This window comes from Lathyrus oleraceus, chromosome 5 (genome assembly GCF_024323335.1).
Source record: "Lathyrus oleraceus cultivar Zhongwan6 chromosome 5, CAAS_Psat_ZW6_1.0, whole genome shotgun sequence".
Lineage (NCBI taxonomy): Eukaryota > Viridiplantae > Streptophyta > Magnoliopsida > Fabales > Fabaceae > Lathyrus > Lathyrus oleraceus.
Genome location: NC_066583.1, coordinates 350,224,309 through 350,296,397, shown reverse-complemented (window position 1 = coordinate 350,296,397; position 72,089 = coordinate 350,224,309).

The following is a 72,089-nucleotide window of genomic DNA, read 5'->3' as shown; positions in this document are numbered from 1 at the left end:
CTGAACCACAGGGAAGTGCAGGGGAAAAGACAAGAGGGGTCAATCTAGGAACAAACTAGAGAGACACAATGAAACAAGACTCAACCCAATGAGGATATAACTCAGGGAATTAATTCCATCCCAATACATATTTTGGGAGGAAACTAAAATAATAATCATCCACGAGGACATAACTCAGTGGGGAATATGGAAGAAAGGATAGACGCTTTCTGCCTATGGGGTTGACTCTATGTGGAGAGATCAAACACAAACATCTGCTTGGGGAAATATGTATCACCAAATAGCAGGAGATAACAAACAAAGATATATTGCAAAGAATGCAATATGAATATCTGAATGTTATAAATTATGCATGTATATGTGTGGTTTATGTATGATGAATGCTGACAAACAGACATATCTAACACAAACAGGTCCAAGAGTCAATGGACAAACATCCGGTACTACTTCTCAAAAGAGAAAGCCAGGCCCACAGGAGAAATACAATCTGGTGGGGGCAACAAATACCAGGAAACATCGATCTCTGCAGGAGATAAAGGCCAATGTTGAGGATCAAACAGAGCCACTGCCAGGAACAAAGACTACTGCTAGAGGAACAAGTAGGATCACAACCACCAAAGTTGGGGATCTTTCGACAGTATACAGAGACATGGATAAGATCAGTCAGAGAAGAAATCTACTGGGGATCTTATCAGGGGGTGATGTGGAATTCTGTGGGGAACAACCACTAAACAGAAGCACATCAAAACAACATTCACTTCTAACCACGAAAGGAAAATCTCTGTTGTGGGGAAGGAGAACCAGTCACTCCGTTGGGGAAGAAAACAACGCATCCTCCTCAGAAACTCCAACGCCCAAACTAAAATCAGGTAAAGCCTTAGCTGGGGAAGCTAGTCCAAGATAAGATCCACTGTAGAAGTAACTCTATTGGGGAAGAGCCAAGGAAAGGCAAGGAACTCTGCGGGGAATAACTATCGAACAAAAGTTCTAATAACCACATTTCCTCATACTGCTGGAGAAACAATCTCTGCTGAGGAGAAGGTAAACACTGCTCCGTCGGGGATAGAAAATAAACATTTTCATCACCCACTCTGCTAGGAGAAATATCCAAGAAGGAGGAAGCAACAATAATCAGGCTCCGATCAGGCAACTCCACTAGGGAAACAATTGCTGATGACTGAACTAGGAATAACCTGTAAGCGATCAGCTGGAAATAACCTGCTGGTGACCAAACTGGGGAAGTTTAAGATGAACAACCCTGCTGAGGATGAACAGGAGGCAAACCTGTTGGAGATTAATGTAGGCGAATCCACAGGGGATAAGCTACAAACCAATTTATTGGAAAAGTTTCACCTATGCCGGGGTTTCCTGCTCACTCTGCGGAAGATTTCCAATGAGGGAATACCAACTTCCTCAAAAGATAGCATGCCAATTTATCAATCTATAAGGGATTTTAGGTCAATCCACATAAGGGATGACAACCATATAATTGATAACACAGATGCTAGATCCAGCCTCACTGGGGAGCTAGAAGATTAGGACAAAACTCCAGACTCTCTGGGGAAATCTGGGTGGTGTATCACTTTCTTTGTGCTCACTGATGAGTCAACCTGAAAGATGATGAAGAGGATAACAGATTGCTAGGAATATGAACAACTATCTTACCCTTTTGGAGATCATACTATCCTTGGGAGAGCACTGAAGATGTCCCAATTATCCTTTTCAGTCTTTGTGAATGTTCACGTTATTTAAAAATAGTTTATAAAAACTTTATTTGTTTAAAACAATGATATTTATCAATTAAAACATGCAAACATTTGTTAAACAGAAACAAATAAGAGTGCAAAGAATTGGATAAAGGCTCAAATTTATTTGATGGAATGATAGTCTGCAAATGGCAAGACTCTATGGATCTTTACAAATTTGAAATTGCTGATATATATTGGAAAAGGGCTTCAGTTGACGATGACTGGGCGAGAATCTTTGACAGATGACAGTTGTAGAACAAAGTCTTGTCAGGATGCAGTTACTTGCCAAATCCCTAATTTTTGCCTAGAATGCCCCAAGGTGGGGTACTCAATCTAGCGGATATATATATATATATATATATATATATATATATATATATATATATATATATATATATATATATATATATATTCATTTTTTTATGTCTCTAACTTTTGCCTGGGCCGTCCTTTCGGGTTTTCAACTTAGCGAGCTATTATGTTTTTATTTTAGCGAAGTATTTCTTGACTACATCTGAATTCACAGGATGAGTGAAATCCTCCCCATCCATAGTTGTAAGTATCAAAGCACCCCCTGAAAAGGCTCTCTTAACAACATATGAACCTTCGTATTTGGAGTCCACTTGCCCCTGTAATCGGGCGCGAAAGACAAGACTTTCTTGAGCACGAGGTCACTTTCTCGGAACACGCGAGGCTTGACCTTGTTATCAAAGGATTTCTTCATCCTTTGCTGATATAACTGACCATGGCACATGGCAGTCAATCTCTTCTTTTCAATTAAGTTCAACTGGTCATAACGACTCTGAACCCACTCAGCCTCAGTCAACATGGCTTCCATCAAGACTCTCATTGATGGGATCTCAACCTCCACGGGGAGCACAACCTCCATGCCATATACAAGGGAGAAAAGGGTTGCCCCTGTTGAAGTGTGGACAGATGTACGATAACCATGCAAAGCAAATGGCAGCATCTCATGCCAATATTTGTACGTAACAACCATCTTTTGGATAATCTTCTTGATATTCTTGTTAGCAGCTTCAACAACCCCATTCATCTTGGGTCTGTAGGGAGAAGAATTATGATGTGCAATCTTGAACTCCCTACACATCTCTTTGATCATCTTGTTGTTCAAGTTAGATCCATTATCAATAATGATCTTGTCTAGCACATCATAACGGCATATAAGTTGAATTTTGATAAACTTCACAACCACCTTCCTGGTCACGTTCGCATACGATGCCGCTTCAACCCATTTGGTGAAGTAATCAATTGCTACGAGAATAAACCTGTGGCATTTCTGTATAAATCAATTGCTATGAATCTTATCCGTATAAATCTGACACTTGTGGCATTTCTTCACATATTTGCAGCAGTCAGATTCCATTATCAACCAATAGTAACCTACTCTCAACATCTTCTTTGCCATGGCATGTCCATTGGAATGAGTACCAAATGAACCCTCATGGACTTCAGTCATTAACAGGTCTGCTTCGTGTCTATCCACGCATCTGAGCAGAACCATGTCAAAATTCCTCTTATAAAACACATCGCCTTTGAGGCGGGTAAATCTCCTCAAAGTCTTCTTATCTTTAACAGATGCCCCAGGCGGGTAAATCTGACTTTGGAGAAAACATTTGATATCATAATACCATGTCTTATCCTCTTTCACTTCTTCTACTGCAAATACATGAGTTGGTATATCCAAGCGCATCATAGTAATATTGGGGACTTCATTCCAATATTTCACCACAATCATCGAAGCAAGTGTAGCAAGAGCATCTGCCATCCGATTCTCATCTCGAGGAATATGATGGAAGTCAACTTCAGTAAAGAAAGTTGAAATCCTCCTCGCATAATCTCTGTATGGGATGAGGCGAGGCTGATTCATCTCTGATTCACCCTTAATCTGATTAACAACAAGGGCCGAATCACCATAAACATCAAGATGCTTGATCCTAAGATCAATACACTCTTCTAATCCCATAATATAGGCCTCATACTCTGCCATATTATTCATGCATTTGAAAGTTAGCCTTGTTGTAAAAGGAAAATGTGTGCCCTGAGGAGTAATAATCACTTCCCCAATACCATTTCCATATTGATTTACAGCGCCATATAACATCATGCTCCATCGGGAACCAGGCTCTCGCCCTTCATCGAGTGTAGGCTCATCGCAATCTTTCATTTTCAAATGCAGAATCTCCTCATCCGGGAAGTCATACTGAACAGACTGAGAATCCTCAATTGGTTGATGTGCCAAGTGGTCAGCCAAGATACTACCTTTAATAGCTTTCTAAGCTCGATACTCGATATCATACTCAGACAACAACATCTGCTAAAGGGAAATCCTCCCAGTTAAAGCATGCTTTTCAAAGATATACTTGATTGGATCCATTTTGGATATCAACCAAGTCGTATGATTTAACATATACTGGCGTAAACGCTTAGCAGCCCAAGCCAAAGCACAATATGTCTTCTCAAAGTATTGAGTATCGAGACTCACAATCAGTGAACTTCTTACTCAGATAGTAGATGGCATATTCTTTCTTCCCTGATTCATCTTGCTGACCTAGGACACAACCCATAGAGTCTTCAAGAACAGTCAAATACACAATCAAGGGTCTCCCTTCCACAGGAGGAGCCAGAATTGGCAGCTCGGACAAATACTCTTTGATACTGTCAAAGGCCTTCTGGTAATCCTCGGTCCAATCATGACGCCGATCTTTCCAGAAGAGCTTGAATATTGGCGCACATGTGGCAGTCATGTGGGAGATAAATCTTGAAATATAATTCAAGCGGCCAAGAAAACCTCGGACTTGCTTCTCAGTTTTGGGTGCAGGCATCTCTTGTATTGCTTTGACCTTGGCAGGATCAACTTCAATACCTCTTTCACTAACAATAAAGCCCAATAACTTGCCGGAACGGGCTCCAAATGTACACTTGTTCAGATTCAGGCAGAGTTTGTACTTCCTCAAACGCTGAAAAAGCTTCAATAAGTGCTCTTCATTTTCTACTTCCGTTCTCGACTTCGCAATCATATCGTCAACATATACCTCGATCTCCTTGTGCATCATATCATGAAACAAGGTGGTCATAGCTCGTTGATACGTGGCTCCGGCATTCTTTAAACCGAAGGGCATCACTCGATAACAGAATGTTCCCCAAGGTGTGATGAATGTTGTCTTCTCCATATCCTCGGGTGCCATCTTGATCTGATTATATCCGGAAAATATATTCATAAATGAGAAGACATTGAATTTAGATGTATTATCTACCAACATATCAATGTGTGCTAGAGGGAAATCATCTTTCGGACTAGCCTTATTCAAGTCTCTATAGTCCACACACATCCGGACTTTTCCGTCTTTCTTAGGCACGGGCACAATATTGGCCACCCATTGAGGATATGTAAAAGTCACCAGAAAACCTGCATCAATTTGCTTCTGAGCCTCCTCTTTGATCTTCACTGCCCTATCAGGATGAGTTCTTCTGAGCTTCTGCTTCACAGGCACGCACTCAGGCTTTAAAGGTAGAAAATGTTGCACAATATCTATATCCAGACTAGGCATGTCTTCATATGACCAGGCAAAGACATCAACATATTCTCGTAGCAATTCAATCAACCCCTTCTTAACAGATTCCTCAAGGAGTGCCCCAATCTTCACTTCTCGCACACAATCTTCAGACCCTAAGTTGTCTGTTTCCAGATTCTCAAGATGCGGCTGAATGATCTTCTCTTCATGCTCAAGTAGACGGGTAATCTCGTCAGGAATCTCTTCAACATCATCTTCTTCCGCCTCAAATACTAGGAATTCGAAATTGGGAGATGATGTTGGATCATTATGTTCAATGGGTTTGATTAACCTGCATAATGATTTTGGATATGAAAAGCTTTAGAATTCAAACAAGGCAAATCATTATGCAGATGAAAAGATTGATTTTATTCTTTTTTAAGGTTTTATGTGATCACCAATTTCATGCAAAAAGCAAAAAGGGAAAATAATTGGAAAAACAAACATTTAGCATTGAATTATTGAATGAAAATATCATTGTATTTATGCACCAATAATGTCATCACTCCTCCTTTTGGCATGGGAGGAGGGTTTTTAAATACGATGAACATTACTTCGACTTATGGATAACTGTTGGAACATCCACAGTGACCCAATTATTGCAGATTCCCCTAGGGATGACGAAGTTGCCAGAATCCTCTTCGTCCTCTTCCAGAATGGCAACAGCTTCTTCATCTTGATTGGTGTGGATGAACCCTCCTCTCTTGAACAGCCCTTGCATGTTGAAAACCCCAGAAGAAAAACCTATGCCAGCCCGAGACTTATTGTCTTCTAGCTCAATCATTTTTCCTAAACCAGCAGTTGCCCCACACTCAATGGCCAACTTTGCATCTTTATAGGAAGCAAATGAAGGAGTTCTCTTCTCAATAGGCTCAGCAATAGACAAAGCTTAGAAAGGAGTTCCAACTTGATCCTCAGCATCTATGTATGAGAAAGAAGACAAGTGGCTAACCAGGAGAGCCTTTTCTCCCCCTACCACCACCAGCTTCTTATTCTTCACAAATTTCAGTTTCTGGTGTAGGCTGGATGTCACGGCGCCCGCCTCGTGAGTCCATGGTCTGCCTAAGAGACAACTATACAATGGGTGAATATCCATAACCTGGAAGGTAATCTGGAAATCACTTGGTCTGATATTGATTGGGAGATCAACTTCCCCAATCACAGTTTTGCGAGACCCATCGAAAGCCTTCACAACAATTCCACTCTGCCTCATGGGAGGCCCTTGATATTGTAGTTTTGAAAGAGTGGTGTTTGGCAATACGTTCAATGATGACCCAGTGTCCACCAGCACATTGGACATGGCGGCGTCTTTGCAACCCATAGAAATATGTAAAGCCAAGTTGTGGTCTCTTCCCTCCTCGGGGAGATCAGAGTCACAGAAATTCAAGTCTTTACAAGCAGTAATGTTTGCAACAATGCTATCAAATTGTTCTATTGTGACATCATGATCTACATATGCCACATCCAAAACTTTCTGCAGAGCCTCTCGGTGTGGTTCTGAATTCAACAGCAAGGATAACACAAATGTCTTGGATGGCGTTTGTAGAAGCTGATCTACAACATTGTACTCGCTTTTCTTGATGAGTCTCAGCATCTCATCACAGTCTTCTTTCACATTGCCTCTTGGGCCAACAGAAGTAGGAGTTATCAATGTAGAGGAGGGCTTAACAACAGGTGCCAGATTCGGAGTGCTCACAGCATTCCCAATCGGGCGTTCAACAAAATCAACACTAGCCTGGGGCTTGGGAGGTGCTGAAAACACACGACACGCTGCGGGTCAAACCACTAACATCCGCGATGTTAACAACAGACGAGGACGGCAAGGATATATCTTTCCCACTTTCTACAGCAACAGCGTTGTAGCGATAGGGAATTACTTTTTCGGAAGAGTATGGTACAGGACCGGCAGCCTTAATGATCAGTGCATGAGACGCCTTTTGCTTGCTACCATCATACTTGATGATAACAGGCTCAGGGATCCGAAACACCAGGGAAATCACATTGACCTCAGGCTTATCTTCGTCAACATTTCTATTTTGAAGGATCTCAATGACTCCTTCATCCAGCATTTCTTGAACATCCTTGCGCACCTGGCGACAACCTCTTTGATTGACAGAACAGACTCAGCATCCATCGTGGTCATGCTCGTAATGACTATACTCTCATAGAAAACTATGCATCTCGACCAGCGATTGTCGAATATGACTGACATACTTGACTTTGTATTTGCCAGGGCAGCCCTGGACCATGTTGACAGATTTCCCATGCTCGGGCAATGGGTTCTTCTTCACATTAGGACCTACGTCCTCGAAACACAGAATGCCACACCTCACAAGGTCTTGAACCTTGGTCTTCAAAGGGTAACAATTCTCCACGTCGTGGCCGGGAGCACCAGAATGGTAAACACAGTGTAACTCGGGCTAATACCACCACTGGGGGTTAACAGGTATAGCCGGTGGGTCTCTCGGAGTAATCAACTTCCTCTCTATCAAAGAGGGATATAAGTCTGCATACGTCATCAGAATAGGATCAAAGGTGACCCTTTTCCTCTCGTAACTCGTGCTGGTTTGATTACTATTTCGAGGCTGGTAGGCCTGCTGCTGCGGTCGGTGTTGCTGAGGTTGATATTGTGGATGTGGTTGCTGATTGTTGTTATGTTGCCGATACTTTGATTATCTCTGAAGACAGATGCTATGTGAGCCACCTGGTGCTGGTTACCAGCGGGACGCACGATCTTCCTCCTCACAGAGGGTCTTCTTGGTTCCACATGGGAGGTCACAACATATGCCTGTCCATCTTTCTTCTTTACAAACGCCCCATAACATTTGGCAGAAGAGCCTTCTTCTCTGGTTATACGTCCTTCTCTAACCCCTTCTTCTAGACGCATCCCCATATTCACCATCTCGGTGAAGTCAGAAGGAGCGCTAGCAATCATCCGCTCATATTAAAAAGAACTCAAGGTCTTCAAAAAGATCTTGGTCATCTCTTTCTCTTCTAGCGGAGGCACGACCTGTGCTGCTAACTCCCGCCACATCTAGGCGTACACTTTGAATGTTTCCTTGTCCTTCTGGGACATGGCCATCAATTGATCCCTATCGGGAGCCATATCCATATTGTACTTGTACTGCTTGACGAAGGCCTCGCCAAGATCGTTGAAAGATCGGATGTTCGCACTGTCTAAACCCATATACCAACACAGAGCGGCACCGGACAGATTGTCCTAAAAGTAGTGGATGAGCAACTGATCATTGTCGGTCTGAGTTGACATTTTCCTGGCATACATGACCAGGTGACTGAGAGGACAAGTATTTCCCTTGTATTTTTCAAAGTCAGGGACCTTGAATTTCACCGGGATCTTCACATTAGGGACCAAGCAAAGTTCGGCAGCAGACTTGCCGAAAAGATCCTTCCCTCAGAGAGTTTTTAATTCCTTATGAAGCTCAAGAAATTGATCATTCATAGCGTCCATCTTCTCATAGACATCTGGGCCTTCAGATGGCTCAGAATGATAGATGGTGTCGTCTACTCTGGGCATAGTATGCACGACAGGAGGAGGAACAGTAAGGACCGGGCTAGATGCCGGCATAGAAGCAAAGGTGGGAGCTGGCTGCAGGCACAATCGAGGAGACAATCTCAGAGATGACTGTCCTCTGGGGAGGAGTTGAAGGCATCGGAGAAGACTGGCTCTAGGCAGCCAAGAATGATTCCATCAAGGCATTTAATCTGGCCACTTCCTCTTTCAGCTCGCGGTTCTCTTGTTCCAGATGATCCATCAGTCTTGAAATGTTGGCTCTAGTGTAGTACCGATGAGTCAACTTATCTTCAAAATAAATGAAGAACACAGAGTTAGCCCACAGGACAGGAAGCCGGGAACAAAACCTGCTTATGCACATGATGCATGTAATGCTCGTGCATATGATTTGTTTTTTATTTCAAAGGAACTCTAGGGTTCTATTTGCAATTTTTTTTTGGAAATATTAAACATTTATCACATATGGAAATATCTCATCAGATAATATCGGGGAAAAGAAGTACAGCATTGTCAATCATATACAAGAGAAAAGGAAAATAATCATCCTATGGATCCCTAGAAACAATCATCTAATGCTCTGGACACAAGAAGATAGGATGCACGAAGCCTCTTCACCTCCCTCTCGTAGGCTGCCTCCATATCCGCTTTTTCCTTGGCAAGTTGATCATACTTCCTCTTCCAAAACTTGGAAGATTGAGGAAGTAGAGAAGTCCATGCATCATTAGGATCATCAATAACTTGATGCTCGAGGAACTCAATCAAAGAATCCTTCTCCTTGATCTCCTGAAGCAACTCTTCCCTTTCACGGATCCAGGCACGTGATCGGTCTTCGTCTCTCAACTACTCTACTCCTTGGTTAGGGAGGTTTAAAGGTCCAACCATAACCAAAGGTGTAGGTCTTGGATACTCGTAAGGCATGAGATACTCAGACGCTCGCTTCCTAACCCAAGCAGTGTAAGGCTCCATAGCAACACAATCCTTAGGACCCAACTCCTTCCTTCCTTTCCTATGAATCTTGCGCCAAGTGCGGACCATTCTACCTTTCAAGAGGTACATTGGAGAATTCACCACAAGAGTCGATAATCTGCACACCATCATACACACGGTTGTACCAAGAGATCTCATCATTAGTGAGAGACATAAGTCTCGTGGACCACCGTAGACATCCCTTGTTCTCCTTGAAGGCGACCGTCTGTGGTAAGTGAGAAATAAACCACTTGTAAAACTGAGGCAAACAACATACAATGGCACCACCACCCTTTGCATTCCTCATATGCAAAGAGAAATAAGTATCACCCAACATAGTTGGAACGGGATTAAGAGTAGAGAAAATCCTAATAGCATTCACATCCACAAACTTGTCGATGTTGGGGAACAATACCAATCCATAAATGAGAAGTACAAATATGGCTTCAAAGGCATCCTCACTCATGGCCTTCCTATACATAATAGCTTGAGAAATGAGGAACTCAGAAGGGAGACCTTGAATTCCACCTTTGGTAGTCATATGAGCACCAACCAGAGATTCATCTATGTGCAACATGTTAGCTATCTCTTGAGAAGTAGGAATAATCTCTAAGCCACTGAACGACAACTGGTCTAGAATAGGTATACTCACAATATAGGCATACTCCTCAAGGGTAGGTAAAAGCTGGAAATCCGGAAACGTGAAGCAACGGTACAAGGGATCATAAAATTGCACCAATACACTCATCAATCCTTCATCCACCTGAGTAGTCAGAAGAGGAAGAAGCTTCCCAAAACAAGCCTTGAAACCCAAAGGATCTAATACATAGGATGTCAGATTCCTTAACTCTTTCAAATGTGGTTGTCTGAAGTTGTACTTCTTTGTATTCCTTCTTTGTCTTTCCATGTCTGAAAATTTTGCAAATAAACCCCTTAAGTTCCTTGAAAATTTTCTTATTATTTTGATGATATGGATGCAAATGGGTGCATGAATGCATGAATGCAACAATCACACTCAAGGATCAAGCAAAGCACACCAAACAAAGGTCATGGGATGGATCATATCATCCTTAATATCAATCATCCATTTTGGTAGATTATGGTTTACACCTTATCAACACCCAAGTTCCATTGATATTAAGGATACATGAACGTATCAACCATGAATCAAAGGTTTGTTGCAAGTCACGAGCATGGAGTCTCAGTTAAGAACCACCCAAAGGGAATGTACTAGGGTTTAAACCTGCCAAACATGTTCTACAAGAGGTTCCCATAGTCATCATCCCATCTTTCGTATATTATTGGATAAACGACTACTCGTATTCCAAAAATATTCTCAAGAGAGACTCTTATGAGTGTAGTATCGCGTAACAATCGTATCAAATCTAAGGTCCTTGGCTTCTAAGGTCTATATTGGAAAGAGTAATGTCTAACCACAACTTACTTGTGTGACATTATTGATCCCAACATGACCTCCACCAAGTGAATGGACTTGCAAGTCAACTTGCTAAGGAATAACTCCACACAAGTCAACAAGACTACGCCATTCTCCTATCCTAAGTGCACTCGAGTTCGGGTATAGAACTCATCTCACAAAGATGACCAAGCATACAAGGAATTAATATCAAGCAAATCAATCATTACATAAAATACAGTAATCCCAAATTGCACAAAAATATGTCACAAACAATACAATACAACAAGCATGAAAAGTTGGTAAAACCCACTGGGCAAATCTTCCCCAGCAGAGTCGCCACTTTTCTGTAGCGGGGTATTCGTTGCCATTAGAGATATTGACTAAATCCAAGGTAAGTCATACAAGTCGAGTCGCCACTGCACTTCTATTTATCCAAAGGAATGGTTAGAAAGCGAACAAAAACCTAATAGTCTTAACAAAAACTAGTAAAAGAAACAGAGATCTGGGTAAAGGGGGTTGGTTATGCAATGGGAAAGTGTTAGGCACCCAAAACATCCTAGGTACTCCTAGGGAGCCCTTTTCATACTTGTTATAAAGTTGTTGTTTTTTGTGAAAATTTGTTTGTGCAAACATGATTGAAGAGATGAGAGGAGAATATACAAGTTTATTTACATTTTGTGTTTGGATGGATAAACCCATTGCCTACGTACCATCTTATAAAAAGATTAGGATCAAAACCTCATAGTTCGGGGTAAAAATCTCAAAAATGAGTTGGTGAATTGATTAGTCCAAAAGCCTTAAGGTCTTTTGTTATCCAAGGGAGAAAAATCAACCTAAAACCATAAATCCACCATGTGAGGATAACTTCAACATGCTAGTGAGGGGTTAACCCTATAATAAGCATGGAAGACTCATTGTCCATCACTAAGGATATAGGTGAGGATTACATCTACCTCAAGGATAACTCAAACCTAATAGCTAAAGGTTATGAAAAGTTTTGATTTAAGAAAGTGGCCATTGGAACCACAAAAAGCAATTTGAATGGGTTATATTTATTAATTAGAAGTATATACAAACATGGTCAAAGTTGTCTTAAAAATTCAATTCAAGATAAGTTTATGAAAAGAAAGTTTGAAAATCAAAAGCATAAGGCTTAGGTTTCTAATAGTTGAAAACAATGGTTAAACGTTTGCACTAAAAGTTTTGGCTTGGGTTAGAGTGGAGAGAAGAAGAAGAAGGGCTAAGTCCTAAGCAAAAAAAAAAAGGTGAGGGATAAAGAAATAAAACCACAATGGAGTTCCTCTCTTGAGATCATATTGATGATCCAAGTAGCTCCCATCCTTTGGAATAAGCAATCACAAAGCATAAGCAATCAAACAAGTCTCTTAAGAGATCCTCAATGTATCTTGTATCTTTCACTTTGGATGAATATGGCAATGGTCCTCCAATTAAGCTCAAGTAGAATTCCCTAGCACAAAAGCACACACATCAAAAGTTCCATGAAGTAAAACAAGAATGGACAAGAGTGAGTTTAGAGATTTGGTCCTTCTAATCCATCTTCATCATTAAGGTCCAATTACTCCAATTTTTCATAAGGAAAGTCCTAGAATGTAAGTCCAATTCTCCATCCTTTTGCATAGGGAAAGTCCTAGAAACTAAGTCCATTTCTTTGCATTTGGTCCACAACAATCAAAACAAAACACAAGCATAATAATATATACACAATTATGTGCTCAAGTGAGCAAAAGGCAAATGGCATTAACATAAACATGTGCTCAAGGGAGCAAAGATAAAAGCAAATGGATAATATGTGCAAGAATAGTAAATTGCATAAAAGTAAAGAGCAAAAAGTAAATGTTAATTGTCAATAGTTAGTGTTAGTAGTTAGTGTTCCATAAGACAAATTTAGCGCTATGTTAAGCAATCGTAATTGGACTTATGTAGAAGTTACAACTATCTGAGGCCGGTCAATAATAATGTAGGCAACAACACAAGTTAGAAGTCTTGATTAGTGAACCAAGTTCCAACAACTTGCCATGCCAAAAGAAAAAGAGAATTGATCTTGTATTGGTTTAAGCCTTTTGCATGATTTAGAAAACAACCTATCCTTAATGCAAAGCCATTCACTTGATCTATTGATCAAGATGATTTAGATTTGAATCAAGGAAGATTAAGTCTCCCTGATCAATGCTAACTTATCAACCTTCAACTCATTGATCAAGAAGAAAGAAGAAGAAGAAGAAGGAGATGAATAAGAGAAAGGGAAATGGCAAAATTAAAGTGCATTAAATGAAATAACATGTACCAATCCACATATGTTGACCAATGGCATGGAAAGTCAAAGTCAAACAATCAAAAACAGAAGTGAGATGAAGATTGGAAGTCAAGAAATGAACAAAATATTTTTGGCATTTTTTTAATATTTAAAATAAACTTGAATTAAAAATAATGGAAAGGTCAAACTTCAAAATCACCTCAAATCAACCTTGAAAGGTCCAAGTAATTTATCCCAAGTTCAACAAGGTCAAACAAAGTTTGACAAAAAATTTCAGCATTTTTAAAAGTCAGAAACTATTTTTAATCAATTAAAAATGAATAAAAATAACCTAATTGAACTAAAATCTCAAATAAATCTCAAATCAATTTAAAAATTGATGAGAATATTTTTCATAGATCCATCATCATTCAAATAGGTTAGGAAAATATTTTTGTATTTTTTGAATATCAAAAACTATTTAAAATGAATTAAAATTAACCAGATATCAAATGATGAAATAAAAAAATATTAAAATCAGAAATAGAAACTAGAATTTATTTGGAGACTAATGCAATTGGTCCCATAATTTTTGGATTAAAAATGAAAGAGATATGATTTTTTGAAATAAATAGAATTAAAGAAAATAAAATCAGAAAATAGAAAATGCAAAAAAACAAGGAGCATTAGATATGAGCTCATTAATTGAGCTGGCAGATCACACACTCCAGAGATGCGCTCCCACCATACGCCTTGGTCAACTGCACCACACGCAGCATTAAAACAAGTCATAAGAAACAATGGCCAGTATTAGATCTGGAAATACAATCACACGGTCCATATTTGATTTGGAGTTGGGACGGCCACCGGAGCCACCGTCTTCTTCGGTGAGCTTGGATTTTCCGGCCAAAATTGCTGAGATCCAAACCTTAATGAAAATGCACGATCTATACATCTTTGGAAAGCTGGGATGATGTACATCATCCCTGTACCATCCATTTTCACTCTAGATTTCCATGGTGTGAGAAATCAGAGATTGAAAAATCTGGTGTTCATCATGAACTCAATGGATTTCAAAAATTGAATGCATAATCATGATGCCTCTATTGAGAGGACTTCAGCCAACACAAGATCTAAGCAAATAGGTCAATGGATGATGAGATTCGAATGAAATACCAGTTGAAGAGTAAGCTTGAATTCTGGTAACTTGAGCTTAATTCCTTGCTTGCTTTACCAAAGCAGAAGATCAGTGAGATGAATGATGAAGGTTTAGAAGCTCTAGATCTAAGAATTCAACCAGATGAAGTTGAATTTTGGATCTAAAATATTTGAAGAAAAATGGAAATTGCTTCTTTGATGAGGTGGGGGAATCACTTCAGCAGGGTTTCAGACGCCTTTAGGTTGATTTTGAATGAAGCTGAACCCTTCTATTTATAGCAAAACAAACTGCAAGCAAGGTGAATTCTCATGTGCATGGAATTTGGATCCTTCATGCATTGGCATGTACAAGCGTGTGCAAAGCCCAAAAGCTGATGCAAATGCATGCTGAACACAAACCAAGTTGAATTGGACGTGTAGTTTGAATGGCAATTGCTTGTGTATCAAGATTTCATGTGCATTCCATAATTATGCCTAAATGTTCAACTCTTCGAAAATACCAATTTCCAAATCCAAATATGATCATGTGAGTAATGGTTGGAAAGGTCTTGATGTAAGGAACAATTGTTATGTTGGGAAAAAATCCATTTGGAATGTGGAAATTTATGAAATTTGAGTTTAAAGTGTGATGTGCAAAACATGTCAAGGCAAAGTTTCCAAATTTGGCCAATGTTCAAGCCCTTCTGTTTTGATGATGCAAGCCCCAAATGAAAAAACCTCCAACATCAAAGTTATAGATATTTTCATGAAAATCAAAATGGACCTAATTTTGCATCATTTGGATTTTTTATGAAAGCGTTATGGGCACTTGAAGTTGGACTTTTTTGCCTTTTAATGCATTTGGTCAAAAAGGACCTATAATGTCTTGCATTATCACATGTATTTCTTTTGAGATTTTGAAATTTTGCTCAACATAACATTTGCAGTAGACATCTTAAGCTTTCCAATGCATTTGATCCCACCTCAAAATCATAAAAAATGAATGAGTTATGTCCTTGGGAAGTTGATCCAAAATTAGGGTTTCAGTCAAAATGACCTATAATGTATTGGAATAGGAGATGATCTTACAAGCTTCAAGAAAATTTTTGATGAACGTGAAAGTTGTTCATATTGTCCTTAAAAACATTTTTCCTTTTGGAACCATCTCCATTTGACCAACACATAAAAAGTTAGGTCTCAGTGCATTTCAAAATAGTCAGATGTATTGACTGATCAACTTCTCAAGTCCACAACTCATATCTTGATGAATTGATGATTGAGGACACTCAAATAAGTTCAAATATACATGAAATGATGAATTAAAGAAGTTCCCTTGATTGTATTTGATCATGGGCTGAGGTTGCTTCAAGAGCAAGGCATTGTTGTACATGGATGAATTAGGGTTTCTTGAAGAACAAGACCTCAAACCCTTTGACTTGCTTTGATCAACATGATGAATTGAGATGCTAGGGAGGCATATTTGATGGATGAGAGCTTTGGGAACCATTACCATGCTTGCTATCATTTCCTCTTGACCATGTCTTTGCACAGATGATCTTCTTGAAGCTTTGGACCTTGTGATTGCTTAAGCTACAAACAAAAGATGTTAGTGACATATTTTTGTGCTTTTGGTTAGTAAACAAGATAAGAAAAGCAATGGTATACAACTTAAACATGCTTGGTGATCTCAAACCACTCACAAGAGGTCCCACCCAAAGGCAAAGGGAACCAAGATGCTAATGATCCTTGAGGTAATGCAAGTGCAATGTTATGATGCCATGAGGGATCTTAGGGACAAAATTATGGTCTTACACAAGCATTTCCTTTGTACTTTTCAAATTCAGACACTTTGAATTTGACAGGAATCTTGACATTAGGCACGAGACAAAGTTCAGCAGCAGATTTGCCGAAGAGGTCCTTCCCTCTGAGAGTTTTAAGTTCCTTGCACAGCTCAAGGAATTGATCATTCATAGCTTCCATTCTCTCGTACACATCTGGGCCCTCAGATGGCTCAGAATGGTAAATGGTGTCATCTACTCTCGGTAAAGTATGCACGACTGGAGGTGGCACAGCAAGGACCGGGCTAGATGCCAACAGAGAAGCAAAAGTAGGGGCGAGACCCTCTAGAGCAAAATTAGCGGGCATCCCCCAGGGAAACCCGGCTGGCATAGTAGACGGAGCAAAGTGAGCACTGGCAGCAGGCACGGTAGAGGAAGTAACCTCTGAGATGACCGTCCTCTAGGGAGGAGTTGAAGCCGTTGGAGAAGACTAGCTTTGGACGGCCAAGAATGACTCTATAAGGGCGTCAATCTTGCCACTTCCTCCTTGAGTTCCCTGTTCTCTTGCTCGAGGTGATCCATTAGCTTTGATGAGTTGGCTCTAGGGTAGTACTGGTGCGTCATCTTGTCTTCATAATAAATGAAGAACACAGAGTTAGACCACTGAACAAGAAGCCCTGGAACAAAACCTACTTGTGCACATGATGCATGCAATGCTTGTGCATATGATTTTATTTTTAATCAGAGGAACTTTAGAGTTCTATTTGCAAATATTTAGAAATATTAATCATTTAGACATATATGGAATAATCATATCAATAATATCTGGAAAAAGTTTACACCAAAGTAGTACAATCTTGGTAACCAAATACAATACAAGAGAGAAGGAAATGAACATCCTATGGAATCCTAGAAGCAATCGTCCAAAGCTCTCGAGATTGGAAGATAAGCTGCACGAAGCCTCTTCACCTCTCTCTCATAGGCTGCCTCCATATCCGCCTTCTCCTTGGCGAGTCGATCGTACTTCCTCTTCCAAAACCTGGAAGACTGAGGAAGAAGAGAAGTCACCACATTATCAGGCTCGCCGATAACCTGGTGCTCCAGAAACTCTACTAAAGCATCTTTATCTCTAAGCTGCTGAAGTAGCTCCTCTCGCTCACGGACTCAAGCACGTGAACGGTCTTCATCTCTCAACTCCTCTACTCCTTGGTTATGGAGGGTTGAAGGCCCGTCCATAACCATAGGTGTAGGTCTCGGATAATCATAGGGCATGCGATACTCAGAAGCTCTCCTCCTAACCCACGAGGTATAGGGTTCTAAAGAAATACAATTCTTCGGACCAAGCTCTTTCCTTCCCTTACTATGGATCCTGCGCCAAGCGCGGACCATCCTGCCCTTCAAGTTTTAGGGATCGTTACTCTCTTGAAAGAACACACCTTCTAACAAAATGTTATTAGGTTTATCCTTTAAGGGGAACCCAAGCTGACGACGTGCCAAAATAGGGTTTTAGTTAATCCCACCACATGTACAAGGAAAAGGAACATTGGAGAATTCACCATAAGAGTCGATAATCTGCACACCATCATATACACGGTTGTACCAAAAGATATCATCATTAGTGAGAGACATAAGTCTCGTTGAAGGTGAGCGTCTGTGGCAAGTGTGAAATAAACCACTTGTACAACAACGGCAAACATCACACAACGGTACCACCACCCTTTGCATTCCACATATGCAAAGAGAAATAAGTGTCACCCAACAGAGTAGGAACGAGATTAAGAGTAGAGAAAATCCTAATAGCATTCACATCCACAAATTTGTCGATGTTGGGGAATAACACTAGCCCATAGATGAGAAGTACAAATATGCCCTCAAAGGCGTCCTTACTCATGGCCTTCCTAAACATAGTAGCTTGAGCAATGAGGAAATCAGATGGGAGGCCTTGAATTCCACCTTTGGTAGTCATATGAGCACCAATAATAGATTCATCTATGTGCAACAGATCAACAATCTCTTGGGAAGAAGGAACTCTCTCCAAGCCACTGAACGACAATTGATCTAGAATAGGTATACCCACAAGATAGGCATACTCCTCAAGTGTAGGCAAAAGTTGGAAATCTGGAAAAGTGAAGCAACGGTACAGAGGATCATAGAACTGCACCAACACACTCATTAGACCTTCATCCACCTGAGTAGCAAGAATAGACAGAAGCTTTCCATGATGAGCCTTGAACTCCAAGGGATCTAATACATAGGATGTCAAACTCCTTAACTCTTTCATGTCGGGTTGTCTGAAACTGTACTTCTCTGTATTCCTTCTTTTCTTATCCATGTCTGAAAATTTGCAAATAGACCTCTTAAGTTCCTTGAAAATGTTCTTATTGTTGATGATATGGATGTGTATGAATGCATGAATGCATGGATGCAACAATCACACTCAAGGATCAAGCAAATCACACCACACAAAAGTCATGGGATGGATCAAGTCATTCTTTATATCAATCATCCATTTTGGTGGATTATGGTTTACACCTTATCGATACCCAAGTTCCATTGATATTAAGGATATACGAGAACGGATAAACCGCGAATCAAGGGTTTGTTGCAAGTCACAACCATGGAGTCTCAGTTAAGAACCACCCAAAGGGAGTGTACTATGGTTAAACCTGACGATCATGTTCTACAAGAGGTTCCCATAGTCATCATCCCATCTTTTGGATATTATCGGATAAACGACTACTCGTATTCCAAAAATATTCTCAAGAGAGACTCTTGTGAGTGTAGTATCGTATAACAATCGTATCAAATCTTACACTTGAACGATCTTCACACTATGTCCTAAAAATAGGCCTAGACGGGCTTGGTAAAGTAAGGTCCTTAGCTTCTAAGACATATATTGGAAAGAGTAATGCCTAACCACGACTACTCGTGTGACATTATTGATCCCAACATAACCTCACCAAGTGAATGGGCTTGCAAGTCAACTTGCTAAGGAATAACTCCACATAATTCAACAAGACTATGCCATTCTCCTATCATAAGTGCACTCGAGTTCGGGTTAAGAACTCATCTCACGAAAGACCACCAAGCACACAGGAAATTAATAGATCAAGCAATTGATACATTACAAACAATATAGTAATCCCAAAATTGCACAAAAATATGTCACAAAATAATATAAACATACAATACAACAAAGGTAAAAAGTAGGAAAAACCCACTAAGCAAATGATTTCCCCAGCAGAGTCGCCATTTTTCTATAGCGGGGTATTCGTTACCTTTAGATTTATTGACTAAATCAAAAGTAAATCATCCAATTCGAGTCGCCACTGCACTTCTATTTATCCAAAGGAAAGGTTAGAAAGCGAACAAAAACCGAGAAGTTTTATCAAATCAAAAACTAATAAAAATGTCAGAGATCTGGGTAAGGGGGTTGGTTATGCAATGGGAAGGTTTTAAGCACCCAAAACATCCTTAGTACTCTAAGGTAGGTTGGTATTTGTGAAAATATTTGTGCAAAACATGATTGGGGAGATGAGAAAAGAATATACAAATTATTTACAATTTTGTGTTTGAATGGATAAACCCATTGCCTACGTACCATCTTAAAAAGGTAGGATAAAAACCGCGTAGTTCGGGTAAAAATCTCAAAAGAAGTTGGTGAATTGATTGGTCAAAAGCCTTAAGATCTTTTGTTATCAAAGGGAGAAAACTCAACCTAAAACCACAAATCCACCATGTGATGAGAGCTTCAACATGCTAGTGAGGGGTTAACCCTATAATAAGCATGGAAGACTTATAGTCCATCACTAAGGATATAGGTGAGTATTATATCAACCTCTGGGATAACTCAAACCTAATAGCTAATGTTTATGAAAAGCTTTGGCAAGAAATGGCCATTGGAACCACAAAACAATTGAGTGAGCTGTATTTACAAATGAAAAATATTCACAAAATAAGGTCAAAGTTGACTTAGGATTCAATTCAAAGTAAGTGTTATGAAAAGAGTTTGAAAAAATCAAAGGCATAGTGCCTAGGTATCTAATTTTGAAAACAATGTTAATGTTTGCACAAAAGGTTTGGCTTGGGTTAGAGTGGAGAGAAGAAGAGAAGGGCTAGGTCCTAATGCAAAGATGAGGGAAGAGAAATAAAACCACATGGAGTTCCCTTCTTGAGATCATAAAGATGATCCAAGTTGCTCCTTCCTTTGGACTTAGCAATCAATAAGAAAATAACTCAAGCAATCAAGCAAATAATCAATCAAGCTCCTAGGAATCTTCCAAATGGCTTTGTATCTCTTATCTTGGATGTCCATGACAATGGTTCTTCTAATTGCTCAAGTTTAGGATGCCTAGCACACAAGAACACACAAATAAAAAAGTTCCACAATTCAATAGAAAGAATGGACAAAAGTGAGTTTAGAATTAGGGGTCCTTTCAATGTTCTCTTAAAGATTAAGCATTCTAAAGGCATGAGGCCTAATTGCTCTTTGACAATTTTCTTTTTTAGCATTCTAAAGGCGTGAGGCCTAGTTTCTCTTCAAACTCCATTTTGCATAGGTAAGGTCCTAAAATCTAAGTCCTTTCTCCATTTGCATTGGGTTCAAACAGACAAAACAAAACAAACACAATAGTATATACACAATAATGTGCTCAAGTGAGCAAAATGCAAAATTGCATTAACATAAACATGAGCTCAAGTGAGCAAAGGGCATAGGCAAATGAATTAATGTTTAAGAAATTAAATTGCATTAAAGTAAATTGCAAGAATTAAATGCTTGAATTAAAAGTTAGTAATTAGTAGTTAGTGTTAGTGTGCCATAAGGAAATTTAGCGCTATGTTAAGCAATCGTAAGTGGACTAATGTAGTAGTCACACCTATTTGAGGCCGGTCAATAAAACTATAGGCAATAAACATAAGTTAGAGACCATGACTAGTAAGCCAAGCTCCTATAACTTGCCATGCCAAAAGAAAAGAAGGATGATCTTGTATGGATTTAGGTTTTTTGCTTGACCAAGAAGCAACCTATCTCTAATGCAAAGCAATTCACTTGATCTTTGATCAAGATGAATTTGATTTGAATCAAAGAATGTTAAGCCCCTCATATGTCAAGGGTAACCACCAATCATTAACTCATTGATCAAAAAAAAAAAAAGAAGAAGAAGAAGAAGAAATGGAAATGTACATAATTGAAATTCAAATGACATAAGCAAAATACATTGACCAAATATGAAATGAATCAACATCAATCATTGGTAAACAGAAGTGAGGTGAAGCTTAGAAGTCAAGAAACAATAAAATATTTTTGGTATTTTTTGGAATTAAAATAATACTTGAATTAAAATAAAGAAATAAAGGTCAAACTTCAAATCTATTTCAAATCAACTTGGAAAAGTCAAAATGGATCATCCTAAGTTCAACAAGGTCAAACAAGGTTTGACAAATTTTTTCATCATTTTTTAGAAACCAGAAACTAATTTTAAACAATTAAAAATGAAGAAAAATAATATTATTGAACTAAAATCTCAAATAAATCTCAAATAAATTAAGAAATTGATGAGAATTTTTCATAGATTAATCATCATTCAAAGATGTTAAGAAAATATTTTTGGCATTTTTGAATATTGGAAACTATTTTAAATGTATTAAAAATAACCAGAAAAGAGAAAATTCACAAAAAATATTAAATGGACTCATAAAAAATATTAAAAATCATTTTTAGAAACTAGAATTAAAAAGGGAAATAATGTAATTAGTCCCATATTTTTTGGATTTAAAATGAAGGAGTTATGAATTTTTTAAATAAAAGAAAATAGAATGAAAAATCAGAAAATGGAAAAAACATGGAGCGTCTGATCCTGATTCATTAAATGACGTGGAGGATCAAATGGCTGATAGGCGCACGCTCATGATAGACCATAGTCAAAAGAGAAACACGCTTTATTTAAAAAAGTCATAACATTGCATGGCCCAAATTAGACCAGAGCAGCAGATCCAATGGTCCAAAGCTCATCCACGTGGGGACAGTGGTGTACACCACCGTCTTCTCCGGCGAGACTCACCGCTCCGGCCAAGATTTGCAGGTTTTCAAAATCTCATTAAAATGCACGATCCTTATATCATTGGAAAGCTGGGGTGATGTACATCACCCCTGTGCCATTGGTTTCCACTCAAGATCACTATAGGAAGAGAAATCTGAGATGGAAATTTATGGAGTTCAATCTGAGTTTGCTCAATTCATGAAATTAAATGCACAGATCAATTGCCTCTCACATGAGGACTTCAGAGGTACCAACAAACACAAGAAATGATCAGTATCCAAGCAGTTTTGAATCAAAAAAGTTTGAACAACAACCTTTGAAGTGCAGCTTTATAAGACACGATCTCCTCCAATTCTTTGATGAAGTGTGTTCTTGAGATGGCAAGGAAGCAAGGTTTAGGAAATGAAGCTCAATGATCAACCAATGAAGTTGAAAATTGAGCTTGAAAATTGAAAGAGAAAAGCAAAATTCCCTTTAATGAAGGTTGGGATTCTACTTCTGCAGCAATTCAGGGACCTTGGGGTTGGTTTTGAATAAAGCCAGACATGTGTATTTATAGCAAGAGATGATGCAAGCAATGGAAAACTCGTGTGTGCATGAGCTTGGGTCCTCCATGCATGGGCCTGTACAGGCGCATGGGAGGCCTAGTATCGATTGGTTTTGCATGTTGATGATGAAACAAATGATTTTGGACGTGTACATGGCAAGGCAATGTGGTGTGCAATCAATTTAATCATGTTATGCATAATTGAACACAAATATTTTCCTCTTCGAAAATACCACTTGACAAATTGAAACATAGCCATATGGGTAATGGTTGGAAAGGTATTGACAAGAGGAACAAATGTCATGTTGAACAAAAATCCATTTGGAGTTGGGAAAATATTGAAAACTGATCATGAAGTTCAAGGTGCAAAACATGTGTATGAGAATTTTGCCAAAATGGACCAATTTTAAGCCCTTTTGTTTCAATGATGCAAGCCTCAAATGACAAAACCTTAAACATAAAAGTTGCATATCTGTTCGATACAATCAATTTGGACTTAAATTTTGCATCATTTGGATTTTTTATGAGAAAGTTATCGGCACTTGAAGTTTGACTTTTTCACATTTCAATGGCTTTGGTCCAAAGTGACTTTAATGTTTTGTATTATCAGATGTGTTTCTTTTAGGATTATGAAAGTTTGTCCAACATACCAAATTACGTAGAAATCTTAAAATTTCCAATTCATTTGATCCCACCTCAAAATCATAAAAAATGAAGGAGTTAGGTCCTTGGGAAGTTGACCCAAAATTAGGGTTTCAGTCAAAATGACCTATAATGTTTTGAAATGAATGATGACCTTAAAGGTTTCAAATGGATTTTATATGAACATTAAAGTTGTTTATATGGTTCGTAAGAACATTTTTTCTCTTGGGGTCATCTTCATTTGACAAACACATCAAAAGTTAGGTCCCAGTGGATTTCAAAATATTAGATGAATTGACTAATCAACTTCTCAAGTCCAAACTTCAAATCTTAATGAATTGATGATTGAGGACACTCACATAAGTCCAAATATGCATGAAATGATGAATGAAAGAGATTCCCTTGATTATATTTGATCATGGGTTGAGGTTGCTTCATGAGCAAGGCATAGTCAATGCACAGTTGAATTAGAGTTTCCTTGGGAAACAATCCTCAAGCCCTTTGGTTTATCCTGATCAAATTGACAAATTGAGATACTTGGGAGGCATATATGATGATTGAGAGCTTTGGGAACCATTATCATGCTTTCTTTCATTTTCATATGGCCATTCTTTGAGTATAGGGGTCTCATAGGAACCTTGGATCACATGATTGCTCAAGCTACAAAACGAACAAGTTAGTGACATATTTTTATGTTGTTGGTTAGTAAAAAAGATAAGAAAAGAAATAATATACAATTCAAGCATGCTTGGTGGTCTCAAACCAACTCACACAATTCCCAACGCAAGGGTTAAGGAGCCAAGATGCTATGATCCTTAAGGCAAATGCAATGAGCAATGTTATGATGCCATGAGGGATATTAGGGTCAAAATTAGGGTCTTACACTGAGGATATGGAGAAGACAACATTCACCACACCTTGGGGAACATTATGTTATCGAGTGATGCCCTTTGGTTTGAAGAACGCCGGAGCCACGTATCAACGTGCTATGACTACCTTGTTTCATGATATGATGTACAAGGAGATTGAGGTGTATATTGATGATATGATTGCAAAATTGAAAACATAATTTGAACATGTAGAGCACTTATTATAACTTTTCCAGCGTTTAAGGAAGTACAAACTCCGCTTGAATCCGAACAAGTGTACATTTGGAGTCCGTTCCGGCAAGTTATTGGGCTTTATTGTCAGTGAAAGAGGTATTGAGGTTGATCCTGCCAAGGTCAAAGCAATACAAGAGATGCCTGCGCCCAAAACTGAGAAGCAAGTCCGAGGTTTTCTTGGTCGCTTGAATTACATCTCGAGATTTATATCCCACATGACTGCCACATGTGCGCCTATATTCAAGCTCCTCCGGAAAGATCAACGTCATGATTAGACCGAGGATTGCCAGAAAGCTTTTGACAGTATCAAAGAGTATTTGTCTGAACCTCCGATTCTGTTTCCGCCTGTTGAAGGGAGACCATTGATTATGTACTTGACTGTGCTTGATGATTCCATGGGTTGTGTATTGGGTCAGCAAGATGAATCAGGGAAGAAAGAGTTTGCGATATACTATTTGAGTAAGAAGTTCACTGATTGTGAGTCCCGATACTCAATGCTTGAGAAGACATGTTGTGTTTTGGCTTGGGTTGCCAAGCACTTACGCCACTATATGTTGAATCATACGACTTGGTTGATATCCAAAATGGATCCAATCAAGTATATCTTTGAGAAGCCTGCTTTAACTGGGAGGATTGCCCGTTGGCAGATGTTGTTACCTGAGTATGATATTGAGTATCGAGCTCAAAAAGCTATTAAAGGTAGTATCTTGGCTGACCATTTGACACATCAATTAATTGAGGATTATCAGTCTGTGCAGTACGACTTCCCAAATGAGGAGATTCTGTATTTGAAAATGAAAGATTGTGATGAGCCTACGCTCGATGAAAGGCTAGAGCCTGGTTCCCGATGGGGGGTATGGTGTTCGATGGCGCTGTTAATCAGTATGCAAAATTGCATTAACATAAACATGAGCTCAAGTGAGCAAAGGGCATAGGCAAATGAATTAATGTTTAAGAAATTAAATTGCATTAAAGTAAATTGCAAGAATTAAATGCTTGAATTAAAAGTTAGTAATTAGTAGTTAGTGTTAGTGTGCCATAAGGAAATTTAGCGCTATGTTAAGCAATCGTAAGTGGACTAATGTAGTAGTCACACCTATTTGAGGCCGGTCAATAAAACTATAGGCAATAAACATAAGTTAGAGACCATGACTAGTAAGCCAAGCTCCTATAACTTGCCATGCCAAAAGAAAAGAAGGATGATCTTGTATGGATTTAGGTTTTTTGCTTGACCAAGAAGCAACCTATCTCTAATGCAAAGCAATTCACTTGATCTTTGATCAAGATGAATTTGATTTGAATCAAAGAATGTTAAGCCCCTCATATGTCAAGGGTAACCACCAATCATTAACTCATTGATCAAAAAAGAAAAAAGAAGAAGAAGAAGAAGAAATGGAAATGTACATAATTGAAATTCAAATGACATAAGCAAAATACATTGACCAAATATGAAATGAATCAACATCAATCATTGGTAAACAGAAGTGAGGTGAAGCTTAGAAGTCAAGAAACAATAAAATATTTTTGGTATTTTTTGGAATTAAAATAATACTTGAATTAAAATAAAGAAATAAAGGTCAAACTTCAAATCTATTTCAAATCAACTTGGAAAAGTCAAAATGGATCATCCTAAGTTCAACAAGGTCAAACAAGGTTTGACAAATTTTTTCATCATTTTTTAGAAACCAGAAACTAATTTTAAACAATTAAAAATGAAGAAAAATAATATTATTGAACTAAAATCTCAAATAAATCTCAAATAAATTAAGAAATTGATGAGAATTTTTCATAGATTAATCATCATTCAAAGATGTTAAGAAAATATTTTTGGCATTTTTGAATATTGGAAACTATTTTAAATGTATTAAAAATAACCAGAAAAGAGAAAATTCACAAAAAATATTAAATGGACTCATAAAAAATATTAAAAATCATTTTTAGAAACTAGAATTAAAAAGGGAAATAATGTAATTAGTCCCATATTTTTTGGATTTAAAATGAAGGAGTTATGAATTTTTTAAATAAAAGAAAATAGAATGAAAAATCAGAAAATGGAAAAAACATGGAGCGTCTGATCCTGATTCATTAAATGACGTGGAGGATCAAATGGCTGATAGGCGCACGCTCATGATAGACCATAGTCAAAAGAGAAACACGCTTTATTTAAAAAAGTCATAACATTGCATGGCCCAAATTAGACCAGAGCAGCAGATCCAATGGTCCAAAGCTCATCCACGTGGGGACAGTGGTGTACACCACCGTCTTCTCCGGCGAGACTCACCGCTCCGGCCAAGATTTGCAGGTTTTCAAAATCTCATTAAAATGCACGATCCTTATATCATTGGAAAGCTGGGGTGATGTACATCACCCCTGTGCCATTGGTTTCCACTCAAGATCACTATAGGAAGAGAAATCTGAGATGGAAATTTATGGAGTTCAATCTGAGTTTGCTCAATTCATGAAATTAAATGCACAGATCAATTGCCTCTCACATGAGGACTTCAGAGGTACCAACAAACACAAGAAATGATCAGTATCCAAGCAGTTTTGAATCAAAAAAGTTTGAACAACAACCTTTGAAGTGCAGCTTTATAAGACACGATCTCCTTCAATTCTTTGATGAAGTGTGTTCTTGAGATGGCAAGGAAGCAAGGTTTAGGAATTGAAGCTCAATGATCAACCAATGAAGTTGAAAATTGAGCTTGAAAATTGAAAGAGAAAAGCAAAATTCCCTTTAATGAAGGTTGGGATTCTACTTCTGCAGCAATTCAGGGACCTTGGGGTTGGTTTTGAATAAAGCCAGACATGTGTATTTATAGCAAGAGATGATGCAAGCAATGGAAAACTCGTGTGTGCATGAGCTTGGGTCCTCCATGCATGGGCCTGTACAGGCGCATGGGAGGCCTAGTATCGATTGGTTTTGCATGTTGATGATGAAACAAATGATTTTGGACGTGTACATGGCAAGGCAATGTGGTGTGCAATCAATTTAATCATGTTATGCATAATTGAACACAAATATTTTCCTCTTCGAAAATACCACTTGACAAATTGAAACATAGCCATATGGGTAATGGTTGGAAAGGTATTGACAAGAGGAACAAATGTCATGTTGAACAAAAATCCATTTGGAGTTGGGAAAATATTGAAAACTGATCATGAAGTTCAAGGTGCAAAACATGTGTATGAGAATTTTGCCAAAATGGACCAATTTTAAGCCCTTTTGTTTCAATGATGCAAGCCTCAAATGACAAAACCTTAAACATAAAAGTTGCATATCTGTTTGATACAATCAATTTGGACTTAAATTTTGCATCATTTGGATTTTTTATGAGAAAGTTATCGGCACTTGAAGTTTGACTTTTTCACATTTCAATGGCTTTTGGTCCAAAGTGACTTTAATGTTTTGTATTATCAGATGTGTTTCTTTTAGGATTATGAAAGTTTGTCCAACATACCAAATTACGTAGAAATCTTAAAATTTCCAATTCATTTGATCCCACCTCAAAATCATAAAAAATGAAGGAGTTAGGTCCTTGGGAAGTTGACCCAAAATAGGGTTTCAGTCAAAATGACCTATAATGTTTTGAAATGAATGATGACCTTAAAGGTTTCAAATGGATTTTATATGAACATTAAAGTTGTTTATATGGTTCGTAAGAACATTTTTTCTCTTGGGGTCATCTTCATTTGACAAACACATCAAAAGTTAGGTCCCAGTGGATTTCAAAATATTAGATGAATTGACTAATCAACTTCTCAAGTCCAAACTTCAAATCTTAATGAATTGATGATTGAGGACACTCACATAAGTCCAAATATGCATGAAATGATGAATGAAAGAGATTCCCTTGATTATATTTGATCATGGGTTGAGGTTGCTTCATGAGCAAGGCATAGTCAATGCACAGTTGAATTAGAGTTTCCTTGGGAAACAATCCTCAAGCCCTTTGGTTTATCCTGATCAAATTGACAAATTGAGATACTTGGGAGGCATATATGATGATTGAGAGCTTTGGGAACCATTATCATGCTTTCTTTCATTTTCATATGGCCATTCTTTGAGTATAGGGGTCTCATAGGAACCTTGGATCACATGATTGCTCAAGCTACAAAACGAACAAGTTAGTGACATATTTTTATGTTGTTGGTTAGTAAAAAAGATAAGAAAAGAAATAATATACAATTCAAGCATGCTTGGTGGTCTCAAACCAACTCACACAATTCCCAACGCAAGGGTTAAGGAGCCAAGATGCTATGATCCTTAAGGCAAATGCAATGAGCAATGTTATGATGCCATGAGGGATATTAGGGTCAAAATTAGGGTCTTACACTGAGGATATGGAGAAGACAACATTCACCACACCTTGGGGAACATTATGTTATCGAGTGATGCCCTTTGGTTTGAAGAACGCCGGAGCCACGTATCAACGTGCTATGACTACCTTGTTTCATGATATGATGTACAAGGAGATTGAGGTGTATATTGATGATATGATTGCAAAATTGAAAACATAATTTGAACATGTAGAGCACTTATTATAACTTTTCCAGCATTTAAGGAAGTACAAACTCCGCTTGAATCCGAACAAGTGTACATTTGGAGTCCGTTCCGGCAAGTTATTGGGCTTTATTGTCAGTGAAAGAGGTATTGAGGTTGATCCTGCCAAGGTCAAAGCAATACAAGAGATGCCTGCGCCCAAAACTGAGAAGCAAGTCCGAGGTTTTCTTGGTCGCTTGAATTACATCTCGAGATTTATATCCCACATGACTGCCACATGTGCGCCTATATTCAAGCTCCTCCGGAAAGATCAACGTCATGATTAGACCGAGGATTGCCAGAAAGCTTTTGACAGTATCAAAGAGTATTTGTCTGAACCTCCGATTCTGTTTCCGCCTGTTGAAGGGAGACCATTGATTATGTACTTGACTGTGCTTGATGATTCCATGGGTTGTGTATTGGGTCAGCAAGATGAATCAGGGAAGAAAGAGTTTGCGATATACTATTTGAGTAAGAAGTTCACTGATTGTGAGTCCCGATACTCAATGCTTGAGAAGACATGTTGTGTTTTGGCTTGGGTTGCCAAGCACTTACGCCACTATATGTTGAATCATACGACTTGGTTGATATCCAAAATGGATCCAATCAAGTATATCTTTGAGAAGCCTGCTTTAACTGGGAGGATTGCCCGTTGGCAGATGTTGTTACCTGAGTATGATATTGAGTATCGAGCTCAAAAAGCTATTAAAGGTAGTATCTTGGCTGACCATTTGGCACATCAATTAATTGAGGATTATCAGTCTGTGCAGTACGACTTCCCAAATGAGGAGATTCTGTATTTGAAAATGAAAGATTGTGATGAGCCTACGCTCGATGAAAGGCTAGAGCCTGGTTCCCGATGGGGGGTATGGTGTTCGATGGCGCTGTTAATCAGTATGGAAATGGTATTGGGGCAGTGATTATTACTCCTCAAGGCACATATTTTCCTTTTACAGCAAGGCTAACTTTCAAATGCACAAATAATATGGCGGAGTATGAGGCCTGTATTATGGGTTTGGAAGAATGTATTGATCTTAGAATCAAACATCTTGATGTTTATGGTGATTCGGCCCTTGTAGTTAATCAGATTAAGGGTGAATAGGAGACGAATCAGCCTGGCCTCATCCCATATAGAGATTATGCGAGGAGGATTTCAACTTTCTTTATTGAGGTTGACTTCCATCATATTCCTCGAGATGAGAATCGGATGGAAGATGCTCTTTCTACGCTTGCTCCAATGATTGTTGTCAAGTATTGGAATGAAGTCCCCAATATTACTGTGATGCGCTTGGGTATACCAGCTCATGTGTTTGCAATTGAAGAGGTGAAAGATGATAAGCCATGGTACTATGATATCAAGTGTTTTCTTCAAAGTCAAATTTACCCGCCTGGGGCATCTGTTAAAGACAAGAAGACTTTGAGGAGATTATCTGGCAGTTTCTACCTTAATGGTGATGTGCTTTAGAAGAGGAATTTTGACATGGTTCTACTCAGATGCGTGGATAGGCACGAAGTAGACCTGTTGATGACTGAGGTCCATGAGGGTTCATTTGGTACTCATTCCAATGGGCACGCTATGGTAAAGAAGATGTTGAGAGCAGGCTACTATTGGCTGACAATGGAGTCTGACTGCTACAAATACGTGAAGAAATGCCACAAGTGTCAGATTTATGCGGATAAGATTCATATTCCCGCGACACTTCTGAATGTTATTTCCTCACCATGGCCTTTCTCCATGTGGGGAATTGACATGATTGGCATGGTTAAGCCTAAGGCGCCGAACGGCCACCATTTTATTCTCGTAGCCATTGATTACTTCGCTAAGTGGGTTGAAGGGACGTCGTATGCAAATGTGACCAGGCAAGTATTTGTGAGGTTTATCAAGAACAAACTCATATGCCGATATGGTGTTCCAGACAAGATCATTACTGATAATGGATCTAATTTGAACAATAAGATGATGAAAGAGTTGTGTAGTAAGTTCAAGATTGCACATGATAATTCTTCTCCCTGTAGACCCAAGATGAATGGGGCTGTTGAAGCTGCTAACAAGAACATCAAGAAGATTATTCATAAGATGGTTGTTACGTACAAAGATTGGTATGAGATGCTGCCATTTTCTTTGCATGGCTATCGTACATCCGTCCGCACTTCAACAGGGGAAACCCCTTTCTCTCTTGTATATGGCATGGAGGTTGTGCTCCCCGTAGAGGTCGAGATCCCATCAATGAGAATCTTGATGGAAGCCAAGTTGATTGAGGATGAATGGGTCCAGAGTCGTTATGACCAGTTGAACTTGATTGAAGAGAAGAGATTAACTGCCATGTGCCATGGTCAGTTATATCAGCAAAGGATGAAGAAATCCTTTGATAAGAAGGTCAAGCCTCGTGTGTTGAAAGAAGGTGACCTTGTTCTCAAGAAAGTCTTGTCTTTCGTGCCCGATTCCAGGGGCAAGTAGAGTCCAAACTACGAAGGTTAATATGTTGTTAAGAGAGCCTTTTCAGGCGGTGCCCTTTTGCTTACAACTATGGATGAGGAGGATTTCACTCGTTCTGTGAATTCAGATGCAGTCAAGAAATACTTCACCTAAAAATAAAAACAAAATAGATCGCTAAGTTGAAAACCCGAAAGAGCGGCTTAGGCAAAAATGAGCGTCTCGGTGGATTGAAAATCCGAAAGGGCGGTCCAGGCAAAAGTTAGAGACATGAGAAAATGAACATATATATATATATATATATATATATATATATATATATATATATATATATATATCCTGCTAGATTGAGTACCTCACCCTGGGGAAATCTAGGCAAAAATTAGGGATTTAGCAAGTAACTGCATCCTGACAAGACTTTGTTCTATAGCTGCCCCCTGTCAAAGATTCTCGCTCAGTCATCATCAACTGAAGCTTCAAATACATTGGATTCAGAGTTGGTGGAGAACTGGTCATTATGTTCAATGTAGCCCTTTTTCCAATATATATCACCAATTTCAAATTTGTAAAGATCCATGGAGTCTCGCCATTTGCGGACTACCATTCTATCAAATAAATTTGAGCCTTTATCCAATTCTTTGCACTCTTATTTGTTTCTGTTTAACAAAGGTTTGCATGTTTTAATTGATAAATATAATTGTTTTAAACGAATCAAGATTTATAAACTGTTTTAAACAAAGTGAACATTCACAATGACTGAAAGGATAGTTGGAATATCCTCAGTGCTCTCCCAAGGATAATATGATTTCCAAAAGGGTAAGACATTTGTTCATATTCTGTCATGTTTATGTCCTCTTCATCATCTTTCAGTTGGTTCCTCAACATGAAGTTGTTTAGAACATTTGGTGAGAGGCTTGAGTCCCTTTTCATCCCTAGCATGGCGCGTGTTGACGAAGGTTTCATTTCCGATTCCCTTAGCCAAGGTATCTCCTTTGAGAATGGTGGCAGTTTATCCCCAGTATGGTCGCCTACAGTCCATCCCCAGTGGAGTTGCCTAATCTGAGCTTGATAATTTGTATCCCCTCTGAGTCTGAAGATCTCTTCCAATATTGGACAGTGATGAGGAAGATGTGTTGTATCCTTCCCCATCGGAGCAAATTGTTCTTTCTCCCCTCAGCAATGATGTCTATCCAGCAGTTAGAAGGGAGTGTTTTGATTGATGTGTATCTGTTTGGTGGTTGTTCCCCACAGAGTTTCACATCATTCCTTGATAAGATCCCTAGTAGAGTTTCTTCTACGACATATCTTATTGATATTCAACCGCCTGTTTCCGAGAATTGTCGGAAAATCCCCGGCAGTAGATAGCTGTGACTTTGCCTATCCTCAGCGGTGGTCTGTGTCTCCTGGTGTTAGATCATCCCCACCAGAACTGATTTCTCTTGTGGGCCTTGTCTTTTTGAAGACATTGTGCCAGATGTCCGTTCGTGGCGGTTGGGCCTGTTTTGGTTAGATATGTCTGTTTGTCAGCATTAATCGTACACAAATCATGCATATACATGCATAATCATAGCATTCAGATATCCATGTTGCATTCTTTGCCATATATCTTTTCTCTTTATCTCCTGCTATTGGTGAAATGTTCTTCCATAAGAAGATGTTTGAGTCTGACCTCTCCATATAGAGTCATCCCCATAGGCAGAAAGTGTCTATCTTTCCTTCTTTATTCCCCATTGAGTTATGCCCTCGTGGATGATTTTTTGTTTCAGTTTCCTCCCCAATTGTGTATTGGGATGGAATTACTCCCCTGAGTTATATCCTCATTGGGTTAAGTCTTGTTTAGTTGTGTCTTTCTAGTTTGTTCCTAGACTGACTCTGTTCTTGTTATCTCCTGCAGTTCCTTGTGGTTTAGTTGTCCAATTGCTCAGTAACCAGTAATTGTTCATCCTTTCTCCAGTGGATCTTTGTGGCCTTCTACCCAGTAACCGGTAGTTGTAAGTCCTATTTCTGTGGTTTTCTACCCAGTAACCGGTAGATGTAATCCCCTCTTTCATGGTTATCTTTATCCAATATTCGGTATTGATATTCCTCCTCTTTTGAGTATACCACCCAGTAACCGGTGATATATCTCCTGGATAATTGCTTTTGTCAAGCAATTCATCCCCCGTGAGTCATCTTTCATTTACCCTCGTTTGGTGATGATTGTTTCTCCTTTTGATTGGTCATCATTTTATACCCAGTATCTGGTATCTCAATGTCCTTTCTTGTTCGGTTGATTTATCCTTTATTAACCCATTAACCGGTTGTGGATAACCTTCCATGCGAGTATGTTATCTACGTTATGACGGTAATAGATAATATATCTCATGCGCTCTTCAGTCGAAGTCTTTTTCTTCCCTAGTTGAGTAAGATTCGTATTTCCGTGTGGAGTCGAATGTCCATCCTATAAGTCGAGTCTACTTTTTCAGCGCTCCTTTTGGATGATGAGTGTCTTGGATATGTTCCCAATTCACGTTTGGTTGGTCACCTATTATATGCCCAGTAACCGGTATCCCTGGTGTTCCTTCCTTCTGCTCCCTATTATGACTTTTGTCCCCTGTGGGGTCAGATTTCTTGAGTTGAGATGTGGCTTTTGGGTCCTCCTCAAATATTTCGGATGATTGATATCTCTCACCCTTATATCGGTCTTAGATATTCTTTCTCCCTGAGCATGTTGTTCTCTCACCCAGTAACCGGTGTTGCAATAACATGTCTTTCTTTGAGTTTATTACCAAGTAGTCACTAATATCTTGTTATTTTCTTCCTCAGTTGAGTCCTTTGTGGACGTCCCCGTCTGAGTACGTATTTTTATCCGAAGTATCCTTTGTGGATAGTTTTGATGTATTGGCATATTCCCTAATACATGCATCTTCGTGTCAGCTCGAGTCTTTCCATCGATTTATTTCCATGGAATCCCTTCGTGTATCCCAGCAAGTTTTTCAAGTCGTGACCTGCTCACGCATTTTCACCCTATTTTTCCCCAGAGTCTCTGTCTCCCTAGTGAGTGTGTTACTCCTATGGATTTTCAGTTTCTCCTAATTTCTTTTCCCTTTGTGGCAATCACTCACCATGAAGCTTTTATTTTTGCATGCATACATTTGCATCATGAGGTCTCTTAGGGACCAAGATCCGTCTTTTTGTTATTATTTAAGCCCATTCTACCTCGTCGAGATGAAGATTTTAACCTTCATATCTCCGACTAGAATGACCTTAAATAGGGGCATCTGTAAGACCCTAATTTTGACCCTAAGATCCCTCATGGCATCATATCATTTGCTCAATGCATTTCCTCAAGGATCATAGCATGTTTGGCTCCTTAACCCTAGGGTTGGGACTTGTTTGAGTGTTTTGAGATCACCAAGCATGTTTGTATTGTATATTATTGCTTTTATTATTTGTTTACTAACCAAAAGCACAAAAATATGTCACTAACTCTTTTTGTTTTGAAGCTCAAGTGATCATGTGCTCCCTTGCTCCTAGGAGGCTCCTAAGCTCAATGAAGTGGCTAGATGAAGATGAGAAAAAGCATGAAAATGGTCCACAAAGTTCCTAATCATCATATATGTCTCCCAAGTATCTCAATTTGCCAATTTGATCAAGATAACCCAAAGGGCTTGAGGATTGTTTCCCAAGGAAACCCTAATTCAATTGTGCATTGATTGTGCCTTGCTCATGAAGCAACCTCAACCTTTGATCAAATTTAATCAAGGTAAGTTCTTTCATTCATCATTTTATGCATATATGAGCCTATGTAAGGCCTCTCAATAATTCATTCATCAAGATTGGAAGTTTAGCCTTGAAAAGTTGACCAGTCAAGTCATCTTACTAAACTGAGGATTACTGAGACAGAACTTTTGATGCGCTTGTCATATTAAGATGACCCCAAGAGAAAACATGTTCTTAAGAACCACATGAATAACTTTCATGTTCATACAAAATCCATTTGAAATTTTGAAGGTCATCATTCATTTCAAAACATTATGGGTCATTTTGACTGAAACCCTAATGTTAGGTCAACTTCCCAAGGACCTAACATCCTTATTTTTCATGATTTTGAGGTGAGACCAATTGAATTGGAAATACTAATATGTATACTTAAAATTTTATGTTGGAAAAAATTTCATAATCCTAAAAGAAACACATGTGATAATACAAAACATTATAGGTGACTTTGGACCTAAGTCATTGAATTTGAAAAATTCCCAACTTCAAGGGCCCATAACATTCTCATGAAAAATACAAATGATGCAAAAATTGAGTCTAAATTGATCATATTGAAAAGATCTACAACTTTCATGTTGGAGGTGTTTCCATTTGAGGCTTGCATCATTGAAGCAGAAGGACTTTAAGATGCTTACTTTTGGTAAAAAAATTCAAAGGGAACCTAGACACGTTTTGTACCCAAAACTTCACAGCATGTTTTCATAAATTTGCAAACTCCAAATTAGTTTTTGCCCAACATGACTTTTATTCCTTATTTCAAGGGCTTTCCAACCATTACTCACATTATTTTTTTTGGACTTTCCATGAGTGAGTTTCGAAGAGCTACATGTTTATGTTCATTTTTGCAATTCACATCATAACTTCATATGCAAGCAAATGTAGCTCCAATTACACGTCCAATTCACTTACATTTGATCTCAGCATGTATTTACCTTCACTCTTGGGCCTCACATGCGCCTGTACAGGCCCATGCATGGAAGATCCAATTTTCATGCACACGAGGGAAAGCATTGCATTGCATCCATTCCAGCTATAAATAGAAGTGCAATCTCATTCAAATGGTAACCACAAGGAGATCTGAAACGCCGTTGAATTGGAAACCAAACCCTCACTAAAGGAATTTTCAGTTTTCATTTTCAATTTCAAGCTTGAATTTCAACATCATTAGTTGATCTTCAAAGCCTAATTCCTTAACCTTGCATCATCATCACACTTCCAGAGCAAGATTGGATCAAAAGCTTGGAGAATTCGTGCTGTTTGAAGCTGCATTTCAGAGGTAGAACCTCAATTTTTCTTGATCTAGATCTTGCTATATGATGTGAATTTCTTTGGTTTGTGTTGTTTTCTGAAGTCCTCATGCATGAGGCAAGCCAGTGGTGGTCTGAATTTTCCAAATCGTGCCATTTCAGTTCATGCACCATGATCTTCAAGCTCATCTTTCTCTTTAAATAGGAACTTTGAGGAGGATCCATGGTTACAGGGGTGATGTACATCACCTCAGCTTTATTTTGATACCTTCCTTTTTCATCTTCATTGAGGTTTGATTTCTCGCGCGTGGTGGCCGAATCTGGTTAGATCCCCGGAGAAGATGGTGGTTTCCACCACCATCCCCACGTGGAAGTCTTGGGGCCCTTGGATGATGCTCAAACGTTTTAATCTTAGCCTTCCAATGTTATGACTTGTTTTAAATCCAGATGTAGCGCGCTTGACTTTGGTCTTTCGTGTGACCGCGCCTCTGAGCCCTCAAATCATTGCCACATCAATTAATGAAGTGATCCAATGGCAGCGCATTTTTGCTATTTTTCTTATTTTCTGTTAATTCCATTTAACTCACTTTATTTTCAAAAAATTCATAAATATTTTATTTGAAGCCACAAAAATATGAGACTAATGCCAAAAAATTTCTTGAAAAATCTAGTTTCATATTTTGATTCTTAATTATTTTTGTGACTTCATTTAATATTTTTTGTGAATTATTTGGTTTTTAAGAGTTTTTATTCATTTTTAAAATACTTTTTGATATTTGAAAAATCCAAAAATATTTTCGTAACACACATGGATTATGATAAGTCAATGAAAAATAGTCTCATCAATTTCTTAATTGATTTGAGATTTTAATTCATATTGTGTTATTTTTATTGTTTTTAATTATTTTAAAATAGTTTTTGATTTCAAAAATTGTTGAAAAAAATTGTCAAAGCTTGTTTGACCATGTTAGACCTATGAGGATTTAATTGGACTTGTTGAAGTTGATTTGAATTAAATTTGAGGTTTGACCATAAGTTTGACTTGTTGACTTGTGATCTTCATTTCTCTTCTGTTTACCATTGATTGATGATGATTTGATTCACATTTGATCATTTGTGTTTGATACTTTATTTCTCCTTCCATCCATTTCATATTCATTCCATTTTCTTTTTTTTTATTTTGGCCAATGAGTTAATGTCTTATGGTTGGTCTCGACAAATGAGAGGTTTAACCTTCTTTGATCCAAATCAAATTCAATTTGATCCAAGATCAAGTGAGTTGCTTTGTGTCCAAGATAGGTTGCTTCTTGGTCAAGCAAAAAACCTAAAGTCCATACAATGCCTTTCTCTTTTCTTTTGGCCTAACAAGTTTTAGGAGCTTGGCTTACTTGTCATGATCTCTAACTTATGTTTATTTGCCTATAGTTTTATTAACCAGCCTCAGATAGGTGTGACTACTACATTAGTCCACTTACGATTGCTTAACATAGCGCTAAATTGTCTTATGACAAACTAACATAACCATACTAACTACTAACATTAATTTGAGCATTTAATTTCTTGCAATTTACTTTAATGCAATTTACATTCTTGCTCATTTATTCATATTTCTTTTTACTTTGCTCACTTGAGCACATACTTTATGTTTATGTCATTTTCCTTTTGCTCATTTGAGCTCATTATTGTATATAAATATATTGTTTCTTGTGTTTGCTTTGTGTTTTTTTTGTTTTTGTGTGAACCAAATGCAAAAGGATAAAGGACTTAGAATTAGGACTTGCCTATGCTTAAAGGAGTTCAAGAGCAACTAGGCCTCATGGCTTTAGAATGCTAAATTGGTTGAAGAGCAACTAGGCCTCATGCCTTTAGAATGCTAAATTTTAAAGTTAACTTCAAAGGACTTCTCTTCCAAAACTTATTTCTTTGTCCATTGCTCTTATTTTGTTGTGAACTTTTTGATGTTTGCTCTTGTGTGATAGGGATTCCATCTTGAGATAGTAAGGAGGACCATTGTCATGAGTATCCAAGTTAAGAGAGACAAGTCAAATGGAGATCCTAGGAGCTTGAATCCAAATATTGTGTGATTGCTTGTTGTTTGCTAAGTCCAAAGGATAGGAGCATCTTGAATCATCTCTATGATTTCAAGAAAAGGAACTCCAAGGGTTTTATCTTTTCTCTTATCTTTGTATGCTTTAGGACTAGCCCTTCTCTTCTTCTCCTCACTCTAACCCAAGCCCAACTCTTTTTGTGTAAACTTTGACATTGTTTTCAAATTAGAAACCTAGTGTAGCGGGGTATTCGTTGCCATTAGAGATATTGACTAAATCTAAGATAAACCATACAAGTCGAGTCGCCACCGCACTTCTATTTATCCAAAGGAATGGTTAGAAAGCGAACAAAAACCTAAAAGTTTTATCGAATCAAAAACTAGTAAAAATGTCAGAGATCGGGGTAAGGGGGTTGGTTATGCAATGGGAAGGTTTTAAGCACCCAAAACATCCTAGGTACTCCTAGGGAGCCCTTTTCACATTTTGTTATAAGATTGGTATTTTGTGAAAATTTATTTGTGCAAACATGATTGAAGAGATGAGAGGAGAATATACAAGTTATTTACATTTTTGTGTTTGGATGGATAAACCCATTGCCTACGTACCATCTTAAAAAAGATTAGGATCAAAATCTCGTAGTTCGGGGTGAAAATCTCAAAATGAGTTGGTGAATTGATTGGTCAAAAAGCCTTAAGGTCTTTTGTTATCCAAGGGAGAAAACTCAACCTAAAACCACAAATCCACCACGTGAGGATAGCTTCAACATGCTAGCGAGGGGTTAACCCTATAATAAGCATGGGAGACTCATTGTGCATCACTAAGGATATAGGTGAGTATTACATCTACCTCAAGGATAACTCAAACCTAATAGCTAAAGATTATGATAAAAATTTGATTAAGAGAGTGGCCATTGAAAACACAAAAATATTTGAATGAGTTATATTTACCAATGAAAAGTATGTGCAAAATATGGTAAAAGTTGACTTAGAAGTTCAATTCAAAATAAGTGTTATGAAAAGAAAGTAAAAAAAAATCAAAAGCATAAGGCTTAGGTTTCTAATGTTTGAAAAGAAGTATTAAATGTTTGCACGAAAGTTTTGGCTTGGGTTAGAGTGGAGGGAAGAAGAAGAATGGCTAAAGTCTTAATCATACAAGAGATCAGGGATAAGAAACAAGACCACAAATGGAGTTCCTCTCTTGAGATCATATTGATGATCCAAGTAGCTCCCATCCTTTAGAATATGCAAGCAAAATAATAGTAAGCTCAAGCAATCAACATAATCAAACAAGCTTCTTAGAAGATCTCCAATGTATCTTGTATCTTTCACTTTGGATGAACATGGCAATGGTTCTTCAATTTGAGCTCTCATGGAATTCCCTAACACAAGAGCACACACATCAAAGAGTTTTATGCAACAAATCAAGAATGGACAAGAGTGAGTTTAGAGTTTGGTCCTTCTAGTCCATCTTCAATATTTAAAGTCCTTTTATTCCAATTTGCATAGGGAAAGTCCTAGAAACTAAGTCCATTTGTCCATTTCTTTGCATTTGGTCCACAACAATCAAAACAAAACACAAGCACAATGATATATACACAATTATATGCTCAAGTGAGCAAAAGGAAAATTGCATTAGCATAAACATGTGATCAAGTGAGCAAAGGGGAAAAACAAATGAATAATATGTACAAGAATAGTAAATTGCATAAATGTAAAGAGAAAAAAGTAAATGTTAATGGTTAATGGTTAATGTTAGTAGTTAGTGTGCCATAAGGCAAATTTAGCACTATGTTAAGCAATCGTAATTGGACTTATGTAGAAGTCACAACTATCTGAGGCCGGTCAATAATAATATAGGCAACAACACAAGTTAGAGATCCTGACTAGTGAATCAAACTCCAACAACTTTCCATGCCAAAAAGAAGATGAGAAATGATCTTGTATTGGTTTAAGTCCTTTTCATGATTTAGAAAGCAATTTATCCTTAATGCAAAGCCATTCACTTGACCATATGATCAAGATGAATTAGATTTGAATCAAGGAAGATTAAACCTCCCTAATCAATGTTAACCATCAACCTTTAACTCATTGATCAAAAAAAAGAAAAGAAGAAGAAAAATTAGAAATGAAGAATTAAAGTGCATTAAATGAAATGGAATGTACCAATCAACAAATATTGACCAAAGATAGGGAAGATCAAGGTCAAACAATAGAAAACAGAAGGCAAAATTAAGATTGGAAGTCAAGAAATAAACAAAATATTTTTGGCATTTTTAATATTTAAAATAAAACTTGAATTAAGATATTAAAGAAAGATCAAACTTCAAACTCACTTCATATCAACTTTGAAAAGTTCAAGTGAATTATCCCAAGTTCAACAAGGTCAAACAATGTTTGACAAAAAAATTCAGCATTTTTAAAATTCAGAAACTATTTTAATCAATTAAAAATGAATAAAAATAACCTAATTGAACTAAAATCTCAAATAAATCTCAAATCAATTAATAAATTAATGAGAATATTTTTCATAGATCTATCATCATTCAAAGAGGTTGAGAAATTATTTTTTGTATTTTTTAAATATCAAAAACTATTTAAAATGAATTAAAAATAACCAGAAAAGAGAAAATTACTAAAAAAATAGCGAATGATAAAATAAAAAATATTAAAAATCATTTTTAGAAACTAGAAAATAAAAGAGAAATAATGCAATTGGTCCCATAATTTTTGGACCAATAATAAAAGAGATATGAATTTTAGAAAAAGAAATGGAATTAAAAAAATGAAATAGAAATAAAAAAATGAAATAGAAATTATAATCAGAATTAAAATAAATGGAAAAGCGAGATCCCTTGGATCTGAGCTCATTAATTGAGCTGGCAGATCCAAGCATCCATAAGCGCGCGTCCAACGTGTTCCACAGTCAATGCCACCACACGCTGAATTAAAATAAGTTATAAGTTTGGGCTGCTGAGATTAGATCTGGAAATAAACATGGACGGCCACGATAGGATCTGGAGACCAGACGGTGGCCAGCGCGACCGTCTTCTCCGGGTAGCTCCGGTGAAGATAAAAAATTGTAGGTCAAAAAATGTTAACTAAAATGCACGATCCAGGAACCATTCGAAAGGTGGAGTGATGTACATCACTCCTATGCCACTCAATTCCACTCTAGATCCTTATTAAGAGAGAAATCAGAGATGGAACTTTGGTGGTGTTCAACTAAACTTGCTCGATTTCAACAATTAAGAACATAATAATGATGCCTCTATATAGAGGACTTCAGACAACACAAGATCAAGGCAAATGGAGCAATGTATGATGAGATTCGAAGTAAAATTCAGTTGAGCAAAACCTTTGGATTGTGAAGAATTGAGTCACTCTCTTTGATTCCTTTTGCAAACAGAAGCTTCAATGGATCAAGGTGAAGAGGTCTAGGAACTTTAGATCTTAAAAATTAATCAATGCAATTGAATTTCAGATCTGAAATTTTTAGAGAAAAAAGAAATTTGTTCCTTTGGTATGGATGAGGATTCAATTCAGCAGGGATATAGGCGCCATTAGGTTGAAGAATTGAAGAGCGAAGCACTTGTATTTATAGCCAAAGCCATTTGAAATGCAATGAACAAAGTGTGCATGGGAGAAGAGGGCCTCCATGCATGGTCCTATACAGGCGCATGGAGGGCCCAATTCTGATTGGAATGGATTGCTATACATCACCAAATGAGAAATGGACGTGAAGATTAAATGTTAACAGCTCATGCAATGTGTTTGAAATGAATTTCACAAAATGCACTTAATTCTGCATGTCTTCGAAAATGATGCTTCTAAACTCCAAATGCAACCTTATGAGTAATGGTTAGAAAGCTTGTTGCATAAGGAATAAATGCTATGTTGATCAAAACTCCAATTGGGCCTTGGAAATTAATGAAATTTGAGCTTGAAGTGTAGGGTGCAAAACATGCATTTGTGAAGTTTCCAAATTTGGCCAATGTTCATGTCCTTCTGTTTCCATGATGCAAGCTCCAAATGATAAAATATTCAACATGAAAGTTGTATGTCTTTTCAAGACAACAAATTTGGACTTAAATTTTTCATCATTTGGAGTTTTAATGAAGACGGTATGGGCACTTGAAGTTGGACTTTTTCACATTTCAATGCATTTGGCCCAAAGTGACCTATAATGTTTTGCATTATCACATGTATTTCTTTTGAGATTTTGCAATTTTTCTCAACATAACATTTGAATTAGACACAATAATATTTCCAATTCATTAAGTCTCACCTCAAAATCATGAAAAATGAATGAGTTATGTTCTTAGGAAGTTGACCTAAACTTAGGGTTTTAGTCAAAATGACCTATAATGTCTTAGAATGGATGATGACCTTCCATGCTTCAAATAAAAATTTTATGAACATGAAAGTTGTTCATATTTTCCTTAAGAACACTTTTTATCTTGGGGTCATCTCCATTTGACCAACACATAAAACGTTAGGTCTCAATGTATTTCAAAATAGTCAGATGAATTGACTGATCAACTTCTCAAGTCCACAACTCATATCTTGATGAATTGATGATTGAGGACACTCAATAAAGTTCAAATATGCATGATATAATGAATTAAAGAACTTCTCTTGATTGTATTTGACCATGGGTTGAGGTTGCTTCATGAGCAAGGCACAGTTGATGAACAAATGAATTAGGGTTTCCTTGGGAAACAAACCTCAAACCCCTTGACTTGCTTTGATCAAAATGATGAATTGAAATACTTTGGAGGCATATTTGATGGATGAGAGCTTTGGGAACCATTACCATGCTTGCTTTCATCTTAAATTGACCATACCATTGCACAAAGGTGTTAGACTATGGCACGGATCTAGAAGGGGGGTTGAATAGATCCCAATTAAAAACTTGAGTCGGCGCTACCAATTTAAAAGAAAAATTGGTTCTAAAAATTTGTTTTAGGTGCGGAAGCGGCCGAGGAAAATTTAGTCTAAAACGAACCGTTATTGAAAAACCGGATATGCGTTAAGCTAATGGATACTAGATAAAATGAGATACAATTCACTACACAAGTTGCACAATCAATGATAGAGTTCACTTACTGGCAAGCCTAGTTCCAATGAACCAAAATACCAAATTAAAACTCAGTGCAAACTTAAGGCAACTTTGGCTTAGGCAATTTTACAAACACTTGGTGTGCATAAACACTCCAAGTGATATTTGAGTTGAGTAAGTAAGTCAATTTATCCTAGTACAATATGTTATTATACTTAGTATTCAAACAGCAGGTTTAATCACTTACTCAACTTATATCAACGTTTGGTAAAAAATTGCTTAAACTAAAATCACTTAAATTTTAAGCTGAAAAACAGATTATGCAGAAAATTAAAGGAGACAGAGATTTGATGAGGCAGTTCCCCCGCCGTCCTCGCTTCGGGGTACGTCTGCCCTCAATTCTAAAATTAGAATTGAGATGATTAATTAGATATCACCTGTGAGATTTAATCGTTTTTACAAGGATTGCAAAGTATGTAAACAACAGAACTTCCAATGTGTTGAATGATACTTCTTATCCTTGCTCCTTGATTCAAGATGGATCAAGACCTTTGATTGTTGATGCTGGACCTCCGTTTCCTGCCACTCGTTGATGAACCTTCCGTTCTTTAACCCCTTGGCCCGGCTGATCACGAACACGAACGAATCAAACCCGAATCCTTCACTACACAAACACCGACTCCGCTACTAAACTGATGAAGACTTTCTCTTATCAGTTACCTTCGCTCAGCTGAATGTTAATGAAGCAATCCGTCCAAAAAACCCCAAACGCAAACCGGTATTGGAGGATAAAACCCTAATGGTTTTATTCAAGAAAGAACCTGCCAAGACTTCAACTCGAACCCGATTCTCCAATCGCAACTTCGAACCTTATCACCTTCAATTTATCACGAATCACATCAAAAGTTATTGTGTGCAGTTGATGTATTGTGGACTGTTGAAGATGAAGATGATGAATCTTTGACACCTTTTTCACTCTTTCTTGTTTCCTTGAACACTTGAACTCAAAATAGCAAAATGTTAGTTAATAGAAGTGTTTTGACTTCTATATATAGTAACAGACAAAACCAAACAAACATAACAGAATTTTAAAACTTTGAAATAACTCAGAAAACTGAGTTTGCGCGCGAACGGTCGACCATAGGTCGGCGTGTGCTGACCCGTGGGGCATGCGCCGACCCTATGCATCGACTCAAACATTTCATGCGCTGACCCGTGGACAGCATCATTATGCCATGCGCCGACGTGTGGTCGACTCAAGGGGTTTATGCGCCGACCCGTGAGCTAAGCGCCGACCCTATGGTCGACGCAAGCAATTTTGCGCTGACCCCCTCTAGTTTGGGCAGAGCTTTGCGCTGACCCGTGAGCTTTGAGCTGACCCCTATGGTCGACTCAAAGCTTTCAAATCTGCATAAATCTGTATTTTGTGATTTTCATGCATTTCGTCATGATCACACTTTGTCCACATATGTTTTTAAGAATTATAATAGATTTAGATAAGCATAGGAAAGGATATGATAGGTGATGTGTTGCATTTGTTTGTAGACATGCATGGTGGTCATTTGTCATCATCGAAACTTGCGATCGTATGTTGTCTGACACTTTGCCCTTACATACTCCCCCTTTTTGATGATGACAACCTGTGCACAGCCAAAAAGACAAACAACATGCAGTATTTACACACATTGTGCACACTCCCCCTTTCTTTTGTAATCTAACGCTATCTGCAAAAACGACTGTTAATTGTGGCGAACATATTTTGGCTGCTTGTACTCTTCTCCCCCTTTGACAACATCAAAAAGAGACAAGGAACAATTGTTCAACATAACATAAAAAATATCACAGGAAATAACACAAACAGATAATAATATCACACCAATATCATTACTGAATGATAATCATTAATTAAAAAAGCAATAAACAACCAAAGAGAGATATCAAATGTATATATATATATATATAAACAACATCATTATGAAATATAACTATTGTAGTCATGAGACTTTGCAGAGAGAGAGAAAGAGAGGAACAATATCACCTCAATGCCGGAGTGACTTAGTGAACTGTAGACTTATGCTTACAACAACATAAATTTGTCAGAAGTACAGGATTAAGGTTTTATATGGAATAAGGTAAAACATCAGATTAGAGTGCCCGTTCCGAAATATCGAGAATGCCAAGTTCTCGGCGGATATGAAAGAAAGGTTCAGTGGCTAGCGGCTTTGTGAAAATGTCCGCTAGTTGATTTTCAGTGTTGACGTGTTCAAACACAATGTCACCTTTCTCTACATGATCCCGAAGAAAGTGGTGTCGAATTTCGATATGTTTGGTGCGAGAATGTAGCACATGATTCTTGGTCAGGTTAATAGCACTTGTGTTGTCACAAAAAATGGGAATACGTTCAAGTTTGAGGTTAAAATCCAATAGTTGTTGCTTAATCCATAGGATTTGGGCACAACAACTACCGGCAGCAACGTATTCCGCTTCGGCGGTTGATAAAGCAACAGAAACCTGTTTCTTGCTATGCCAACTAACCAAAGAGTTTGAAAATAAGTGACAAGTGCCACTGGTGCTCTTCCTATCCGATTTGCAACCGGTAAAGTCGGAATCGGAGAAACCTACCAAGGAACAATCATTACCTTTGGAATACCATAGTCCATACTTCGGAGTACCGGATAGATATCGAAGTATCCGTTTAACGGCTTTTAAATGGGATTCCTTGGGACATGATTGATATCTTGCACACATGCATACGCTAAACATAATATCGGGACGGGAAGCAGTAAGATAAAGGAGTGAACCAATCATACCTCTATACCGTTTTACATCTACTTCCTTACCGTCTTCATCTTTGTTCAAGTTGGTACACGTAGGCATGGGGGTGTCTATGGCCTTAGCTTTTGCCATGTCAAATCTCTTGATAAGGTCCAAACAATACTTTGTCTGGCTCACGAAAGTTCCTTCTTTGAGCTGTTTGATTTGCAGACCGAGGAAGTATGTGAGCTCCCCCATCATACTCATCTCGAACTCGCCCTGCATAAGGTCAGAAAACTCTCTCACAAGATTCATGTTAGTAGATCCAAAAATGATATCATCTACATAAATTTGCACTAATATCAAGTGCTTTCCTTGACGTTTAATGAAGAGGGTTGTGTCAACCTTTCCTCTTGAGTAACCTTGATCTAGTAGGAACTTGCTTAGTCTCTCATACCAAGCTCTAGGAGCTTGTTTGAGGCCATACAAAGCCCTTTTCAGTTTATAAACATGATCAGGATACTCATGGGATTCGAAACCCGGAGGTTGTGCGACATAAACTGCTTCATTTATGTGACCGTTAAGGAAAGCGCTCTTAACATCCATTTGGAATAGCTTAAAGTCCTTTGCACAAGCGAAGGCAAGGAGTAGGCGTATAGCCTCGAGTCGGGCAACCGGCGCATAAGTTTCCTCATAGTCGATGCCTTCCTCTTGGTTATACCCTTGCGCGACTAAACGCGCCTTATTACGGGTTATTACCCCGTTTTCGTCCAGCTTGTTCCTAAACACCCATCGGGTGCCGATTACTCGATGATCTCGCGGAGGAGGGACAAGGTCCCAAACCTCATTTCTGGTGAACTGATTAAGTTCCTCCTGCATTGATAAAACCCAGTGTTCATCGAGTAGGGCTTCTTTAGGGTTTTTAGGTTCCATCTGCGAAACGAAAGCGAAGTGATAACAGAAATTACTTAGCTTGGATCGAGTTGTTACACCCTTTGAGATATCTCCGATAATGTTGTCGATTGGATGGTCTTTGGAAGACTTCCAAGCTTGAGGAAGATCATCGTTTGAAGGCGGATGAGCTACCTCGGTTTCATCATGGTGTACATCTTTATCCTCCTCAATTTTGACTAAGTCGGGTTGATCAATCCCCGGCTCGCAACCTTTGAGTATGTCTTCAGTAGATGTACCTCCACCATGAAAAACACTACACTACCTTTACCAAGTATTGCTCCTCGGTTGTTGTCACCATAAGTTACATATCCCTTCTTCTTAGCCACGAAGTCAATGAAGAGAGACATGTCTCCTGACATATGCCTTGAGCATCCACTGTCGAGAACCCATCTTCTCTCGGTAGTCTCGAGGCATTGTACCTGTGATAAGATAATTAACAAAAGAAGGTACCCAATGGCTTATTGGGTCCTGAGTGGTGAGAAACAAAATGGTTGCATTTGGGCACCCATTGATAAATGCCTTTAGGAACCAAAAATCTCCTAAATCTACACTTAGCAATGGAATGGCCTTTCTTGCAACAATAAAGACAAGAGAACTTTTCATTTTGATTACTTTTGCTATCTTCATCCTTTACAACATATTTGTATTTTTGATATGGATTAACCATACTTTTTCGAAAATTAGATTTATCAATAGCAAATGTAATCTTGGGCTCAAGAGCCTTGTCAAGTTTGGCTTTTAGGTTCCTTACTTCACCTTGCCAAATATAACAAGTATCACACCCAAAGTTCATCATTTTACTTTTAAGGTCCTCATAACTTGTTTTTGTGCTTTCCACTATAGAAGCCTTAAGTGCCTCAAGTTTCCTTTCGGATTCTTGAATTTTTTGTTCTAAATGAGAAAAAAATTTCTTATTTGAGGCAAGCCTTTTAAAGGCCTCTTTTGCTTCACAGTGTAAAGTTTCAAAAACAGTTTGCAATTCATGATGAGACATACTAGAGGAATTTTCATATTTAGCATGTCGTACCTGTTTCTTCTTATTCCTTTGATGAGCATAGAGACATAGATTTGCATTTTCATCTTCATCACTAGAGCTTTCATCATCGGAGGAGTCGCTATCGCTTTCCCAAGCAATGTATGCCCTCCTTGGCTTTGATGGTTTCTTATGTGATTTGTATGAATCTTTTTCTTTTATCTTTTTGTTCATCGGACAGTCCGGTTTGTAGTGACCCGACTTTCCACACTTGTAGCACGACCCTCTAGTTGTTTTTCCTTTGGAGTCATCATTTTTGGAGAACCTAGATTGCTTCCGGAAGTTTACTAAGTTCTTCTCGGAATGTTGGATGCCGTTCTTTCTCACGTAACGGTTGTAGCGTTTGACGAACAGCCCCATATCTTCACTCTTGTCCTCTTCTTCTTCGTCACTCAATGAATAATCACTTTGCTCTTTTGCTTGAGACTTTGAGGAGGAAGTCTTTAGAGCTATTGATTTCTTTTCGCTCACCTTGGCTTTGTCTTTCTTATCTTTCTTTTCATGTTGTTCCAAGCTTAATAGAACTTGTTCGTGTTCTTGTAGTTTGCCGAACAATGTTGTCAAGTCCAATATGGTAAGATCGTTTGCCTCTTTGATGGCGGTCACTTTCGGCTGCCATTCCCTGTTAAGACATCTTAAGATTTTATTAGTAGCAACATCATTGGAAATAGGTTTACCTAGTGAATGTAATCGATTGATTAGATGAGTGAATCTCTTTTGCATGTCGGCAATGGTTTCCCCTTGCTCCATGAAAAAGAGATCAAACTCTTGCGTTAGTGTATTGATTCTAGCCAATTTGACATCGTTCGTCCCCTCATGAGCAATTTGAAGTGAATCCCACATGGCCTTAGCAGTAGGACAATGGGATACACGATAGTATTCGTCTACCCCTAATGAGGAGATTAGGATATTTTTGGCTTTCCAATCATAGTTGTATTTCTTTTCATCATCATCGGTCCATTGTGCTTCAGGCTTAGGCACTATTTCATTATTCTCATTGGTCATGGTTATTTCAATTGGACCATTGAGAATAACATTCCATATTTTTCTATCTATGGAATTTATGTGCACCCGCATACAGTCTTTCCAATAACTATAATTTTCACCATTGAAAACGGGAGCTCTATTATAAGCCCCTTTAGGTTCGTTAGCCATTTTCTATCAAAGTTATATTTTGAAGTACGGAGTGAACCGGAGCTCCTGATACCACTTGTTAGACTATGGCACGGATCTAGAAGGGGGGGTTGAATAGATCCCAATTAAAAACTTGAGTCGGCGCTACCAATTTAAAAGAAAAATTGGTTTTAAAAATTTGTTTTAGGTGCGGAAGCGGCCGAGGAAAATTTAGTCTAAAACGAACCGTTATTGGAAAACCGGATATGCGTTAAGCTAATGGATACTAGATAAAATGAGATACAATTCACTACACAAGTTGCACAATCAATGATAGGGTTCACTTACTGGCAAGCCTAGTTCCAATGAACCAAAATACCAAATTAAAACTCAGTGCAAACTTAAGGCAACTTTGGCTTAGGCAATTTTACAAACACTTGGTGTGCATAAACACTCCAAGTGATATTTGAGTTGAGTAAGTAAGTCAATTTATCTTAGTACAATATGTTATTGTACTTAGTATTCAAACAGCAGTTTTAATCACTTACTCAACTTATATCAACGTTTGGTAAAAAATTGCTTAAACTAAAATCACTTAAATTTTAAGCTGAAAAACAGATTATGCAGAAAATTAAAGGAGACAGAGATTTGATGAGGCAGTTCCCCCGCCGTCCTCGCTTCGGGGTACGTCTGCCCTCAATTCTAAAATTAGAATTGAGATGATTAATTAGATATCACCTGTGAGATTTAATCGTTTTTACAAGGATTGCAAAGTATGTAAACAACAGAACTTCCAATGTGTTGAATGATACTTCTTATCCTTGCTCCTTGATTCAAGATGGATCAAGACCTTTGATTGTTGATGCTGGACCTCCGTTTCCTGCCACTCGTTGATGAACCTTCCGTTCTTTAACCCCTTGGCCCGGCTGATCACGAACACGAACGAATCAAACCCGAATCCTTCACTACACAAACACCGACTCCGCTACTAAACTGATGAAGACTTTCTCTTATCAGTTACCTTCGCTCAGCTGAATGTTAATGAAGCAATCCGTCCAAAAACCCCCAAACGCAAACCGGTATTGGAGGATAAAACCCTAATGGTTTTATTCAAGAAAGAACCTGCCAAGACTTCAACTCGAACCCGATTCTCCAATCGCAACTTCGAACCTTATCACCTTTAATTTATCACGAATCACATCAAAAGTTATTGTGTGCAGTTGATGTATTGTGGACTGTTGAATATGAAGATGATGAATCTTTGACACCTTTTTCACTCTTTCTTGTTTCCTTGAACACTTGAACTCAAAATAGCAAAATGTTAGTTAATAGAAGTGTTTTGACTTCTATATATAGTAACAGACAAAACCAAACAAACATAACAGAATTTTAAAACTTTGAAATAACTCAGAAAACTGAGTTTGCGCGCGAACGGTCGACCATAGGTCGGCGTGTGCTGACCCGTGGGGCATGCGCCGACCCTATGCATCGACTCAAACATTTCATGCGCTGACCCGTGGACAGCATCATTATGCCATGCGCCGACGTGTGGTCGACTCAAGGGGTTTATGCGCCGACCCGTGAGCTAAGCGCCGACCCTATGGTCGACGCAAGCAATTTTGCGCTGACCCCCTCTAGTTTGGGCAGAGCTTTGCGCTGACCCGTGAGCTTTGAGCTGACCCCTATGGTCGACTCAAAGCTTTCAAATCTGCATAAATCTGTATTTTGTGATTTTCATGCATTTCGTCATGATCACACTTTGTCCACATATGTTTTTACGAATTATAACAGATTTAGATAAGCATAGGAAAGGATATGATAGGTGATGTGTTGCATTTGTTTGTAGACATGCATGGTGGTCATTTGTCATCATCGAAACATGCGATCGTATGTTGTCTGACACTTTGCCCTTACAAAAGGATCTCCTAGAAGCTTTGGATCTTGTGATTGCTCAAGCTACAAACAAGAAATGTTAGTGACATATTTTTGTGCTTTTGGTTAGTAAATAAAATGAGAAAGCAATAATATACAATTCAAGCATGCTTTGTGATCTCAAACCACTTACAAGAGAGATCTCACCCAATGGGAAGGAGCCAAGATGCTTATGATCCTTGAGGCTATGCAAATGCAATGTCATGATGCCATGAGGGATCTTATGGCCAAACTTAGGGTCTTACAGATGCCCTATTTAAGGTCATTCTAGCCGGAGAAGTGAAGGTTAAAATCTTCGTCTCGACGAGGTAGAATGGGCTTAAATAATAACAAAGAGACGAATTTTGGTCCCTAAGAGACAGGACTCCTCCGGGGAAACACCAAGGCGAGGTATTACCGGTTACTGGGTAATAAGCTCAAAGAGACATGTGATCGAAACACTGGTATGAAGGTGGAAGGACAACATGCTCGGGGAGAATGAATATCTAATACCGGTATAAGGGTGAGAGATATCAAACATCCGAAATCATCTGAGGAAAACCCAAAAAGGTATGTTTCGACTCAGGAAATCTGACTCCAAAGGGGACGAATGTCAAAATAGGGAGCAGAAGGGAAGGAACACCAGGGATACCGGTTACTGGGCATATAATAGGTGACCAACCAAGGCGTGAATTGGGGAACATTCCCAAGACACTCATCATCCAAAAGAGTGCTTAAAAGCAGACTCGATTACAGGATGGACATTCGATTCCACAAAAAGGGATACTCATCTTACTCGACTAGGGAAGAATAAAAAGACTTCGACCAAAGAGCGCATGAGATATATTATCTATTACCGTCCGAACGTAGATAATATACTCACATGGAAGATTATCCACAACCGGTTACTGGGTTAATAGAGGATAAATCGATTGAAAAGAAAGGACATCGGGATACCAAATACTAGGTATATAAAGATGACCAAATCCGAGGGAGAAACAATCATTGCCGACAAAGGCGAATGAAAGATGACTCGATGGGGATACATTGACAAAGGCAATGATCCGAGAGATATATCACCGGTTACTGGGAGATATACTCAAAAAGGGTAAAGGACTATCAATACCGAATATTGGATAAAGATAACCGTCAAGGGGGATTACATCTACCAGATACTGGGTAGAAAACCACGGAAGAGTAACCGTCATCGGTTAGGATGAACAAAAAAAGGTTAACTCTGCAAAGGGGATAAAAATAAGGTTTACGACTACCGATATAAGGGTAGAAAACCACAGACTCCGCCGGGGAAAAGATGGATGATTACTGGTTACTGAGCACTCATTCATCTAAACTACAGGGAATCGCAGGAGAAAGACACGAGATGCCGATCTAGGATCAAACTAGAGAGGCACGATGAAACAAGACTTGTCCCTATGAGGATATAACTCAATGGGGAATTCCATCCTAATATATGTGTTGGGGAGAAACAGAAACAACCATCATCCACGAGGATATAACTCGGTGGGGACTATGGAAGAAAGGATAAACACTTTATGCTTATAGGGCTGACTCTACATGGAGAGATCAAACACAAACATCTGCTTGGAGAAGCATATTACCAACTAGCACGAGATAACAAACAAAGATATAAGGAAAAGAATGCAACATGAGTATCTGAATGTTAAAATTATGCATATATGCATGGTTTATGTATGATAAATGATGACAAATAGACATTTCTAAGACAACCCGGTTCAACAAACGATGAACAAACATCCGGTAATACATCTCTGTCGCAACCTGCAAAAAACAACCGGCGAAAAAGAAATGACAGAAGAGTCGCCACCGTGCGTTATTTATCCCAAAGGAGGGAGAGGAAACGCTCGAGGTAAACCTGGAAAAGGGAAGGAAAAGACAAGGTCTCACAACCAAATCTTGGGTTCGGGAGTCGATTATACGAAGGGAAGGTATTAGCACCCATACGCATCCGTAGTACTCTAAGGGATCCACTCTTGTTGTTCTTGTCTAAAGGGTGTGGGTTTATCTAATGTACCATTTACTAAAAGAGGGGTCAAAAGGAAATGACTCGCACGGATGTCGCATCCACTGCATACGTATCTCATCTGAATATGAGAATCAGAGTCTTCGTAGCTCGGCTACCTATGGGTTAGAGTGATGTGTGCTCGCTAAGACATCACATCTTATGCCTACGTATCTCATCTAGAATGAGAATCAGAGCAGAACGTAGTTCGGCTAACTACGGGGTTTGTTTTGGACGAACGACGTTACTACGCAATCTACCGGATGCTCGACCTTTGGAGACTTACTCACCTGTAGTAGAAGGAGTTAACGTGTTCTTAGGATAAGAAAAATCAATGAGTTGGTTTGTATCTTAGGGATGCTCATGCAAAAAGGAAGTCCTAGACGAAGGAACAATGCTACCTTAATTGACATGCAACGGGAGACTATACGAAGCCTAGCAATCCTACGGGGAGACGATCACACCATACAAAACAAACATGCATAAAGTAAACGCGCCATCAAGGGGGCTCAAACATACATGGGTAGGGCTTTAGTCAAGAGGGGTCATATCAACCTCGACAAACAAGCCATGGAAAGGTAATCAAACGGGCTCTTAACCACTGACACTGAACGTCAGGGTAAGCAGATCAAAAGGGTAATAAGGATAAGACCTCATAGCTCTTAACCCTGGACGGGGTGAGCTTATGACAAAAATTGGGGATTCAGGAAGGTGGAACCCTCTCCACTGACTGACCGGACAAAAGATCTTGGGCTTTTGTTCTGAAGCATCGACACGTAGTGTGATCTTAAAGAACGACGCACTGAATAACAGGGGATTGACTACTAATCCCTTTTATCCGTCAATTGCCTCTCCGTGGAGGTCTTTAGGCACAAAATTGAACACACAAGAACATTTCCTCCTATCGAGGTCTTCCAGCTAAGAAAGCGGTAAAATGCGGGAAAAATAAAGGGATCAAGAGATCTACCGCACGGATAAAGATCTGAAGTAACAGCACTAAAGAAATAAGAAACCCAAAGATCTCTCAAGCTAGCACCATCAAAGAAAGCAAGTCAGCACAGGTGATCGGAATAAATCTCCAAATGGTATCCCACAAATAAAGTGGAATTCCAAGCAAGCTGTCTTTTCAGGGGTCATGTGAGCCCTCACAAAAACTCAGCAAACAGGTTAGAGAAAACAAGATGGGGTGCAATAAAGAGTTGCACCAAACCATAATCAAAATATAGCCACAAAAAGCTCACAAAAGGCAACCGAGGGTGGGAGGCCTAAACCTCTTGTTAAACAGATGCATCAGAAGGGGTATCGAAACTCAAAGTCAGGGGGCAAGGATCACACATAAAGACATGACATACATACTAAAACATGTGCCTGGGTGCAATAGGAAACAGGTCATAACAAACACAAAACAGATTGGAGAAGCAAACAGAAAAAAACAATTACTGTCACGCTCGCTACTGCTTCGCTTAGCGAGGTGCTAGCGAAGCTTCGCTACATGCTCGCCTAGCGATGGTGCTAGCGAACGCCTGCGGGTTTTGGATTCTTCCTTGATAACAGTGCGGTTTCAAAAACCCCAAACCCTATGGCACACATTTTAGAAATTAAACGATTAAACATTCAAGGCATTGTTTATAAATTCATACACATCTAAACCCATATGTAGAACCTAACTATACCCACTCTCCCGGGTTTAGCCATCATATCTCATACATTCAGAAAATTCAAATTGAAAGCATAAAGTAATGGGAATAATGGCAAACCTGATTGGAGAGATCAGTTGAAATCGAATGGCACGGCTGGGTTTGCTAGGCAATGTTAGGGTTTGTGTGAGATGGAGGTGAAAAAGTGTGTGAGTCAGAGTGAACTTTTCAGAGCTGTCCGGAGGCTGCTGCAGATTAGTTCCTAGGTCTCTTCCTGTCTTTTTGTCTAGGGTTTTGTTTCTAATGAAAACTCATAATTTATAGCCTAATTTTCGTGGCTTGGTGGGCTCAAATGAGAGAGGTCCAAGTCCAAGATTTTTTATTTTATTTTCAAAATGCGCGCGCTTCGCCTAGCGAAGGATTCACTCGCCTAGCAAGCGTGACAGTTCTCTTCGCTAGGCGAACCATTCTGCTCGCCTAGCGAGCATGACAGCTCAGGAACAGATTTTTGCTCCTTCAAGGTTGGCGTTTTGAATGATGAATAGACCCCATTTGAACCTGTTGGAAGTAACTCAAGTCTTTTCCTTGTGTTGACTGATCACCCGGATAGAACCCACAAAGTGTCTTGGATGATAATCAAGCTTCTTAGAATCTGATCCTGATTGACATGATGAAATGCAATATGAAATGTTAAATGACCTAAAAATGAATGCATGAATGAGGAGGGCAAATTTTGGGGTGTTACAATCTCAAGAGAGAAAGCCAGGCCCAGTGGAAAATATTCAATTTGATGAGGGGCAAGAGATACCAGGAAACAAAGATCTCTGCAAGGGAATGCATATCAGCCATTCCAACTGTGGATAGGATCATCGCACAGATGAAATCCGCCGTAGAAGCAACTCTACCGGGGAAATTATCAGAGGAGGGGATGGATCTCTGGGGAACAACCATCATTCAGAAACTTCCAAAGATCACCAAATACTGCCCTACCAAAGAGATCACATCTGTTGAGGAGAAAGGATCACTACTCTACTGAAGGAAGGAGGGATGAATATCTTTACCAAACACTCTGCTCGGGAGAAAAACCACAAACAGGCTCTGAAGGAAGAGGACACAAGCATGCCAGGAATATGAACAAATGTCTGACCCTGTTGAGAATCATACCATCTTTGGAAGAGCACTGAAGACATCCCCAGTATACTTTTTATCATTGTGAATGTTCACTTTGTTTAAAAACAAGTTATGAAAAATTTAGTTATTTAAAAACAATGATATTTCTCAATTAAAACATGCAAAACATTTGTTGAATACAAACAAATAAGAGTGCAAATAATTGGATAAAGGCTCAAATTTATTTGATGGAAAGGTAGTCTGCAAATGGCAAGACTCCATAGATCTTTACAAATTTGAAACTGGTGATATATATTGGAAAAGGGCTACATTGAACATAATGACCATTTCTCCACCAACTCTGAATCCGATGTATTTGAAGTTTCAGTTGACAATGACTGAGCGAGAATCTTTGACGGATGACAGTTTGTAGGACATACTCTTGTCGGGATGCAGTTACTTGCCAAATCCCTAATTTTGCCTAGATTGCCCCAGGGTGAGGTACTCAATCTAGCGGGATACATACTCATTTTTTATATGTCTCTAACTTTTGCCTGGATCGCCCTTTCGGGTTTTCAATCCACAGAGACGCTCATTTTTGCCTAAGTCGCCCTTTCAAGTTTTCAACTTAGCGAGTTATTCTGTTTTTATTTTAGGCGAAGTATTTATTGACTGCATCTGAATTCACAGGACAAGTGAAATCCTCTCCATCCATAGTTTTAAGTATCAAAGCACTGCCTGAAAAGGCTCTCTTAACGGCGTATGGACCTTCATAGTTTGGAGTCCACTTGCCCCTGGAATTGGGTGCGAAGGACAAGACTTTCTTGAACATAAGGTCACCCTCTCGGAACACACGAGGCTTGACCTTCTTATCAAAGGATTTCTTCATCCTTTGCTGATATAACTGACCATGGAACATGGCAGTCAATCTCTTCTCTTTTATCAAATTCAGCTGGTCATAACGACTCTGAACCCATTCAGCATCAGTCAACTTGGCTTCCATCAAGACTCTCATTGATGGGATCTCCACCTCTACTGGGAGCACATCCTCCATGCCGTAAACAAGAGAGAAAGGGGTTGCCCCTGTCGAAGTGCGGACAGATGTACGATATCCATGCAAAGCAAATGGCAACATCTCATGCCAATCTTTGTACGTAACAACCATCTTCTAGATAATTTTCTTGATATTCTTATTAGCAGCTTCAACAACCCCATTTATCTTGGGTTTGTAAGGAGAAGAATTATGATGTGCGATCTTGAACTCGCTACACAGCTCTTTCATCATCTTGTTGTTCAAGTTAGATCCATTATCGGTAATGATCTTATCCGGCACACCATATCGGCATATGAGTTGATTCTTGATAAACTTCACGACCACCTTCCTGGTCACATTTGTATATGATGTTGCTTCAACCCACTTGGTGAAGTAATCAATTGCTACGAGAATAAATCTGTAACCGTTGGACGCTTTCGGCTCTATCATGCCAATCATGTCAATTCCTCACATAGAGAAAGGCCATGGTGATGAAATCACATTCAGAAGTATCGGGGGAATATGAATCTTATCCGTATAAATTTGACACTTGTGGTATTTGTTCACATATTTGCAGCAATCAGACTCCATTGTCAGCCAATAGTAGCCTGCTCTCAACATCTTTCTAGCCATGGCATGTCCATTGGAATGAGTACCAAATGAACCCTCATGGACCTCAGTCATTAACAGGTCTGCTTCGTATCTATCCATGCATCTGAGCAGAACCATGTCAAAGTTCCTCTTATAAAGCACATCCCCGTTGAGGTAGAAACTGCCTGACAATCTCCTCAAAGTCTTTCTATCTTTCACAGATGCCCCATGCGGGTAAATCTAGCTCTGAAGAAAGCACTCGATATCATAATACCACGGCTTATCATCTTGCACCTCCTCTACTGCAAATACATGAGTCGGTCTATCCAAGCGCATCACAGTGATATTGGGAACTTCATTCCAAAGTCTAACCACAATCATTGAAGCAAGTGTAGCAAGAGCATCTGCCATCCGATTCTCATCTTGAGGAATATGATGGAAGTCAACCTCAATAAAGAACGTTGAAATCCACCTCGCATACTCTCTATATGGAATGAGGCCAGGCTGATTCGTTTCCTATTCACCCTTAATCGGATTAACAACAAGGGCCGAATCATCATAAACATCAAGATGCTTGATCCTAAGATCAATACATTCTTCCAATCCCATAATACAAGCTTCATACTCCGCCATATTATTCGTGCATTTCAAAGTTAGCCTTGCTGTAAAAGGAAAATGTGTGCCCTGAGGAGTAATAATCACTGCCGCAATACCATTTCCATATTGATTCACAGCGCCATCAAACACCATACTCCATCTGGAACCAGGCTCTGGCCCTTCGTCAAGCGTAGGCTCATCGCAATCTTTCATTTTCAAATATAGAATCTCCTCATCTAGGAAGTCGTACTGAACTGACTGATAATCCTCGATTGGTTCATGTGCCAAGTGGTCAGCCAAAATACTACCTTTAATAGCCTTCTGAGCTCGATACTCGATATCATACTCAGACAACAGCATCTGCCAACGGGAAATCCTCCTAGTTAAAGCAGGCTTCTCAAAGATATACTTAATTGGATCCATTTTAGATATCAACCAAACTCACAATCAGTGAACTTCTTACTCAGCTAGTAGATAGCATACTCTTTCTTTCCTGATTCGTATTGTTGACCAAGAACACAACCCATCGAGTCTTCAAGAACTGTCAGATACATAATCAATGGTCTCCCTTCCACAGGCGGGGACAAAATCGGAGGCTCAGACAAATACTCTTTAATACTATCAAAGGCCTTTTGGCAATCCTCGGTCCAATCATGAGACTGATCTTCTGGAGGAGCTTGAATTTTGGCGCACATGTGGCAGTCATGCGGGATATAAATCTGGAAATATAATTCAAGCGGCCAAGAAAACCTCGGACTTGCTTCTCAGTTTTGGGCGCAGGCATCTCATGTATTGCTTTGACCTTTGTAGGATCAACCTCAATACCTCTTTCGCTGACAATAAAGCCCAATAACTTGCCAGAACGGATTCCAAATGTACACTTTTTAGGATTCAGACGAAGCTTATACTTCCTCAAATGCTAAAAAAGCTTCAACAAGTGCTCTACATGTTCCACTTCCGTTCTTGACTTTGCGATCATATCATCAACATACACTTCGATCTCCTTGTGCATCATATCATGAAACAAGGACCGGGCTAGATGCCGGCAGAGAAGCAAAAGTGGGTGTAGGACCCTCAGGCATGGAATTAGGAGGCATCCCCCACAGGAATCCGGCTGGCATGGCCGTTGGAGCAAAGTGTGGGCTGGCCGCAGGCACAGTTGAGGAGACAATCTCAGAGATGGCTGTCCTCTGGGGAGGAGTAGAAGGTGTGGAGAAGACTGGCTTTGGGCAGCCATGAATGACTTCATCAAGGCGGTCAATCTGGCCACTTCCTCCTTCAGCTCGCGGTTCTCTTGTTCCAAATGATCCATCAGTCTTGAAATGTTGGCTCTGGTGTAGTACCGGTGAGTCAGCTTGTCTTTAAAATAAATGAAGCCTGGAGCAAAACCTGCTTATGCACATGATGCATGCAATGCTTGTGCATATGATTTGTTTTTATTTATCAAAGGAACTTTTAGAGTTCTATTTGCAAATATTGGAAATAGTAAACATTTATCACATATGGAAATATCTCACCAGTAATATCTAGAAATATTTTTACACCAAAGAAGTAAAGTCTCGGTAATCCAAATACAATACCAGAGAGAAGGAAAATGAACATCCTATGGATCCCTAGAAACAATCATCTAAAGCTCTGGACACAGGAAGATAATATGCAAGAAGCCTCTTCACCTCCTTCTCGTAGGCTGCCTCCATATCTGCCTTCTCTTTGGCAAGTCGATCGTACTTCCTTTTCCAAAATTTGGAAGACTGAGGAAGTAGAGAAGTCCATGCATCATCAGGATCATCAATAACCTGATGCTCAAGGAACTCTACCAAAGCATCCTTCTCCTTGATATGTTGAAGCAACTCATCTCGTTCACGGATCCAAGCACGTGAACGGTCTTCGTCTCTCAACTCCTCTACTCCTTGGTCAGGGAGGGTTGAAGGCCCATCCACAACCAATGGTGTAGGTCTTGGATACTCGTAGGGCATGAGGTATTCGGAAGCTCTCTTCCTCACCCAATAAGTATAAGGCTCCAAAGTGATACAGTTCTTCGGACCCAGCTCCTTCCTTCCTTTCCTATGAATCTTGCGCCAAGCGCGAACCATCTAACAGAATGTTATTGGGTTTATCCTTTAGGGGGAACTCAAGCTGACGACGTGCCAAATGGGGTTGTAGTTAATCCCACCACATGTACCAAGAAGAGGCACATTGGAGAATTCACCACAAGAGTCGATAATCTGCACACCATCATACACACGATTGTACCAAAAGATATCATCATTGGTAAGAGACATGAGTCTCGTGGACCACCGTAGACATCCTTTATTCTCCTTGAAGGCGACCGTCTGCGACAAGTGAGAAATAAACCACTTGTACAACAGAGGCAAACAGCACACAATGGTACCACCACCCTTTGCATTCCTCATATGCAAAGAAAAGTAAGTGTCACCCAGCAGAGTCGGAACGGGATTAAGAGTAGAGAAAATCCTAATAGCGTTCACATCCATGAACTTGTCGATGTTGGGGAATAACACTAGCCCATAGATGAGAAATACAAATATGGCCTCAAAGGCATCCTCACTCATGGCCTTCCCATACATAGTAGCTTGAGAAATGAGGAACTCAGAAGGGAGACCTTGAATTCCACCTTTGGTAGTCATATACGCACCAACCAGAGATTCATTTATATGCAACATGTCAGCTATCTCTTGAGAAGTAGGAATACTCTCTAAAACACTGAACGACAACTGGTCTAGAATAGGTATACCCACAAGGTAGGCATACTCCTCAAGCGTGGGCAAAAGCTGAAAATCCGAAAATGTGAAGCAACGGTACAAGGGATCATAAAACTGCACCATTACACTCATCAGTCCTTCGTCCACTTGAGTAGTCAGAATAGATAGGAGCTTCCCAAAACGAGCCTTGAAACCCAAGGGATCTAATACATAGGATGTCAAATTCCTTAGCTCTTTCAAGTCGGGTTGTCTAAAACTGTACTTCTTCGTATTCCTTCTTTGTCTTTCCATGTCTGAAAATTTGCAAATAGACCTCTTAAGTTCCTTGAAAATTTTCTTATTATTGATGATATGGATGCAAATGGGTGCATGAATGCATGAATGCAACTAACACACTCAAGGATAAAGCAAAGCACACCAAACAAAGGTCATGGGATAGATCATGTCATCCTTAATATCATTCATCCATTTTGGTGGATTATGGTTTACACCTTATCAACACCCATGTTCCATTGATATTAAGGACACGTGAACGGATCAACCATGAATCAAGGGTTTGTTGCAAGTCACGAGCATGGAGTCTCGGTTAAGAACCACCCAAAGGGAGTGTACTAGGGTTTAAACCTGCCAAACATATTCTACAAGAGGTTCCCATAGTCATCATCCCATCTTTCGGATATTATCGGATAAACGACTACTCGTATTCCAAAAATATTCTCAAGAGAGACTCTTATGAGTGTAGTATCGCGTAACAATCGTATCAAATCTTACACTTGAACGACTTTCGCACTACATCCTAAGAATAGGCCAAGATGGGCTTGTTAAACTAAGGACCTAGGCTTCTAAGGTCTATATTGGAAAGAGTAATGTCTAACCAATACTACTTGTGTGACATTATTGATCCCAACATGACCTCCACCAAGTGAATGGACTTGCAAGTCAACTTGCTAAGGAATAACTCCACACAAGTCAACAAGACTATGTGACTATACCATTCTCCTATCCTAAGGGCACTCAAGTTCGGGTATAGAACTCACCTCACAAAGATCACCAAGCATACAAGGAATTAATATTCAAGCAATTCAATCATTACATACAATACAGTAATCCCAATTTGCACAAAAAATATATCACAAAACAATATACAATACAATACAACAAAATATGAAAAGTAGGCAAAACCCACTAGGGAAATAATCCCCAGCAGAGTCGCTACTTTTCTGTAACGGGGTATTCGTTACCATTAGAGATATTGACTAAATCTAAGGTAAACCATACAAGTCGAGTCGCCACCGCACTTCTATTTATCCAAAGGAATGGTTAGAAAGCGAACAAAAACCTAAAAGTTTTATCGAATCAAAAACTAGTAAAAATGTCAGAGATCGGGGTAAGGGGGTTGGTTATGCAATGGGAAGGTTTTAAGCACCCAAAACATCCTAGGTACTCCTAGGGAGCCCTTTTCACATTTTGTTGTAAGGTTGGTATTTTGTGAAAATTTATTTGTGCAAACATGATTGAAGAGATGAGAAGAGAATATACAAGTTATTTACATTTTTGTGTTTGGATGGATAAACCCATTGCCTACGTATCGTCTTAAAAAATATTAGGATCAAAACCTCGTAGATCGGGGTAAAAATCTCAAAATGAGTTGGTGAATTGATTGGTCCAAAAGCCTTAAGGTCTTTTGTTATCCAAGGGAGAAAACTCAACCTAAAACTACAAATCCACCATGTGAGGATAGCTTCAACATGCTAGCGAGGGGTTAACCCTATAATAAGCATGGGAGAATCATTGTCCATCACTAAGGATATAGGTGAGTATTACATCTACCTCAAGGATAACTCAAACCTAATAGCTAAAGGTTATGAAACCACAAAAATATTTGAATGAGTTATATTTACCAATGAAAAGTATGTGCAAAATATGGTCAAAGTTGACTTAGAAGTTCAATTCAAAATAAGTGTTATGAAAAGAAAGTAAAAAAAATCAAAAGCATAAGGCTTAGGTTTCTAATGTTTGAAAAGAAGTATTAAATGTTTGCACAAAAATTTTGGCTTGGGTTAGAGTGGAGGAAAGAAGAAGAATGGCTAAAGTCCTAATCATACAAAAGATAAGGGATAAGAAACAAGACCACAAATGGAGTTCCTCTCTTGAGATCATATTGATGATCCAAGTAGTTCACATCCTTTGGAATATGCAACCAAAATAATAGTAAGCTCAAGCAATCAACATAATCAAACAAGCTTCTTAGAAGATCTCCAATGTATCTTGTATCTTTCACTTAAGATGAACATGACAATGGTTCTTCAATTTGAGCTCTCATAGGATTCCCTAGCACAAGAGCACACACATCAAAGAGTTTTATGAAACAAATCAAGAATGGACAAGAGTGAGTTTAGAGGTTTGGTCCTTCTAGTCCATCTTCAATATTTAAAGTCCTTTTACTCCAATTTGCATAGGGAAAGTCCTAGAAACTAAGTCCATTTGTCCATTTCTTTGCAATTGGTCCACAATAATCAAAACAAAACACAAGCACAATGATATATACACAATTATGTGCTCAAGTGAGCAAAAGGCAAATGACATTAGCATAAACATGTGCTCAAGTGAGCAAAGGGGAAAAGCAAATGATTAATATGTACAAGAATAGTAAATTGCATAAATGTAAAGAGCAAAAAGTAAATGTTAATGGTTAATGGTTAATGTTAGTAGTTAGTGTGCCATAAGGCAAATTTAGCGCTATGTTAAGCAATCGTAATTGGACTTATGTAGAAGTCACAACTATCTGAGGCCGGTCAATAATAATATAGGCAACAACACAAGTTAGAGATCTTGATTAGTGAATCAAACTCCAATAACTTGCCATGCCAAAAAGAAGATGAGAAATGATCTTGTATTGGTTTAAGTCCTTTGCATGATTTAGAAAGCAATCTATCATTAATGCAAAGCCATTCACTTGATCATTTGATCAAGATGTACTAAATTTGAATCAAGGAAGATTAAACCTACCTAATCAATTCTAACCATCAACCTTTAACTCATTGATCAAAAAAAAGAAAAGAAGAAGAAGAATTAGAAATGAAGAATTAAAGTGCATTAAATGAAATGGAATGTATCAATCAACAAATGTTGACCAAAGATAGGGAAGATCAAGGTCAAACAATAGAAAACAGAAGGCAAAATGAAGATTGGAAGTCAAGAAATAAACAAAATATTTTTGGCATTTTTAATATTTAAAATAAAACATTAATTAAAATATTAAAGAAAGGTCAAATTTCAAACTCACTTCAAATCAACTTTGAAGAGTCCAAGTGAATTATCCCAAGTTGAACAAGGTCAAACAAAGTTTGACAAAAAAATTCAGCATTTTTAAAAGTCAGAAACTATTTTTAATCAATTAAAAATGAATAAAAATAACCTAATTGAACTAAAATCTCAAATAAAACTCAAATCAATTAATAAATTGATGAGAATATTTTTCATAGATCTATCGTCATTCAAAGAGGTTGAGAAAATATTTTTTGTACTTTTTGAATATCAAAAACTATTTAAAATGAATTAAAAATAATCAGAAAAGGGAAAATTACTAAAAAAATAGTAAATGATAAAATAAAAAATATTAAAAATCATTTTTAGAAATAAGAAAATAAAAGAGAAATAATGCAATTGGTCCCATAATTTTTGGACCAATAATAAAAGAGATATGAATTTTAGAAAAAGAAATGGAATTAAAAAAATGAAATAGAAATTAAAATCAGAATTAAAATAAATGGAAAAGCGAGAGCCCTTGGATCTGAGCTCATTAATTGAGCTGGCAGATCCAAGCATCCATAAGCGCGCGTCCAACGTGTTCCACAGTCAATGCCACCACACGCTGAATTAAAATAAGTCATAAGTTTGGACGGTTGAGATTAGAATTGGAAATAAACATGGACGACCACGATTGGATCTGGAGACCAGACGGTGGCCAGCGCCACCGTCTTCTCTGGCTAGCTCTGGTGGAGATCAAAAATTGCAGGTCAAAAAATGTTATCTAAAATGCACGATCCATGCACCATTCGAAAGGTGGAGTGATGTACATCACTCCTATCCCACTCTATTCCATTCTAGATCCCTATCAAGAGAGAAATCAGAGATGGAACTTTGGTGGTGTTCAACTGAACTTGCTCGATTTCAACAATTAAGAACATAATAATGATGCCTCTATACAGAGGACTTCAGACAACACAAGATCAAGGAAAGTGGAGCAATGTATAATGAGATTCAAAGCAAAATTCAGTTGAGCAAAACCTTTAGATTGTGAAGAATTGAGTCACTCTCTTTGATTCCTTTTCAAACAGAAGCTTCAATGGATCAAGGTGAAGAGGTCTAGGAACTTTAGATCTTAAAAATCAATCAATGCAATTGAATTTCAGATCTGAAATTTTTAGAGCAAAATGAAATTTGATCCTTTGGTATGGGTGGGGATTCAATTTAGCAGGGATTGAGGCGCCATTAGGTTGAAGATTTGAAGAGCAAAGCACTTGTATTATAGCCAAAGCCATCTGAAATGCAATGAACAAAGTGTGCATGGGAGAAGAGGGCCTCCATGCATGGGCCTGTACAGGCGCATGGAGGGCCCAATTCTGATTGGAATGGATTGCTATACATAACCAAATGAGAAATGGACGTGCAGATTAAATGTTAACAACTCATGCAATGGGTTTGAAATGAATTTCACAAAATGCACTTAATTCTTCAAACCCCTTGACTTTCTTTGATCAAAATGATGAATTGAAATACTTGGGAGGCATATTTGATGGATGAGATCTTTAGGAACCATTACCATGCTTGCTTTCATCTTAAATTGACCATATCAATGCACAAAGGATCTCCTAGAAGCTTTGGATCTTGTGATTGCTCAAGCTACAAACAAGAAATGTTAGTGACATATTTTTGTGCTTTTGGTTAGTAAATAAAATGAGAAAGCAATAATAGAAAATTCAAGTATGCTTAGTGATCTCAAACCATTTACAAGAGAGATCCCACCCAAAGGGAAGGAGCCAAGATGCTTATGATCCTTGAGGCTATGCAAATGCAATGTTATGATGCCATGAGGGATCTTAGGGACAACATTAGGGTCTTACACCTAGGCCTGATGCCTTTGACTTTTTCAAACTCTCTTCATTAATACTCATTGTGAATGAATTTTAATCCAACTTTGACTTCTTTTTGTAAATAAATCTAACTTGTAAATATAACTCACTTCAAGTTGTTTTGTTGTTCCAATGGCCACTCGTTAAAACCTTTCATAAAAATTAGTCATAGGTTTGAGTTATCATTGTGGTTGATGTAAACCTCACATTATCCTTAGTGATTGGACTATAAATCTTCCATGCTTATTATAGGGTTAACCCCTCACTAGTATGTTGAAACTCTCCTCACATGGTGGATTGTTGGTTTAGGTTGAGTTTTCTCCCTTTGATAACAAAAGACCTTAAGGCTTTTGGTCAAATAAATTCACCAATCTTTTGAGATTTTTACCCCGAACTACGAGGTTTTGATCCATCCTTTGTGATGGTACGTAGGCAATGGGTTCATCCATTCAAACAACAAAATTGTAAATATAATCTATTCTATTCTCATCCCCCCAATCTTTTGCATATATTTTCACAAATACCAACCTACAACACGCATTTGCAAAAAGAGGTTCCCTTAGAGTACTAAGGATGTTTTGGGTGCGTAAAACCTTCCCATTTCATAACCAACCCCCTTACCTAGATCTCTGACATTTTTATTAGTTTTTGATTTGATAAAACTTCTTACTTGGCTTTTGTTCGCTTTTTAGCCTTTCCTTTGGACAAATAAAAGTGCGGTGGCGACTCGAATTGTATGTTTACTTTTGGTTTAGTCAATAAACCATAAGGTAACAAAATCCCCGCTGCAGATGGGATATACATTTCATCAATCCCCTAAATCCAATGGTTTTGATCCAACAAAAGTCAAATCAATCATGACCAAGGCCTAAAACAGAAAGTCAAACATCAAAAAACCATAAAAATGGCTCAACAAATCTTTTAAACATTTAATCAATTGGATGCTCAGGATTAAAACATGGGAACCAGATCAGATGGCTTGAACCTTGCCAATGCACCACCGGAGCCCTAGCTCCGGTCATCTTCTTCGGTGGACCTCACCGGACTGGTCCACCCTCAACCAAATGAAAAATGAAAAGTGAGTACATGTTTTTGGAGGAAAAATGCTCAGGAGCATGGATCTGACCTCTAATTCTTCCAATTCCAAGTATATAGAAAGATACATGGATTTGAACTTTGAGGTTCATGATCTGAGTTGCTTCCATTTGACCTCAAAGCAACTCAATGTTGTTGCCTACATTGGTAGGGATTCAGCCAACCAAAAATCAAAGAGAATGGTGAAGAATTGAGAGAGAATTGAAGGCTCAAAGTTTCTAAAAAATCACCTTCGGGTAGCTTCAAATTGGCTTGATCTCGATCTGAATTCGCTTGATTCTTCCTCCTCTTGCTTGCAGTGATCAATCGGGATGAAAAAGGCTATGAATCCTTGGAGTTTGAACTTCAAAACAGAAGGTGAAATTCAAACTCGATTACAAAGAAATCTTCAAGGAATTCTATGGTGTAAGGTTCTGAGATCTCTTGGCAAAGCTTGGGCAATGTGTATCTGTTATTTATGAAATCAAGGACTTGTTTATATAGGCAATTGAATTCATTTTTGTACCCTTTGAATTTTTGACAAAATTAGAAACCATGGTGCATAGATGCATGGATAATGATTTGGGCCTCAAGAATCATGTAATCCAATTTCAATTCGTGCATAATGATTACTGAGGTCATCACATGGAAGCATGCAAAGGGAAATTATCATTTGAATCCAAATCTTGCCAAAACAAACCCAACAAAGTAGTTATGCGCAAGTCCCTCGATCTTGGTACAAATGAGGTGATCTAGGACTTTTTGGAAAGGTAACATGAAGGGGAACAAGCTTCATGTTGAACACTTTTTCATTTGAATCTTGGATCATTATTAATTTTGAGGTGGAAGTTTTAGAAATCAAACATAATTGAAAATTTTCTAAGTACCAAGTCAAATATCCATTTCTTCCACCTTGAATAACTTTTGCTATGAGCTTCAAATGGAAAACTTTCCTTTAGAAAAGTTGTATCTCTTTCAATCCACTTCACTTTGGTCACAAATTTGACCTTATTTGGATTTGGCATGAGGGAGTTATGCATTTTAGAAGTTGAGGAAAATTGCTTGTTCAATGGTAGTGGCCCAAAATGGCCTATAATGTTTCCTTTTGGAACATACCCTTGCAAGTTGAATTTGCCACTTCTTAAAGAATAAAAGTTAGAGAGGACATCTTTAAATTGATCATGAAACTTGGGTGGTCTTGATATCATAAAAATTTGGAATGTTATGGTCCTTGGAATTGACCTCTTAACTTGGGTTCAGACAAAATGACCTATAATCTTTCACCATAAAAAATGACTTTCCAAGCAAAACTAGCTCTTGACCTCAATATGAAAGTTGTTTGTAATATCATAAGGAGTAACGTTTATCTTGGAATAATTTTAATATGACAAAACTTGTAGGAGAAAGGGTCTAGGGAACCCCAGTTTTGACCAATTGACTTTCTTTGGTCAACCACCTTGAACCAACTTAGAAATTTGAAGTTCTCTTGATCTATGAGACTCGTGGAGGATCATATATGTATAAGATGATGTAATATGAAGTATCCCGAAAATATTTGATCAAATTATTAAGAAACTTGCTGAGGAAGTCACACAAGATACCCAGATGAATTAGGGTTTCCAAGGCAACCTACCTTCAAACTCTTGATGATTTCTTGATCAAAATGATTAGTGAAGATTATGGGGACCCATATATTATGTCTAGAAGCAATTTGAACCATCCCTTGATTGATATCCTTGTACTTAGGGTCTTAAACCCTAAATATGAGCTTGATGAGGCATTGGTAGAAGCACACACTACCTACAAAAGAAACAAAGCTATACATAGACGTATTTTTGGTATTTTGGTTAGTAAACAAATAAAAACAAAGTATGATACAATCAAATGTTCTTGGTGATATCTACCAATTCAAACCCAATGAATTAGGGGTAAGGAGGTGTAAGACCCCAATTTTGACCCTAAGACCCCTCATGCTATCTCATCATATGCATTGGCATTGGGATCACACATTGACATCCTCCTTACCCCTCATTTATTGGGTTTGGATTGAGAGAGGTCACCAAGCATATTCGATTGTATCATACTTTATTTTTTATTATTTACCATCCAAAATACCAAAAATATGTCAATCTATAGTTTGTTGCTTTTGTAGGTAGTGTGTGTGTTCACCCATGCTCCATCAAGCTCATATCTAGGGTTTGAGACCCTCAATGCAAGGAGACTAATCAAGAGAGGGTTCAAAATGACTCTAGACATAATATATGTATCCCCATGGTCTTCACATATCATTTTGATCAAGAATTCATCAAGAGTTTAAAGCTTGTTTGCCTTGGAAGCCCTAATTCATCTAGGTATCTTGTGTGACTTCCTCAGAAAGTTACTTCATCAGTTGATCAAATATTTCAAGGGATACTTCATATTACCTCATCTTACACATATATGATCCTCCATGAGTCCCAAATATCAAGAGAATGTCATGGTTGCAATTTGGTTCATGGTGGTTGACCAGAGAAAGTCAATTGGTCAAAGATGGGGTTCCCTAGACCCTATCTCCTACATGTTTTGTCATATAAAAGTCATTTGTTATGGTGAAATATTATAGGTCATTTTGTCTGAACCCTAGTTAGGAGGTTAACTTCCAAGGACCATAACTTGCTCAATTTTATGATATGAAAGCCATTCAAGTTTCATGATTAAATTCAAGATGTCCTTTTTAATTTTATGTTTGAAAGAAGTTAAAATTCAACTTTCAAATGCATGTGCCAAAAGGAAACTTTATAGGTCACTTTGGGCCATTACCATAGAACAAGTGATTTTCCTCAACTTCTAAAATGCATAACTCCTTCATGCCAAATCCAAATGAGGCCAAATTTGTGACCAAGTTGAAGTGTTTTGAAAGAACTACAACTTTGATGAAGGCACTTTTTTCCATTTGGAGTCCATAGAAAAAGTTATTCAAGGTGGAAGAAGTGAACATTTGACTTGGTACTTAGAAAATTTTCAAATATGTTTGATTTTCCAAACTTCCACCTAAAGATTCATCATGATCCAAGATTTAAATGGAAAAGTGTTCATCATGAAAGTTGTTCTTCTTGATCTCACCTTTCCAAAAAGTCCAAGATCACCTCATTTGGATCAACATTGAGGGACTTGCGCATGGCTCCTTTGTGGGATTTGTTTTGGCAAGTTTTGGATTCAAATGAGCATTCCTCTTTATATGCTTCCATGTGATGACCTCAGTACTCTTTGTGCATGAATTGAAGTTGGATTGCATAATGCATTAGGCCCAAATCATTTGCCATGCATCCATGCACCCTGGTTTCCAATTTTAGCACATTTTCAGGTGGTGCAAAGATCAATTCCCTTGCCTATTTAAACAAGCTCATGGCCTCAGAAATCGCACACACACCTTGCCCAAGCTTAGCCAAGAGAACTCAGAACCTCACACCATAGAATTCCTTGAATATTTCTTTGAAATCAAGTTTGAATTTCACCTCCTGTTTTGAAATTCAAACTCCAAGGATTCATTGCCTTTTTCATCTCAACTCTTAACTTTTAATTTGTGCTTAGGGTAGCCTCTTCATCTCCTCCCACTTCTTAAATTTCAAAATCCCTCCCTCTTTTCAAACACTTTTCTTTGCTTGTGATTTCAAACTTATACATTGTTTAATGATTAGAAACTTTGACCTTATGCCATTGAATTTTCAAACTCTTTCTTAAATCAAATTTGTAAATAAACTTAACCATATTGGCTTAACTTTCAAAAGACAAAAAGAATTAATAACTCCATTCAATTTTTGGCCCTTTGTGCCTTTTCTTATTAAACTTTTGTTACAAAAAATTCACTAACTTGTTTGAAATTTTTACCATGAACTATGAGATTTTGATCCCTCATTTTTATGTTGGTACGTAGGCACAAGACTGAAGGTCTTGTCAAACACAAAAATATAATCAATGAATTCTTTTACCACCCCCATACACTATTTTTTTTCAAACATCATTTATACCCAAAAACATATGCACACAAGGGTGATAATACCTTCCCTCTGTGTAACCAACCCCCTTACCTGTCATCTCTGGCATTTGATTAGTTTTTATTTGAAAACTTCTTACCTTTGGGTTTTGTTAGTACTTTTCCCTTTTCCTTTGGAAACAATAAAAGCGAGGTGGCGACTCTGGTTTTATTGATGTCAAGTTTATCCATAGCTTGATGGTCATGCATTTACCGCTACAGAAATTAAGTGGCGACTCTGCTAGGGACTAGTTCTCAGTGGGTTTAGCCTACTTTGTATGTGTATATATTTGTATATTTGATGTTTGTATATCTTGTTTGTGTGATATAATGTGTCTGTTGTGCTTGGTGATCTTTGAGTGGTGAGATAATTTCTAACCCGAACTTGAGTGAAATTAAGATAGGAGGATGGTATAGTCATGTTCAACTTGTATGGAATAGTCCTTAACAAGTTGGCTTGAGACCCATCTACTCAGTGGAGGCCTCTTTGGAGTTACTGATGTCACACAAGTTATTTGTGGATAGGCATTAATTTCTCTGATTTGGGG